The sequence below is a fragment of the Lathyrus oleraceus genome, chromosome 5, assembly GCF_024323335.1.
Source record: "Lathyrus oleraceus cultivar Zhongwan6 chromosome 5, CAAS_Psat_ZW6_1.0, whole genome shotgun sequence".
Classification (NCBI taxonomy): domain Eukaryota; kingdom Viridiplantae; phylum Streptophyta; class Magnoliopsida; order Fabales; family Fabaceae; genus Lathyrus; species Lathyrus oleraceus.
In genome coordinates, this window is record NC_066583.1 from 203,369,018 (window position 1) to 203,441,106 (window position 72,089).

A 72,089-nucleotide genomic window follows, 5' to 3' on the forward strand; every position below is an offset into this window, starting at 1 on the left:
CGTGTTTGTACACAACACTCAAGTAATTGGGTTGTCAGTCGTACCTAGCCTGAGGACCCGACACTTGACTTTCCCCCTTAAAACATCTAATGATTCAAACAATTTAGATCTAGGTTCTATGAGGATGAAAAAGAATAATTAGGACTTCATTGTTTTCTCGATTCCCAGGTACTCTAATTGTTGATTGTACTTAGTCAAGGGTTTAATGCTTGTCTCTATGCATAAAATCGACCCCAACAAATCAAATCATCTTTTGCCTTAGTGCACTCTATTCAAAACCTTTCAATAAGGACGTGTTACTTTCGTTCTACCGTGAAAGAAGCTTAAGTCTCCATGCGTGAGCAAGTAATGTTTAACTGCTAGAGTGCGAACCAAGCGTATCCACTTTACCGCAAATAAGCAAATATTTTCCGCTCCCATTACAGACTATACAAGAAAGTAAATAGTAACGCATGAACGTCAATACTGTTTAGTATAAACAACCAAACAAATACGCCATTTTTGAGCCGAACTACGAAGCTATAACTTCCCTATTGCACGTATGGGGATACGTAGGCACGAGGGCCCAAATACTTGGCGAGCACACTAAGTTAAAACTTATTTTCTCCCCCATCTCATCTTTTCATCTCACCCCTGATAGCAAGCAACTTACAGATAAACGAACATCCATACGCATTTGATATGAGCAAGTGGTTCCCATGGAGTACCATGGATGTGAGGGGTGTTAATACCTTCCCCTGGCATAACCGACTTCCGAATCCGCTCTTGGTTGCGAGACCGTTTCTCTCATTTGGGGTTTTATCGCTATTTTCCCTTTCCTTTGGAATAAATAAAATCTGGTGGCGACTCTGTATTTTTCGCGGTGCTTCAAGAATTAAATATTAATATCTGAAACATTATGAAGCTCAAAGATGATTTAGGGGTTGGTAATAATGTATAGGTGTTATAAATTATAATTGCACAATCTTACCATCTTCAGACACCTAAGCTACCCTTAGAAAGAGTTCTTAGTTTGCCAGTCAAAGTAATTGAAGAGGATGAGGATGACATGGAAACATAAGTTTTGGATATGTTGGAATCACAACCTCAGTTGAATAGATATAAACCAAATTATTGGGAAGATTTAACTATGCCACATCCATCAGAAGATAAGAAAGAAACAGGAAAAGGGATGGAATTGAAACAATTGCCTAAGCACGTTAAATATGTCTTCCTCAAGGAAGAACAATAAAACATAACAATCATAAATGCACAAGTGGATAGGAATGAAGAGGAAAAATTGTTACAAGTACTCAAGGAATATAAAAAGACCATTGGGTGAACCATATGAGATTTAAATGGAATCAATCCAATAATTCGCTTGCACATAATATTGATGGAAGATGGACACAAATCAGTTGTACAACCTCAAATAAGACTCAAGCCAACAATGAAAGAAGTTGTTAGAAAAGAAGTGATGAAGTTTTTGGATGCAGGTCTTATTTATCATATATCTGACAGTTCATGGGTTAGTCATGTGTATGTCGTGCCAAAGAAAGGAGGAACAATGGTGATCATGAACGAGAAAGATGAATTAATTCCTACCCATACGGTTACTGGATAAAGAGTATGTATTGATTACATAAGGCTCAACACTGCAACAATGAAAGATCATTTTCCCCTCTCATTCATTGATCAGATGTTAAAAAGGTTAGTCGATCATGATTATTATTGCTTTCTTAATGGGTATTTTGGCTATAACAAAATTATAGTGGATTCGGAGGATCAATCAAATACATCATATAGAAGAATTCCATTTGGATTGTGTAATGCTCCTGCTACATTTCAGAGATGTATGACACCCATTTTCGTTGACATGCTCGAAAAGCATACAAAAGTGTTTATGGACGATTTTTTGTTTTTGGTTTCTCTTTTGATAATTGTTCAACTAACTTGTCTCTTGTCCTAGGAAGGTGCCAATATAACAACTTAATTCTCAATTGGGATAAGTTTCATTTCATGATATGTGAAGGTGTCGTGTTGAGGTAATAACAAATCTCTCACCTCATGTGAATGAAAAAGATATAAGGAATTTCTTAGGGAATGTCGGTTTCTATCGCAGGTTCATAAGGGATTTTTCAAAACTAACTAAACCCTTTACTAATTTTCTTTTCAAAGACAAATCTTTCACTTGAAAAGGAATATATATAACTTTTGTGACATTCAAAAACATACTTATATCTACACCCATAATGATGGTCCGAGATTGGTCTCTCCCTTTTGATATAATGTGTGATGTAAGTGATATTGTTGTAGGAGTAGTATTATGCCAAAGAAAGGACAAGATTTTGCATGTATTTTTTTTTATGTTGTCCATGTTCTTAATCTTGCTCAGTTAAATTATGCTACTATTGAGAAGGAGTTATTGGGAAATGGTGTATCCTTTTGTTAAATTTAGGTACAAAAGTTATAGTCTATATTGATCATGCTGCTTTGGAATATTTGTTTTCTAAATACGAATCAAAACCCAGATTATTAAGATGGATTATGTTACTCCAAGAGTTTGATTTACAGATTAGGGACAATAAGGGATGTGAAAACACTATTTCTGATCACTTGTCCACATTGTCCTTGATTGAAGAAAATGAAGACAAACACTAAATAAAGGATGCATTTGTTGATGAACGCATTCGAGTAGTTGCAAATAGACCATGGTTAGCAAACTATGGGACTTATTTGGTAGGTAATATCATTCCTGGTGAATTTTATTCTAACAAGAAGAAAAAGTTTTTACATGATTGCAGATCCTTTTGTTGGGATGACCAATTTCTCTACAAAAGAGGTATAGACAGACTTATTCAAATATGTATACCTTAGGAAGAACAATAAGATGTTCTCAAACATTGTTATAACTCTGATTATGAAGGGGACTTTAATGGATACAAAACAACAACTAAAGTTCTCCAATCAAGGTTATATTGGCCGACCTTGTTTAAAGATGCATTCTACCATGTGAAAGAATGTGATTGGTGTCAACACACTGGAAACATCTCCAAAAGAAATGAGATTCCCCATAATCATATGCTTGAAGGATAACTTTTTTATATATGAGGTATATATTTCATGGGACCGTTTCCACCATCATTTGGATAGAATTATATCCTGGTTACAATTGAATATGTCTCAAAATTGGTAGAGGTTGTTGCATCACCTACAAAGGAACATGACCAATGGATATACGTTCAAAGTGAATGGACAAAGACTTAAACCCTACTACCAAGGACAAGAAGTTGGACTGGTGGAAAGTGCACAACTCACTTCAACGTAGTCATCATAACTTCGAGCTACGAACGTTAAAAAGATTTCTTGGGAGGCAACCCAAAGGAGGTACACCAAATTGTTATTTCCAATTATGTTTTTACTTTTAAAATTATTTATTTTCTAAAACATGGAGTAATCGAGTCATTAGGTTGTCAAGGAAGAAAAATTTCATAATTATCTGGCCATACGCCTATATAGGAGGTCAATACACATATTAGTTCATTTTGCCTAGCCTGTTGGGCATATGCATGTTGATGCGCATACCACATGTATTTGTTTCACTTTGTGGCCATATGCATATTGATACACGTAAGTTTCACACATCCAGACCTATACGTGTATGGATAAGTTTCACACATCCAGGCCTATACGTGTATGGATACGCGTATGCAACTGTCAGATTTCCTTTGCACGTGATTTTGCATATGGATATATGCGTATGGGTTGGAGATACGCATATGAAGACTCTCAAAACATGTATGTATTCATATAAGGATTCACTATCCCATTAAATACCTTTTCCAATTTCAGTCAGGCCCATACGCGTAAGTTACACCCCTAAACCAAATCTCAGACTCTTTTCATTGTTATTCAGCAAACACTTCCAAAATGGCTCAGATCTCACGAAAAGGTAAGGCAACCTCATCTTTCACTAATGATTCTTTGAGATTTTCTTCTCCATCTCACAAATCCCGATATGAAACCCTTTATGAATGCAAATCTTTTGGAAGAAAGAGAACTTGCCTTATGGCCAGGTGAGCTCACTGATATTCATAAGATAATAAAAAAAGTAGAAATTATCGGTTTTCAATAGTTTAATCCAACATGTACCATCTATGTTGGTTAAGTAATTTTATGCTAATGCCTTTAGAAATCCTGATGTTGCCACATCCTACACATCTTGTGTTAGAGGAAAATTGATCCAGTATGATTGGAAATCTATGAATAGAGTGATGAAAATGAAATTCAAAGAGTCACACTGTAAATTCCTGTCAGTGAAGAACTCCACGAGGTTAGGTTGGCCTTATGCTAAGATCATATACATGTTAGCATTACTTGAGAGATATTTGCACAACTTTACTAGGACCAAAGACCCGAACAATGTCCTTTGAAAAATTATGGTCCAAGATCTAGTCGTTCTCCCAAAAGATTGAATGTACTTCTACAACCACAACTTGGACACTAACCATAATGGTTATGAGCTCACCAGTCATCTAATGAACATAGGTCAGTTCATTGTTTCTAATATGGATGATATTGCTCATAGCAATACAAAGAATGCTCTAGGACATGCATAAATGATTCTCCTTTTATGCAAAAAGGCATAAATTGAATACATGTTTGGAGATCATATGTTACGCCTTTGTAAAGCAATTAATGTTGTATGGCTTAGGTCGATGGTCGCAAAACCGGTCCCACAACAGGGTGAGGAAGAAGTGTATGATAATGGGTCAGTCGAGCCTGTGAGACCTAGACCTTACCGCATGCCTGGTCTACCAACATGTGTGACCCTCACCTTCTGGTACTACATACTTACTAACGAGGAGTCCTACTCTCATAGGATGAAGATGTGACAATTTTGTTTTATGCATGTCTTTTATGCCCAGCATGCCAAGACGATATCTCACTCATGAGATTGATACTTGGGTTGCTGCATTGAGATACATGGATTATGTTACAGGTGACTCGCCTGCCCCATTCTATTGGCGTTATCAGTATCTTGATTATGACAGTGAGATTCAAATAAGAGGTTTATTCTTACCTCAACCGACTGATGTTGAATAAATTAAAAGAAGTATTTTGTTATCGTATCCACAAAGACTGAAGCGATATTACCAACGTTTACGTTTACTGATATAATTTAAGTTCAAGTTTTTTGGACAGTTTAAAGTTTCAATAGAAAGTAATAGTGAAACGCAAGATATACAGAATAAAATAAGCGGGATTGTAATTTGACAAGTTATCTTGTAGGGATTGGATGTCCTCTACCATTCATGTATGCAATGTACCGATTAATTTTGGCATAATCATGTGTTCATTCATATTTCCACATACTTTTTAAAACAACATGTATGCCTACATGAAAGTTTCAAGATTTCAATCGGTTTGTTAAATCGATGATGTCTTAACCAATTAAACAATTCAATTGTATGAAAAGAAAGTATTTGGAGGTGGATATTAAAACTAATCCTATGTCTAGAAATTAGAGTTTAACCGATTCATTATCTTTGGTTCATGAATTAAAAAGCAATTGTCATTAACATATCGAATTCATAAAATTTGGCAATAATAACAAGATAGAATCAATAATCATGAAAACATGTTTATATTAAGAATACAGTCGGTAAATATACATACAATTATGGTAGATTCTTCCAATCCCAGCAAGAGGAGGAGATTAGCTAGCCATTTTCATGGTAGCTTGTACAAAAAGGAAGAATTCAAGATGAATGAGCATCAATGACGATTCCTCGATCCTTGATGCGTATCCAACTCAATTATTTGATTCCCTCCCCTAAGTGTCTATTACAACTTTATTTTACATAATACATTAAGTATTACCAATTGTTATCGATACAAAACTATATGATCCTTCTGCACTGCTCTTGGTCTCTTTTTATACTGGTTCTGACCGCCTGATTTCGCTTAGCGAGTTTAAGTTTCGCTACGCGAGCTATCATTTCTTCTCCACTAAGTCTGTGAGTTGTCAAACTGCCTTCTAGGAGCCTCCAATATTCGCTAAGCGAAGCATATTTCGCTAAGTGAACTTCCTTTCTTCTCCATTAAGTTTTAAGTTGTCCAACCGCCTTCCGAGAGCCGTCAAACTTCGCTAAGAGAGGTATAGTTCGCTATGCGAACATCCTTCACTGCTAGCGAACCAGGATAATTTGCTACTTACTTGGTTTCTCTAAGTGAACAAAGCTCACTTAGCGAACCGGGTCTTCACTACTTCTTTGTTGCGCCTCGCTGCTATCGAACTGGAATGATTTGCTACTAACTTGGTTTTGCTAAGCGAAATAGAGCTCGCTTAGCGAATCGTACCTTCGATGTCTCTTCGCTTGCAACTCGTTGTTGGCGTACCTGGAAGTTTTATTTCTGACTTGGTTTCGCTAAGCGAACTAGAAATTACGTAGCGAAACAGGACATGCTCTTTATTTGGCTTTTTCCTTCCTTTGATTCATTCCTGCAATAATTAATCACACATTGTTAAAAGTATCATTCTAATGATAAAGTGTGTGATATTTCATGACTAAATGCTTCCTTAATTCGATAAATGTTATTTTTCATAAGTGAATTTTATCCATTTTGGGCATTTATCAAATTCTCCCCAACTTGAATTCTTGTTTGTCCTCAATCAAGATCATCAATGATATAGTTCTGTCTTCGATCTTTTTTCTGTGATGATATGGTTCAAATGGTGAATGCTTGTTGCAAATGGTGTTTTGTTTCTTTTTCACTTTGATAGGATCATAGCATGATTATGCAATAATGTGCTTCTATGCAAAAGATCATTTTATGCAATCAGCTAAAGCAAACCATATATCTTTCTTTGAATCATCCTATCTCTCATCTTCATAAAAATAATGAAGATTTCTGTGAACTTGTTTTGGTGCTAAATTGAACTCTCATTAATAACCTTGTCAACATCTTGATCAACTCATATTTTCACCTTGACAATTTCTTTTTAGAACCTTGTGTAAGCATATTTCTCAAGGCGTATTTGGAGAGACTATGTTTTTCTTTTTCATTTTTTTTCATCATGATGTATAGTTTATCCCAACTTTTTCTTTTTCTTTCTTCTTTTTATTTTTATTTTTCTTGCAAATTTTCATGAATTGGTTTTGTAACCAAGAGCTTTATGACTTTTTCTTTTCAAGTTCTATTTGATTCATTCTTGATTTCTCAAGCCTAGTTTCAACTGGTTTTTAAAAGTTCACTCAATTCACTTGGTTATGTTGATGATTTTTGGTTGTGGCTTTTCTCAAACATAAGTTTTGGCCTTGACTCTTTTTATGCTCCATAAAATTTTCAAAAATAACCGTTAGGTTCCACACGAGTCAGTCGAGTTTCAATCAAGGATTATTAGCAATGATTTCTATTTAGTACACAATGGAAACCTCCTCACATTTTCTGGTTTCTGGCTATATGATTCAAGCTAGAAAATATGTGATTTGTAAAATTGAAGCATGAAATGATTTTGCAAGAATCATATATTTCACAATCATGTTATCATTCTACAAAGCTTTAAAAACATGTACCTTTGTCTTGTGCATTTTGTCCGAGTTTTATCATTGCCACTCATGTTTGTTGAATATTTGGTTGAAAACATGATTTTTATTTGAATTCTTGATGAGGATGACAAGAACAAAACAACAAATTTCATCACAAACTCACGAGATACCAACCGTTTAAAAGAGTACCAAAGCGAGTTTATGGTATGAACTACCGTCAAAAAGATATAAAATGATTACAACATAAAACTAATGAACTGCAATAAATAAAGTACTAAAAGTTGAAACTTGAATTTGAAAGAATTGAAATCTTTTTAAAATATCACTCGTTTTATGGTAATCTTCCAGCTTTATGCTTCTCCCTATTCTCCTCACATCTCTTCATCGTCATCAGATGATGCATCATCATCGGATGTTATTTTGGAACCTCCTGAAGTTCCTTCTTCTTCTTCTGCTTCGCATCCTCTTCATCATCCTCATTTCCGTTTTCGTGGCCAGCAGTTGCCTCTTCTGATAGAATGACATGTCCCCAGGCCATGCAATATGTGTCTGGAATTCCTCCAGTGTCATGAAATTATGACCTGTATCGGGTTGCCCTCCTAACTGAATGTGCATCCTGTAAAAAGAGTCATGTCAAGAAATAACAGCCCTATTATTAGAATCATTTTGATCCCAAGTATAGGTAAAAAGCTTGGAGAAGTCTCAGATCCCAATATTTGTAGTTCAGACTGTTGGATGAGGTTTGCCCCATTTGCTATGCTTCCTTTCTCTTCTTTTTCTTTTCCAAGCAGAACTTATCCACATATGTGTCATTAACTTTGGTTTTGATCTCAAATGGCATTATACTTAGAATCTGTACTCGGGATGCAATGAGCAATCCCATGATGAGGTCGGGAAAACAAGAGGGCAAGTGCTTCTGGTTCCTAGTCCAAATTCTTTACCACTTTCCGCAACATGTCTCATCTCGTTAGCAATGATTTAAGCCACATCAATCTGCTTACCTGACATGATCAGATAAAGAAGCTGAGTTGTATCCATTATGAAAATGCTAGTATGGCTTCTTGGTCGGATGTTGTGCAAAATGAATAAGAGAAGAACTTGAGCTTCCGGAATTACATCCCCCCTTTGATACCTAACTGATACACCAGATGGGTTTCTTTCCACTTCTCTTCCATCCAAAAGAATTTTTCTTGAAACTTCCTCCATATTTGGCACCTTATTGATGGATTCTTGATATCTGCACATCTGTCCTTCTCACAAGACTAGAGGATTGCCAAGAAATTCGTTAACAGCGTCCCTATGAAAGTGAATCATTCTTCCCCCAACCTTGGTCGACAAGGAGAAAGCAAATTCGACTGAGGGAAAGGCATTGACATAAAATTCCCGAAGTACTTCAATGTTGATTTTTTGGTGAGGGGTCAAAAGCTTATCCCATTTGCGGTTGGACCATAATGCATTTAGAGACCTGTAGGATCCTTCAGGGTTAATTTCAAAAATCCTTTCATACCATATGGATCTCCCGATTAGTTCCTGATACTTATCATGTTGCTCTTGCCCGAGAAATTTTTTCTGATCAAAGAATTCTTGCTCCCTTGAAGTTCCATCCCCTGAGGTTTTCTATTTCTTCGTGGATGTATCCCTTTTTGGAGTCATACCTGCAACAACAAAATGCCAGAATTTTATTCTGTTAACACCTAAGAAAAATTATGTTTCAGGCCAAGTTTGCCTAGCGAAATAAAGTTCGCTTCGCAAACGCTAGATTCCTGGAAAATATGTTATGTTCCCTGGTTCTTCTTTCTTTTTGTTCATCCAAAACATTGATCAGGGGTTTGTGCATTTAGTATATTTCAGATTTAGGTGCCTAACATAAAAATATAGAGTATGAATTCTAACACCTAGTTTCAACCATGTATGCGTAAACCCTACAAGATCTAAAATAATAAAAAGTAAATATAGAAATTGCATAACTAAGTTTTCTGCACTTTGAAGATGGAGAAGAGAGAATGGAAAAGTGAAAAAGTGACTAAAAGTGAAGAAGTGAAAGTGTGAAAGGCAAAAGTGAAAAGGGTGGAGAGTTTCTAGGGTTTAGTGAGAGAAAAAAGTGAAAAAATATGAAAAGGTAACGAGACATAAAGGTTGGTAGGTGAGTATATGGGGCCTTTTAAATGTCATAAATGTAGGTTTGACCACCTCTCATTCGCTTTGCAAAATTAGTTTGCTTAGCAAACTTTCTGGGTTTCAACATTCCTTAGCGAAAGTAGGTCGCTTAGCGAATGCTGCAGTAGTTCAGAATTCTGCACTTTTGGAAAATGTTTTTATCATTCCCTTTGTGGAATTTTAAGGTTTTCTAACAAAACAAGAGTACTTACAGAGTCGGGTTGCCTCCCAAGAAGCGCTCATTTATCGTGATTTAGCTTGACGCATTGTTGCTTTTATGGTTCGTTCAATGGAATTGAGGTGGTGACTCGATCAATCTCACCACCTACGTATATCTTCAGTCTTTGGCCATTAACTGTCTAAGTTGCATTAATGGTTGGATCTTCTTGTTCAATTTCTCCATACAGCCTGATGTCTTTTATTTGGAAAGGTCGGGACCATTTTGATTTAAGTTTTCCGGGAAATAATCTCAACCGCGAGTTGAAGAGTTGAACCGTTTGTCCTACCTTGAAATCCTTGGAAAGAATCCTACTGTCATGATATCTCTTCACCCTTTCCTTGTGAAGTCTTGAAGATTCATATGCTTGCAACCTTAGTTCATCAAGATCATGCATTTGTAGTTTCCTTTTCGCATCGGCTAGTTGTGAATCAAAATTGAGAGATTTTAAAGCCCAAAAAGCCTTGTGTTCTAATTCAACTGGAAAATGGCAAGCTTTACCGTATACCATTTGAAATGGATTAAGACCTATTGGTGCTTTGTAAGCAGTAGGACATACCCAGAGAGCTTCATCAAGCTTTAATGACCAATCTTTTCGTGAAGTTGAAACTATCTTTTCTAAGATTCTCTTTATTTCACGATTAGATACTTCCGCTTGTCCATTTGTTTATGGGTGATATGGTGATGCAACATTGTGTTTGACATTGTAATATTCAAGAGCTCTTGCAAGTTGTGTGTTGCAGAAATGAGAGCCTTCATCACTAATAAACACTTTTGGTACACCAAATCTTGTGAAGATGTTTCTTTTCAAGAATTTCACCACTATTTTGTTGTCTGCTTTTGGTGATGTAATAGCCTCTACCCATTTGGATACGTAATCAACCGCCACTAAGATGTATTCATTGTTGAAAGACGAAGGAAACAACCTGACGAAATCAATCCCCCAATAATCAAATACCTCTACCTCTAGCATACTTTGTAATGTCATTTCATTTCTCTTGGAAATTCCACCCGCCCTTTGACAATTATCACACTTCTTGGCATGTTCATATGCATATTTGAATAGAGAAGGCCAATAGAATCCTGCTTGTAGGACTTTGGCAGTTGTTCGTTCTCCGTCATAATGGTCGGTATATGGTGAATTATGGCAATTCCATGTGATGCTTCTGGCTTCCTCTCTAGTAACACATCTTCATAACAACCCACTAAATCCAATTTTGAATAAATACATATCATACCATACATAATGAATGGTATCACGCAAGAATTTCTTCTTTTGTTGCCAATTGAGATCTTCGGGGATGAGACCAGAAGCCTTATAATTTTAAAGATCCGCAAACCAAGGTCTTTCCTCAATCATGAGCAATTTTTCATCTGAAAATTCTTCAAGTACCTTTCTTTCTTCTTTTGTAATCTCAGGATTCACCAATCTTGAAAGATGATCTACGACCAGATTTTCGGTGCCTTTCTTGTCACGGATCCCTAAATCAAGTTCTTGTAGTGGAGCATCCATCGAATTATTTGTGGTTTTGAATCTGCTTTATTGATCAAGTACTTGATGGCTGCATGGTCAGTATAACAAATAATCTTGGAACCTATGAGATACGACCAAAAAAATTCTAATGCGTACACTATAGCAAGAAATTCTTTTTCTATGGTTGCATAGTTAACTTATTCATCATTTAACACTTTGCTTGCATAGTGTATAGCATGAAAAACTTTGGTTTTTCTCTGTCCTAAAACAGCCCCAACCGGGTAATCACTTGCGTCGCACATGAGTTCAAAATTGAGTGTCCAATCGGGTGCAGTGATTACCGGTGTTGTAATTAATTTTTATTTTAGACTCTCAAAAACAATTAAACAATCTTTATAAAAAATAAATGACATGTCTTTGTTGAGAAGATTGCTTAATGGTTTTGCAATCTTTGAAAAATCCTTGATGAATCGTCGATAAAACCCAATGTGGCCAAGGAAACTTCGAATTCCCTTGACGTTGGTTGGTGATGGCGGCTTTTTAATGACATCAACCTTGGCTTTATCTACTTCGATTCCTTTGGATGGAATTTTATGTCCTAGTACAATGCCTTCGGTCACCATAAAGTTGCATTTTCCCAATTCAATACCATATTCGTCTCCATACACCATTTTAATATGGTGTCCAAGATTTTCAAGCATAATTCAAATGATTCACCAAACACAGAGAAGTCATACATGAATACCTCGATGCGCTTTTCGATCAAATCTGAAAAAATGGCCTGCATACATCTTTGAAATGTTATTGGTGAGTTGCAGAGATCGAAAGGCATTCTTCGATATGTGAATTTCCAAAAGGACAAATGAATGTTGTTTTCTCATGGTTCTCGGGGTTTACGGTGATTTGATTGTATCCTGAGTATCCTTCTAAGAAACAATAGAATTGCTTCCAGGATAATCTCTCAAATATTTGGTCCATGAATGGAAGTGGGAAATTAACTTTTCTTGTTACTTGATTGAGTCGTCTGTAATCAATGCACAATGCACATAAGCCATCCGGTTACCGTCCGGGTTGGAATCATATCATTTTTTTTGTTATTACCGTCATACCACATTTATTTGGTACAACTTATATAGGACTTACCCAAGCACTATCCAAAATTGGATAGATCATACCTGCTTCTAACAGCTTGACTACCTCTTTGCGTACAACCTCCTTCATTATTGGATTCAAATGCAGTTGTGGTTGGGCAACTAGTTTGTAATTCTCTTGCATCATGATGTTATGCATACAATATGATGGACTTATGCCCTTCAAATATGATAGAACACAATCGATTGTGCCTTGATTCTCCTTAAGGACTTGGACAAGCTTCTTTTCTACATGGCTGGCCAGAATTTTGCTAATTATTATCGGTTTCTTGCATTCATCATTAAAGAACACATATTTCAAGTGATCCGGTAATAATTTCAATTCCAATTTGGTGTTCTTTTCCCCAAAATCTTCTTTTAATTCCTCAATTTTTGCTTCCTTTGATGGTATTTCTTTTGTTGAATCCAGTTCTGTTAAGCATTCATTGAGTTCCTTTTCTTCTTCCGGATCGAGAACATTAAAAATGTTCATGAGGGCTCTTTCTAATGGCGTTGTCAAGTGTGTTTGTTGTTGTATTTTCAGTATTTTTTCATCAATTGCATTAACTCAAAAATAAGCTCTTTTATCTTTGGAACGTTTCATGGCATCAAAGAGGTTGAACGTAACTTCTTCATCTTGAACACGTACTTTCATTAAACCATCATCAATGTCAATCATCATGCGTGCGATTTTCATGAATGGATGTCCCAAAATCAGTGGCACATGATTATCTTCCTCTATATCCATGACAACAAAATCAATAAGAAATAAAAACTTATCTACCTTGACCAACACGTCTTCGGCAATACCGGATGGCCTTGTGACTAATTTATCGGCTAGTTGCAAAGTCATCATAGTATTCTTTATATCCAAATCACGAATTCTTCGTATTACTGAGAGTGGTATGAGGTTGATACTTGAGCCAAGATCAATCAATGATTTACCAACGTTTACGTTTCCAATTGTGACAGTTAATGTGACTCTTCCTGGATCTTTTTCTTTTTGTGGAAGTGTTCGTTGAATGATCACACTCCAACTTGTGTCAAGATGTATTGTTTCTTCATTAGTAATCCTTCTCTTCTTGGTGAGAGTTTCCTTCAGGAAACATGCATACGTAGGCATTTGTTCAAGTGCCTCCGTGAAGGGAATATTGATTTGCAACCGCTTGAAAATATCCAAAAATCGAGCGTATTGCCTTTCTCTATCCTTTTTGATTGGAGCATGGGGGTATGGTAGGTTTTGTACTGGTGGATTTATCATTTTTCCTTTTTCCTCCCTTGTTCTCATCTCCGGCTTTTCTCTCTTGCTCCTTTTCAACTACTTCTCCTTTATTATTGTTTGCTCCTTTTTTCTCCTTTTATTCTATTTTCATTTCTTCCTCTTCTCTATTTTCAACAACACTCTTTTCTTTCTTTTTTTCGTTTTCGTTGTCGTGGGCATTCAACATTTTCCACTTCTTCTTGTTATTGCCTTGCAATGTTATTTTGGATTTGGTTGTGTTGTGGTTGTGAAGGTACCTCCCTGTTGCTCCGACAGTTGCTTGGTAATTTGTCTGACTTGCGTTTCTAGGTTTTTGATCGAAACATCGGTGTTTTTATGATGTGCCATAGGTTGTTGCATGAATTGTTACAAGGTATATTCAAGTTTGGATGTTCTGTCTGGATGATTTGCATTTTGGTGGTTTTGATAGCTTTGATACTGATTTGGCATGCTTGCTTTCCCATAATCTTGTCTCCAACCTTGACCATAGTTGGCATTGTTTCCACATTGATAATTTGGATTGCACTTATATGGTGCTTGTCTTTGTTGACTCCCCATATAATTGACCTATTCATTGATTGGATGGCAAAAACCGGTTCGATGGTCTCCCGGACATAACTCGCAAAAAGCTATTTGTTGTGGTGCACCTACCGAACCGTGCATTTCCTTAAGTGGTTGTGGTAATCTGGACAATTGTTTTGTTAATTCTTCTACAGTTTGAGTGAGCAGTTTGTTTTGTGCTAGTATTTCATCGTTCATACCTAATTCCAGCATTCCAGGCTTCTTTTGTGCGGTTCCTCGATTGTATTAGACTTGATGATCAGTGAGAGCCATTCGGTTGATAATTAAGACTGCTTCTTCTACACTTTTTGGTAATAATGATCCACCGGTTGTTGCGTCAAGTAAGAGTTTTTGATGTGGCTGCAATCCGTTGCGGAAGATGTGGATTTGTGTTAGGTTGTCAAAACCATGATTTGGACATTTTCGTAGCATGGACTTCTAATGTTCCCAAGCTTCACATAAAGTTTCATTTGCGGATTGAGAAAACGCGACAAGAATTATTTTAGCATCCATGAACCGGTTGTGAGGGAAGAATATGTTAAGAAAATTCTCTTCCAATATATTCCAATTGGTCATGGTTTCAGTAGGTTGGTCAAGATACAAATCCTTTGATTTGTCGATCAAGTAGTGCTGAAATAATCTCATGAAATCAACTTCCTCTTCTTCTTCGGTTGCACCTAATGTACCGGCCAGTTCATAGAACTTTGTGACATGGGTGTATGGACCTTCATGATCCAAACCTATAAAAGGGTTAGCGTAAATAATCTACAACAACTCTGTTTTCATTTCAGTTCGTCTAGTGGCTGGATTGTTGGTGAGATGAGCCAATCACCTTAGATTGCTTGCACAAGAACCGTTAATAGTCTCATCTTCCATGGTTTCAGTGATAGGAGTTTTTGATAAAATAGAAGTGGATTCCTTTTGTTTGGTTACTTGCTTCTGCTTTTTTATATGTCTTTTGTTCTTCTGGGTTGTTCTTTCGATCTCGGGATCAAAAGGTATTAATTACCTTGAGTTTGTACCTCACATACACAAAGCGTTGCAATTTCTAACCAACAGATGTTAGGAGAAAGTGAGATAAAGTACATGTGTAAATATATATACAGTATTTTGAACAAATATACAAACTTAAAAGATAACCATATTCGTTATGTTCATAATATCTATGCGTCAGTCCCCGGCAACGACGCCATTTTGATGTTGAGTAAATTAAAATAAGTATTTTGTTATCGTATCCACAGAGATTGGAAGGATATTACCCAGGTTTACGTTTACTGACATAGTTTAAGTTCAAGTTTTTCGGACAGTTTAAAGTTTCAATAGAAAGTAATAGTGAAACGTAAGATATACGGAATAAAATAAGAGGAATTGTAATATGACAAGTTATCTTGCAGGGATTGGATGTCCTCTACCGTTCACGTATGCAATATACCGATTAGTTTTGGCATAATCATGTGTTCATTCATATTTCCACATACTTTTCAAAACAACATGTGTGCCTACATGAAAGTTTCAAGATTTCAATCAGTTTGTTGAATCGATGATGTCTCAACCAATTAAACAATCCAATTGCATGAAAAACAAGTATTTTAAGGTGGATATTAAAACTAATTCTATGTCTAGCAATTAGAGTTTAACCGATTCATTATTTTTGGTTCATGAATTCAAAAGCAATTGTCATTAACATATCAAATTCATAAATTTTGGTGATAATAACAAGATAGAATCAATAATCATGAAAACATGTTTATATTAAGAATACAATCGGTAAATATACATACGATTACGGTAGATTCTTCCAATCCCAACAAGAGGAAGAGATTAGCTAGCCATTTTCATGGTAGTTTGTACAAAAAGAAATAATTGGAGATGAATGAGCATCAATGACGATTCCTCTTTGTTGCGCCTCGCTGCTAGCGAACTGGAATGATTTACCATTGACTTGGTTTCACTAAGCGAAATAGAGCTCGCTTAGTGAATCATGCCTTTGATGTCTCTTCGCTTGCAACTCACTGCTGGCGAATCTGGAAGTTTTATTTCTGACTTGGTTTCGCAAAGCGAACTAGAAATCGCGTAGCGAAACAGGACATGCTCTTTGTTTGGCTTTTCCCTTCCTTTGATTCATTCCTGCAATAATTAATCACACATCGTTAAAAGTATCATTCTAATGACAAAGTGTGTGATATTTCATGACTAGATGCTTCCTTAAATTCGATAAATGTTATTTTTCATAAGTGAATTTTATCTATTTTGGGCGTTTATCACAGACGCAGACTCAACAGTCTCATACTCAGCGGCCACATAGTCAATCAGAGCAGGTATCCCCTTCCTCTCACTTCGTGTAGCATGAGGAAGAAGATGAGCTTATCAGATAGATCTCTTTTGATCACCCTGTGTAGGATATAGATCAAGATTCCTAAACTTAGTTTTGTTTTATGTTATCAAGATGAGCTCATGTGGAATTTCTGCTCATATGTGTATCCATATGCGTATGAGGGAGTGCAACTGACCAAATATGATGCCTTACGCGTATCAGGCCAGGAGGAAGCACATATGCTCATATGTGTATCATTTGGCATGGCAGCAGCATACGCTTCCTTACGATATCAGACTAAGGCCAAGCAGACCACCTACTCATATGCGTATTAGGTGTTGCAGCAGGAGCCATACACTGCTCCATATGCGTATGCACTTGATGGGTGACCAAAATTTCAGGAAAAAAGGTCAGTTTGATTATTTCACGTCGGAGAATGATTTTTTTTATGGAGGATCTTGATTTTAGACTGCAAGTTAGGAATTAAGAGCTAGAGAACACAATAGGAAGACGATGGAACATCAATTTCAAGGAATTTATCCATTCAAGACTCTTCAACTTTGATTATTGTGTAATGTTAAACAATTTCATTGTGCCTTTTATTTTCATTGTCATGAGTATCTAAACCCAAAATGCAAGGATTATGTCGATGTTCTTGATTTAGTTTAATTTTATGAATTGATCATTGTAATGACTTATATTTTATTTTTACACGATTTATTTCTTTTTGGGTTTAATGCTTTCTCTTTCGGTCAAATTGAAAATTGATTTACGGTTATCTGTAAGAAATGACTTTCAACAGTAACACTTTATTGAAGTATTTTATATTATATATAATTCAGGACTAGGAATATCATATAAAAATCGATATGTTCTTGATAATCAAATATTTAAATTCATCTATAATTCACTATGGACATATGGATTAATTTGAATGTTTAAAGGTTTATTCGCTAAGGACTTAAGATCCGGTAATCTGTAGAGATAAAATAAATCGTTACAAGGTCAAATTAGATAGTTAACGAGTTCAGGTGCAAACCCTAATTTCTAGCATGCTTTATTCATGTTATTTTCTCCTCTATTAAATTTGCTCTTATTTACGCTTTCGCGACAAAAACAATATCAAAACCCCTAATTACTTTTGTTTAACTGATTGAAACTCGAACAATATAATATTACGCAGTCATTGAGATCGATACTCTGAGATTTTTCAATATTACTATCTTGGCAAATTAGTACACTTGCTAATTTATCGATCAAGGTACTTGAGGTTAGGGATGGTCACACCCAGAACATAAGCAATGTTTGTCGACGTATTGTGGATATGGAGAGATCATGCTTAAAGGCATGCCTTTTTAAGGAAGACAATCTCTAGTTGGCCTTCGTAAAAGATATTATTGTTTAGGTGCAAAATGTCTTGCAGTACAAGCGAAGAAGACAAGAGGTTAGACATACTCAATATGTTATATTTTGTTGTATTGTTTTTCTTATTTTCTGAACAAGTTATTTATGATTGATACATTTTAGTTTTTCTTAAACTAATATGTGACTTTTTTAATGTATGTGTAGCATGTTTGAGTCAGTTAGTGAATCTATTTTTTAATTTATGGCTTGAAAAGACCTAAAATATATGTTGGCCTAAAAAAATTACAATGTTAAAACAATATTGTTTGTTGTCTTGAAACTATTCAAAAGATATTTTGAAGATATATCTCCGAATATACCTCAAAAAATTTACGGAGATGCATCTCCGGATCATATTTAGACGAAAATGGAATGCATGGTTGAATTACGAATACTTAAATAATTTTAAGTGCGTCTACATATACATTTTCAAATACTAATTATATTTTTTTTTCCAGAAGTATTTGGCGCATCCTAAACGTATTGAAAAATGTAACCCCAAAGAGACGCCATACTTTATTAAATTGAGTGAGTGGCCTCTAAAATGAATAATTTACTTTACAAGTATGGTTACAATATTAATCTTCGATCCTTTTACACTATTAATTATTCACTTTAGAATAATCATATCCAACAGAGATTAGTTTGCCAAATAATACACTTTTATACATTTTTCTTTTCGTAAACTGTTATGAGATGCATCATTTTTTGTGTTCTTTACCTTTTTTGCGTGAAGCAAGTTAAAGCAGTCATGGTCATACTAATAAAGAAACATGCCCGCCCTTTGTTCAGCTAAAACACCAAACAAATATGTAAGGAGGTAAAAACAGTTGTACTTGAGGAATTTTAATCTTAACAACTATTATGCCCTTTTTCCTTCCTATTTTTATGTCCAGGGAGTAAGTTGCACCAGGAAATATCACTATTATTATACTTACTCTTGCCGGAATCCACATAGCATTTTACAATTTTAGTCATCCAAGAGGAAAATTACAGTGCGACAAATTTTTTTGGCAAGACTCGTAACTTTGAACAAGTTTGAATTGAAGAAATTTGTCATAATGAGGTGAACCAATATGATTTTGTCCAGAGCTGCGCTGTGGTGATTTTGGCAAACTTATCACTCGTTATATACACAAATTTGTTAATCTACCGCTTCTAACAAAGATCTGCCATTATTTGGTGCATGTTATTGTTTAGTGAAACACAGGTTTGGAGAAAACCAGTAGACGCCCTACCAACAGACATATAAAACACAAACAAAAAATAATAACGTGCCATTAACGGAATGATCCCACAATTCAGTTCCACGGCAATAGAACAAACATAAGGTAATGTCTAATTTTTTCATCAAAGTTTAAAATAGTTGGGAAAAGGTTCACTAAAACTAGCTAAAACAGCAGGGAAATATATCCACACAAGTGGCTCTTGGTTTAAGAAGTTTCAACACTAGCAAAGAAATTCAAATCTCAAATGACAATTGTGATACAAACACCAGCAGACCTGCCAAGATGCACTCACTGCTTCCATAATACCACTAACGCTGGCCATTAATAAAAGAGCATCAAGCTACCAGAGACAAATTGCTTGTTAATTGCTTAATGCCTCGCACTTTTACCCTGTGCCGCAAGTTTTGCAGCAACTTGCTCTTCAGACAAAGGTAAATAATAGATACGAGGAGTTGCTGTGGTTTTGCGGAAGAGGTCATCCAGAGTAACAATAGGTGGTTCCACTTTCTCAGGAAGGGGAGGTGGCGATGGAAGACGTTCCCTTACAACTGGTGGGGGCCTTGACAATGGTGGTGGAGGTGGGAGAGCAACTGGAAGATGCTGTTCCCTGTGCTGACGCGGGGAAGGCTCCGGCTGTGATAAAGGTGGAGCGGGAGGAAGTGTTGGAACACTGTTTACAGAGGCAGTTGGAGTAGGAGGAGCTTCTAGCTTCATTTTCACTTCTTCAGGATCAACATACTCTGCAACCAAGAGCCGCCCACCATTTGGAGGCCATTGCAAGTTATACACAGCATTTCGTGTCTCAACGGCCTCTTCAGTGGACGAGTACTGGCATCACCAAAAAAATAGAAGATCACTTAGAAGTTAGAACCATATGATAAATGTAATAACATCACATTAGAATTTACAGTAGAAAAAAGGCGGTGAAATAACAAATGTCTTACAGTAACATAGCAATGGGTCTTTATTTGGTCCATCCAGAAACTGCTGACACTCCCAGTTTTGCCAAGAAGTTCTTGCACTGCTTTTAGGGTAAATGGACGAAGGAATTGATCAATCCTGAGGGAATTAGTCGGGGTCCTTCGTGATGGTGGAACTGCCAAAAGAAACATTTAGAGTCATAAAGGAAGAGATAGAAGACAAACACACACCAATCAGGCAACAAAGTAAACTCATAAAATAAGGATACTGTACACCATGACAGAAACATAGCTATATGAAAGCATACAATCAGCACCAACATTTAAACCTTAACTTGACTTGGAACATGTATCCGATCATGAGAAATTAAAAAGAGATATGCATTTATAAGTATAAGTGTACACTGACCAAAATAAAAATTTAACAAATGCTCGGAATTTATTTGCTTATATTCAAGCTACAGCCTGTGAATTGAAAACTACTATTCAATAATACAATGATATAGGAGTGTATCAGTTCTTAAAAAGATTTTCCACAATTTTTGCATGATGTCAACTTACCAATGCGTTCTTTAGGTGTATCATCAGTTGCTGATGAATTAGACCTAGAAAAGCTGCGCTTCAGAGTAATTTGTCCTTCCTTGGGTGTAATGGCGGGTCTGGGAGTAGTGCTTTGCAGTTCTGATCCTTTAATTGTATCAGTGTTCCACCTTCGTTGCCTTTTTGCAGGCTCGTTGTTTCCAACTAATGTTTGCTCTGAAACAAAAATTTCAAATAATTCAGGATGAAGAGACAATCATCATATAATTTCTGGCTCTCCCTAAGATGTACTGTACAATCAAAACTAAAATGAAAGTAAGCCAGAGTACAAAAAATATATATGATGCTTACCAGGATATTTTCGCTTCTCAGTCAAGGAAACAGGACTAATGTCAATATCTTGATGGGTATCGCTTTTTCTTGCGGATACACCATCTCCCTCAACCATTGGTTTGCTTTCTTCATTGACCATAGGAACTTCATTATTCTCGACTTTGTCCCTAAGTTCATCAACATTAAACTTAGAATCATATTGCCTAGTCTCAGGCAAGTCCTCTTCCATGGAATCATCCCCAGAACTTCTGTCCAAGTTCAACTTTTCTGGATACCCTACATCATCACTACTATTGGTTTTGTTCAACTCTGGACTTGTAACATTGTTGTTATTTTCTTCAACATGTGACTTTTTTTCATGCATCCCTCCAACATCCATTGAATGCGATTCATCATAAACAGGTACGTCATTTCTGGATGATGGTTCTTCCACCATCTCTGGCCTAACATTATCTTGTTCTAATTTGACATTATTAGCAATTATAGTATCCTTTAGTTCATTCTTTTCATTAATTGACACAGAATCAGTAGAAAAAGAATCAGATTTTACTTGAGACCCTAAACTAGGGTTGACCTCAGATACCTGGTTTTCTGGAGCAGAAGAGATGGGCATGAGAACGTCGCATGTAGGCTTCAGGTCACACTCCAGTCGGAGCTTTGATTCCTCACTATCCAGCTGCGCCCTTGATTCCTCATTCTCTAGCTTGGCTGCTGAATCCTCATTATTCTTCTCTGAACCATCCGAATCCTGACCGGTGACTACTACTTCAGTTTCTACAGTCTCAGTGACCGTAACAGTGGTCTCCACAGTAGTCTCCACAGTGGTCTCCACAGTGGAAGGATGGGCAACTACCTCCTCTCCCGCGTTATCAGATTCTACACCAACTGGCAAAACTGCATGTTCACCTTCTACGTCCATGGCCGACACAGTATTATTATCGTTAACTGGGTCAGTAACACCATCCTGCTCAACACTCTTAATACTGTCATTATCAACAGCCTCTGGAACCTTCACTACATTTTCCGTTTCAAATGGTTCTACACCATAATTCCCCTTTTCAGCATCCATATTATCAGTCTGGGAATCTTTTACCTCATCTTCTTTAGTATGTAAGCCATTAGCCTCGTCCTTCTCCAAACCCTCTGCAGCCTCCGGTTTGGGGGAAGCCTCAACCGCAGCCTCCTTTTCAGGGGAAGCCTCAACCACAGCCTCCTTTTCAGGGGAAGCCTCAACCGCAGCCTCCTCCTGTTCGGGAGAAGCCTCAACCGCAGCCTCCTCCTGTTCAGGGGAAGCCTCAACAGCAGACTCTTCTTGTTTCGGGGAAGCCTCAGCCGCCGCCGCCTCCTGTTCGGGGGAAGCCTCAGCATCCTCCTCCTGTTCCGGGGAAACCTCAGCACCCTCCCTTTCCTCACGAATAGCTTCATCCAAACGATTGATTAAATCCTCCTTTAAACCTTTGGTTGCTAACTTCCTTTTCTTCAGCTCCTCTCTCAGCTCTGTAACCTTCAACTGATTAATGGGCTTATCATCCAGAATTGGGTACTTTGAATTTGACGACATTGTATCAAAAATATAAATGACTGAACACCTTCTTTAACCTGGAATCAGCCATTAAATTCAATAAACTATCAGCAACAAAGAAACAAAAAGCCTATTAACTCGTACAGCGTGAATCGGAGCAAAAAAAACAGCTTTGACATTGAATCACCGCAACCTAAACTAAATGTTTTAAGAAATCTAGGGCACACAAATCATTGGTTCAAATTACAACCTTGCTGAAGTAAATTAGTCAAACAAAAAATCCCAAATTGAAAGAGGCAGATCCAAAACAACAGAACAATTTCAAATAACAATTGTTAACAGTGAAATGAAAAAATATACATAAAAAAAGATTCATTTATACTCACAGTGATGATAGTTGCCGGAGAATCGGGGAAAAATTATTCCGGTTAATCGAAACCCTAACTGGAGTAGAGGAAAACGATTACCGAAGATGGAGAAACAGAAAAAGCGTCGAAAATTAGAGTCCCGAACAAGGAAATCGAATGCACCCAATTTAATTAACTCCTGAAAATACTGAAGCAAAACAATGTCGAAAAGAAATAAAATAATAAACGAAAACGAAATACGCAAAATTAAAGTCAAGAACCAGCAAATGGTTTATCGAAACAATGATAAGAGAAAAAGACTGAGACTTAAGGGAGTGCGAAATTGCTTCTCTGATTCTTTTCTAGGGCTTCATTTTTTTGTCTTTAGTTTTTTAGGGTTCTTAACTTTGTGTTTTGCAACTATGTTGCGTTCTGTGAGGAACCCTGAAGTAATACCGGATGGGGTCTCGTTTCCGCTGCGGTTAGCAACATAGATTTGGTACTGTAATTCCAATAACACCCTTTAGACACGTGGCTATAAATTAAAGAATATAAATAAAAAAATATTTTGTTCCCTTTGGATATATATATAAAGCGATATTAAAATTTTAGTATAATTTGTTGGGTTTAGGAACCATAATTATTGATGTAGATTCTTGAATCTTGATGTGGTGGTGTTGGTTGTGTAAGGTGGACTTGTAAGGTTAACACTCTAATGCACAAGTTATTATTGAAAAGAAATGGTGTAAAGTGCATTATGAATAGAATTATATCTTTTTTTCGGTCCATCTCATGGTTTATATACAATGGGTTACCATTTGGTCTATGCATTATTGGGCATGTGACCGACTTAGAATAGTTACCCCTAAGGCTTATCGTGGTTGAGTACGTGAAGTCTTTCAACAAACTAAGTCGGATATCCTTATATGGGATATTATGTTGAGAAGTGGATGTTGCGCAAGTTTTTCTTCTCATGTGACCCTATGTTTGTAGGTTAAGGTGTGGCGTTTCTCCTAGGGTGCTCGAGTGCAATACTTTTTAGGTGAAATTTGATTGTTGATTTTTCATTTTCTTATGTTCTTTCATTCTACAACGTTGATTTTTTTCATCTTCCAATTTTATTCTCGTTTTTCGCAAGCCCTTTCTTCCTTTTCTAAACTATAGTGACTTCTCATTTTACCATTTTCTCTTCCTATTTGAATCCAGTGTTCTTAATTCATCATCATTCCTAAGATTTTCTTTGTTTTAGTTATTTCTTCGCTCTATTTATTTACTTAAGTAACATTTATTATTTCTTCATTTTCATTTGTTGATTTACTTTCTTATCTTTATTATGGTAAAATATAAAAAAATATACTTGAGAACATGGTCGATAAACATGACGCTGGAGATTCTCTATTGTCAACAATATACGAAAATCTATATGACTTGAACATTGATCCCTAAGAAGTTGATTGTCCCAACTCAATCGTATTGTAAGTAGTGATAGTTTTGGGTCTGATTATAGTTCGATAGAGAATTGTGATGGACACCTTGGTACTTCTACTAAAGGAAGTACTGATGGATCTTTTGAAAAAGACAGAGATGGAATTTTTGGTGACATTGATTTAAGGAATGTGGTTATGCGTCTTGCTTCTGTTTACTGTGGAAATTGGTAAACAATCGTTGGTCCTCCCTAGGCCTTTAAACTAAGGGTTACTTGCAGGATCAACCAGTTGATCCTAAGACATGTGCTAGTGTGACAGTGTGATTTATTCAATTCGACAGATAATTAGCTTTGTGAGAAACGGCTCCTGACAAAGTATTGAACAAGCACATGTTTTTTCCACACGAAATGATAATGATGTTATAGCCTATGGGTGACTCGTGACCGACAGCACTACAACATTCAAAAGACGTACACGACGAACACGCTTTTGGTGAATTCTATTATCGTAATAGAATCAGTGTCGACAGCGTAGACGATAACGTAAAGTGATAACTCAAAAGTAAATGAAATTAAGATAAAGTGTTCAACAGGAACAATTGAAACATAAGGAATTTGCATTGAAATAAATGTGGTGATTCACGTACTAGCACTCTTAAAAAACTCTTACTTCCTCGCGCTGGGAATGAGAAGTTTTTTTAAAGTGATTTTGGTACAAAGTGAACACCCCAAGCCCTTCGTGGAATCTCCTATTTATAATAAACTAAAGAAACTGCCTACAGGCAAAAACTTCTAAAAAATAACAGACGTCGTGCCACACAATCTACAAACTGCTCCATACATGATCTACAAACTACTCCATATTCTGGCGCTTATTTTCCTTGTAACTGCTAGTTATTTTCAATTTCAAACTTCTCCCGCCCAGGTATTTAGGTCGACCCTGTCTCCTATATGTTTGACGCAACCAAGAATTCCTCAAGTCCCAATCTTCATTTCAGTCGACAGAATGAGTTTCGACCAAACATGATTTTGCTGTTGGTTTCATCTCCTGGTGACTTATGTTTTTCTCAGCTTCTTGTTATCTTAGGCATGTCTTTCTTTCAAACCACCCCTTGGTGGGGTATAAACCTTAAATTCATAAGGCACTTTCATTGATTACGCCTTCAACATGCCTTATAGATTTCTTGTGGTAACAAAATGCCACCCAAAGATGCCATTTTCGAATGTCGATTTTTGTGAGATAATGGCATCTTTGAGATGTCGACTTGTTCTTGACCGCTTCCATTTCTACTTAATGGTACACTTGTTTGTCCCACGTTGTTGACGTTATCTAATCATGACAAACATCTCCCTTTTTCCTCGAGACACACAAAATCACGTCTCCATCACTTCACGTCTTTATGATGGAAACGTGTTTATCACCATAACTGCCTTTTCGCCTCCACGTGTCTGCAGACGTGGGAACATGAGTACACGTGTCGAAAAAGAAAATCAAACGTTCACTCTTTCTTTTCTTAGGGTTTAACTCTTATAAAACCCTTGTTTCTTCTTCTTCTTTCCTTTTTTCGCCCTTTGCTTCAGTAGACGAAACAACTTGCACTCTATTTTAGTAAACAAAACCTTTCTTCTCCAAACCTTCACCTTCTTCCATGGCTAGCTCAAGCAAAAGCAAAACATTTCCCTCCGTTGCGAAGCTCACACAACCGCTCACCATTGATGGCAAGGATTACGTTCCTGAACCTCCATTTGTTGAAGAGAAAGCAAAAATCTGGCGTTCCCAGGTATTAATCCCTTTCTCCCTGGCTGACAAACCTTTAGCATTCTTAGGTCCACTTCCAGAAAATCGTCGTCCTAGGATAACCAAGACAGATTCCTTTTTCCTCATCAGTCATCTCTTTGAACCTTTGGTTTCTTCCCAAAAACCTTTCTCTCTTCGTTATGTCGACAAGAATTTTAGGACTGCTCCTCCCAAGAACTGTCCTAAGTTTTGCACCTGGATGGATCGCTTAGAAACAGAGAAAATCAACCATTGGAAATGGACAGGTATCTATACCCTTTTGCAGATTGCTCGTTGTGGCCCCCGTCAATCTTGTGGCATGTTACTGGCTTCCCTCCAATTTTGGGATAGTTCGACCAATTCTTTTCATACTAAGTGTGGCATGATTACGCCGACACTGTTGGATATTGTTGCCATCACATGCTTAAAACCGACTGGCGAAGTCTTCGACTGTGAAGCCGTAGCACCAATCTCTCTGAGGTTTGACGTTGGTGACTCTCGCAAGCCGACATACAACAATTTTATTGATCACCATGCCACCTCTTCAGGCCCTGTGACCACTGAAGAACATGTGGCCTTCCTGACTCTTTGATTGTCTTGTTTTGTTTTCTGCTCTAGATCCATGCAGATAGCCAAACGTTTTGCTCTTCTGGCAACCCAGCTACACCAAGAGCGTGACATCGCTCTGGGCCAGTTAATCCTGGCCTCTCTTTATGAATCTCTATCTGAAGTTGTCTGTCAAATCAAACTCTTTGACCCTGAGAACTCAAAGAAGAAGAATGTTTTGGTCCACGGTCCTTTTTGGTTCTTACAACTATGACTCAACGCCAATTTTTCTAAAGACATAGCATCCTATGGGATGAGAAGGGTTGTGTGTCCCCCAGAAGAACGACACCTTTTTTTGAAGCGCCTGATCCCTTTGACGCCCATCGACAAAACTTTTCCCGATGTCAAGGTGTTTCGCCTCTTGTTCACCATCATGCTGACCCGCGCCGACTTTCACCCTTCTATGGCTCCTTTTAGCCGTCGAACTGAAGGTCCTGAATAGTTCACCATGGCTTTTCCCTCGACTGAAGATGAGCATAAGACTGAAACCTTTGTCATCTGGAGATGTTTTCTGGTCCCCCAATTTCTGTCGGCTGTAACCTCCGGCACCAACCCTGGTCTAGTTGCTTACCAACCCAACTTGGTAGCCAAATAATTTGGCCTTTGTCAGTTTATCCCCAAGTCCCTGTATTCTTCTCTCGACATACTCACAAACATCCTTTGTGATCAACCCTGGAGTATGATCCAAGAAGATCTTGAGACCCTTTGGGAAAACCGACCCAAACTCTATTCCATCTCCTTTCAACCAACCTTCTTATGCACCAAAGAGTTTGATGATTGGTGGCAGTCGTATCTTGCTGTTTACGTTGGTGCTCCTGATGCCAAATTATCTGAACTGACTCAGGCTCTTGTTTATTTGCAGGCGAAATCGACCAAGTGTAAGGCTCTTCATGCCAAACAAATTCACGCTTTTCAAAACTATTTTCGAGTTGTGTATCGACCTGATAATCTTCGTTGGACCATCTTTGAGGCCGCGTCCGAATTAAAGGAGAAGGTAACCGACAGGCTCCCAAAACTTAAAATCCTTGGTTACGTGAAAGACAAGTATCTTTACACCCTTCATTTTGGAAACATCAAATTTCCTCCTTTGCCATCTAGCTCGTTGGCTTTGGCCTTTGGCAATTCAATTCCAGATTGGTATTATTATCCTTTTTCAGACGTGCAAAATGCTTATAAGAAAAAGGTCGACAGAGTGGTACCGACGAAGCATTATCTCCCCTGCTACTCAGGGCCACTTCATATTGATCCTTAATATTTTCGAGTGCTCGATTCCACACAAATGGGTAACACTTTTCTGGAAAGCTAACACCTCCTTTTAGTTGGATTTTGTCGCTTACTTGCTTTTTTATGTTTCTTTACAATAATCCCCATAGACCCTGTGGATCACGTTCCTGCCAATGAACCTATCCTTTCGACACAAGAGACTCAGGTTCCACTCTGGCTGATTTGCTGTTTTCTTTTACTTTGGTATTTATTCTTGACTATCATTTCCCTTCTTGCAGGCTGCTCCTGAGAAGTCCTCTGATGATGATGAGCGACCTATTGCCCAAGTTTTGAAAAAACCCAGTTCTTCGGTATACACCTATGTGAAGCAATCTCACTCAACCCTGTGATTTCTCTAAGGGAAACAGTACGTGGTCTCTAACTTCTTACTTATGTGCATGGTCAACCACATTCGACAGATCCACCTGTCTCTTCTCACTCCAAGAAATCCAAAAAAACATAAACGTTCTGCTGCCATATGATCTGAGGTATTTCTTGTCGGCTTGTCTGAACGTCTGACTAGAATATTTGCTTATAACCTCTCTTCATGTCTTCAGTCGACTCCACAGCCGACTCCACCATCTTCTCAGCACTCCCACAAATCCAAAGGCCACTAGGGCCAAAAAAGGAAGAAGCAAGCCTCTCCCTCTAGGAGTGGTGAAGCCAATAAGAAGAAACACCACAAAGTGCTTACTCTAGAGGCTCCTTCTCTAGACGCTGACACTATTGTGGTTGACACATCTATCCTTCATACAGTCCCTGATCCAGCTGTGGGGGCTTCGAAATCGACCAGCACCCCTGCTGCTGCTGTCTTGGAGGGGAAAAATCCGGATGTCGTTCTCCCTACACCGATACAGGTAATCACTTGTTTTACTATCTTTTTCCCTAAATTACTGGACCTTTCTTACAAATATCTTCTCTTCTTACAACAGGCTGGTGCTTCTAGCGAGCCATCTCACCATGTTGTCGACTATACTCCCTCGTCGCCGGCTTCTTCTCCATCTCACCAAGCACCCTCTGTCGACACTGCTGGTGATTTCATTGGCTTCCCTATCCAAATTAGTGATAGTGACTCTGATTTAGTCACTAGCCCTGCAACGCACACGGATTCCAGTTCGACTAGTTTTGACTCTAGTCTTTCTTCAGCTTCCTTGCCTTTGCAGGATTCAAGGGGACCAGGGGATGTTGGCACCATATAAAATAACCTTCTCAAACTACTCCTCTATCTACTACTTCTCCTTCATCTTCCTAGGGGCTGGCAATAAAGCCTTCCGCTCTAGAAGCAATTGCTAGGCTTCGTAGCCTAGTAAGATCACGTGATGCTTCTTCAGATTTTGAGCAGCTTCACCATTCTGGTAAGATGGGTTCTGAAGCGACGAAAATCAAAGCTCTAATGGACAAGGTTCGTTTTCACGCCTTGAATCCAGATCTCCCCCACGTGCTTATGAGTGAACCTGTTGTCGGCCCAGAGATCTTGCATGTGCTTGCCCAACTCAAAGAACTTCAGCTTTCAGAGTATGCTAAGTGTGCAATGGCCGCTTTAAAAAAACTTTTGATTCCCATGTTGCGTCATCTCGACAATGTTAGGGAAAATGAACACCAGATTGTAGCTACTAAGGCCTTTGTGAAGGAGAAATGGGAGTTGGTGATGAAGGCCGACGCAGAGGTCACCAAATTGCTAGGGACGATTGAGGAGAAGAAAAAGGATTTGGTCTCCAAACAAATAAGAGTTGCTGAGATACGCCAGCAAATTGATGACCTTCGGCGTCAAATTGCTGCTTTGGACAGTGAGTTGTAGTCAATTACTGAGGAAGAATCGGGTATTGTCGACAAGGTTATAAAGCATGCCCAAGACACTGTGGAGCATACCACCAATGATGCCTTGGATGTAGCTGAAGAACTTTCCATCGTTGAGAAGAAGCTTGACCAACTTAAAGTCCAGGCCGACAACTTGGAACCTAAGTCTTTACACTACAACCTCGAGCTTCAATATTTTCAATCTAGATTCGGTCAACTTTAATGTAATATTTGAACAATGGCTTTTTGCCAATTTTTATGCCATTATTTTATTCTCTTAGCACTGTGTACATTTTATTTTTTGTGCCTTTATAGCTGGTTTCAAACATAGTTTTCTCCAACCTAGTTTATTCGATGACCATTTAGTCTGTCAAAATCTTGACCTCTTGAAGTAGAGGCCTGTACTTTTTTAAGTATTTTCCATTTACCCTCAAGATTCGCTTATCTAGTGCTAACTCTTCGACCTCGTAGACGTTATTAGAGAAAACCTGCAAAACCTTAGACGGTCCTTTCCAATTTGGGGACCATTTACCCAAAACTCTATCATTTCTATCCATATGCAAGATCACTCTCCAAACTAGATCGTCGACAGAGAACATTTTGCCTTTCACCTTCTTATTGTAGGCTCTGGCGACTTTTTCTTTCTGCCTTTGTAGTGAATCCAAGGCTAACATTCTCTCCTCATCTAAATCGACCAGTTCGTGTGCCATCATGCTCCAATAATCTTCAGAAGGTATTTCGTATTGTCTTTGGATTCTAACTGCATGAACTTGAATCTCTACTTGTAGCACTACATCGTGCCCATATACCAGTCGAAATGGAGTTGTTCCGGTTGCTTCTTTTGGCGACGTTCGACATGCCCATAAAGCTTGATCTAACGTCTTATGCCAATTTCTTGGCTTCTTGCCTACATGTTTCTTTATTAGGCTAATGATCACTTTATTGGTCGTTTCGACTTGGCCATTTGCCTGTGCGTAATATGGGGGTAGAAGTCAATAATTTGATTCCCATCTCTTTTGTAAAATCTTGCACTTTTCGACCAGTAAAGACTGATCCTTGGTCGGTTGTAATTGTTTCTGGGATACCAAATCTGCAGATGATGTGACTTTGGACAAAGTCTATCACAACCTCTTGGTCTACATTTGTCAATGCTACGGCTTCAACCCATTTTGTGAAATAGTCGATACCGACCAAAACATACCTTTGTTGTTTCGAAGAAGATGGTTTTATTTCTCCAATCACATCCAATGCCCACCCTCGAAAAGGCCAGGGCTTCACAATTGTATGCAACTTGCTTGCAGGCACATGCTGTATGCCCTCATGCAATTGGCATTCCTGACAGCTTTTAGCAAATTCAATGCAATCTTTCAACATTGAAGGCCAATAAACTCCTGAGCGCGTCAAAAGCCATTTCATCTTCAGTCCCGCTTGATGCGCCTCACACGCTCCACTATGTACACTAGACACAGTCACATATGCCTCACTTTCTCCCAAGCATTTTAGCAAAACTCCTTCAGATGTCTTTTTGAACAATTCATCATTCACCAGGACATAATTGAGGGCCCTATATTTCACCTTTCGATATGTCGGCCCTATAGGATTACGCAAATAAACGACTAACGGTTTACGCCAATCACTTTCTCCCTCGTTGTCGACGGTCAGAATTTCAAAGTGATATCTATCTACAACTCCCAACTTTATAATCGACAAATTTGATGGTGATAACAATGTTGCTCGTACCTTCTCTCTTACTTGGACCTCTTCTTCATCCTGGTCTTTCGACGCTTTGTACCCTAAGGCCTCCTGCGCCAAATCGTTTGCTCTCTGGTTCTCTTTCCGTGGTATATGCTGGAGGCTTACTTGCTCAAACCTCTTGAGTAATCTGATGGTAATCACAAAATACATGATTAAATTTTCTTTGACACACCTGTATTCTTTTGATACCTGTTTAATTACTAACTCAGAGTCTCCCATAATTTCGACATTCCTTGCTCCCAATTCTAGCAGAAGTTCAAGTCCTGTAATCAACGATTCATATTCTGCTTCATTGTTTGTGCATTCTCCTTCAATTCTGTATTTGAACTCTGCTGGAATTCCATCTGGAGAAATTATGACTCCCCTTATCCCAGATTCGTTCTTATGCATTGAACCGTCGAAGTATAGTCTCCATGGCACTATGTCTACATAATTTTGCGCCATTTCGACCATTGAATGGTTGATAAGGAAATATGTCACCACTTGCCCTTTCATCGCTTTTAATGGCATGTACGTCAGAGAATACTCGGTTAACGCTAAAGCCCATTTACCAATTCGACTATGCAAAATTGGTTTAGATAACATGTGCTTAATAATATCAAAGTGAGAAGATACATACACATCAACAGACTTAATATATTGCTTTAGTTTTATACAAGAAAAATACAAGCATAAACATAGTTTTTCTATATCATTATACCTAGTTTCAGGATCATTAAGCATTCGACTAAGGTAATACATAGGTCTTTTGACACATTTTTCATCCTCTTGGACTAACATACTTCCTATAGTCGATTCTGAAGCTGCAATATACAACCTCATTGACCTATTCCTAACAGGAGGGGCCAGTACTGGAGGCTTAGTCAAATATGCTTTAATTTTGTCAAAAGCCTCTTGGTGCTCTTCTTGCCACTTAAAATCCTCATTCTTCAGTCGAAGGAGTGGTGAAAAGGCTTTAGTTTTGCCACTTAAATTTGATATAAATCTTCTAAGAAAATTGATTTTGCCCAACAAAGATTGCAGTTCCTTTTTGGTCGACGGAGGCTTGACGTCCATAATGGCTTTTGTTTTGCTTTGGTTTACTTCAATACCTTTTTTATGCACCACGAAGCCAAGGAAATCACCCGCTTGCACACATAAAGCACACTTTAATGGATTCATTTTCAATCCACATTTCCTCATCCTTAAAAAGGCCTTTCGGAGGTGTTCGACACGAGCAAGTCGACCATTTGATTTTATCACAATATCATCAATGTATACTTGCATAAAATCTTCAATAAAATCATGGAACATTGAGTTCATTACCCTCTGATATGTCGCTCCGGCATTTTTCAGGCTGAATGGCATGACAACCCACTCATATGTACCTAAGGCTCTTGGGCATCGAAACGCCGTCTTCGGCACATCTTCCTCTGCAATAAAAATTTGGTTATATCCAGAATAACCATCTAACATACTTAAATATTCAAAACCAGCGGCAGAATCAACCAACATTTCTGCTATGGGCATGGCATACTCATCTTTCGGGGTAGTAACATTTAGATCTCTAAAGTCAATACATACTCTTAAAGACCCGTTTTTCTTAATTACTGGCACAATATTGGCCAATCATTCAACATACCTTGCAGTTTGTACAAACTTGCTTTTGAGGAGCCTTTCTATCTCAACTTTTATCTTTGCCATGACCTCTAGTGCGAAACGCCTAGGCGTCTGCTTTACTGGCTTTCTTCCAGCTTTTATGGGTAGTTTTAGCTCTACCATATCCCTACTTAGACCAAGCATTTCGTTATAATCCCAAGCAAAACAATCCTTAAATTCTTTAAGTAAAGATATTACCTCAGATTTTGACTCTTTGTCGATGTTAGCGCTGATGTATGTTGGCCTTTTGTCGCCATTTACAATAAGGTCGACTTCTTCTAAGGGGTCTTTTGGTCGCATCTTTTCTGGCGCCTTTGGGTCTTTTTCAAACCCTAAAGGTTCATCGTCATAAATGCAGTCCAAAATGTTGCATGTTGACGTTTCCTTTAGCCAAAACTGGCTTATCTGGAGGCCCTGGCTCAATAGCCAAATTACCTTCTTTCTTTAACACATAGGCTTCGACAACCATGCTTTCTTCAGCCTCTAGAGCCGATTTTATTTTGTTCTTGGCAATGTATGCCGAAATACTTTTTAGAGCTTTTAGCTCAGTCATCATTAGTGACATCCCCCCAGCCTGTCGATCGGATATCTGCATAGGGTGGATCATCTAAACGTTCCACATCCCAAATGAAGTCATGAGTCTCGTGCAAAGTTAGAGAAACAAAAGCTTCACTCAGATTAGCATACACATCCTCAGCTGGAAAACAAGGAGAAATGTTGGCCAGTTTTCTCTCGAATTCCTTCTTGCCGACATTGTTCACGTCAACCATGAAGTACCCTTGGTCAGCTTCGATATTTTCGACCACTTCATCTTCTCTCCAAATCGCCAATCTTTGATGTGCTGAAGATGGTACAGCTCCGACACCATGGATCCATTCTCTGCCGAATAGCAAGTTGTAACTTGGCTTGGCATTTATCACCATAAACAGTGTCGGTCTAGTTATTGAACCAACATTGATATTTACCATGATCACACCCATGGTGCTTTTCATTTTGCCCCCGTAGTCGGACAAGACCACGTTGTTGGATCTAATATCAGTATCATACTTGTCAATCTTCCTCTGAATATGGTGTGGCATGATGTTAACAGTGGCGCCACAATCTACCAACACTTTGTTGATAGTCACACCTTCCACTTTGGCCCTAATCAACAATGGTTTCAAATGGTTTTTCATAGTCATTGTGGGCCTTTCAAAAACTGCTTCTTGGCTCTCAGCAGAACCATCATTCAACACAAAGTAGCATCCTGGCTGGTGTAAAGCCATTTCTTCAGCATCGGCATCATCTACCGACTCCTCCACCTCAGTCACACAATTATATTCTTGTGGTAGAATTGACACCACATTGACAAAGATGACTAAACTTGCTTCAGATTCTGAATTGAAGTCATCAGTAACTTCATCAGAACATTTCTTAGTTGGTCGACGGACATACTCCCTGATCCGTTATTTTGTTGTCGTGTCGACCTTCACAACAACTTTCTTTCCAGCATTCGCCCCACTGGGCATGCTTTTTCCAGCTATTCCTCTAGCAACCTCTCTTTCGGCCTGTTTACGCCTCTGAAAGCGTCTCCATTGAGTCCCCGGCATGGGGTTCTTCCCCAAATAATTTTTAGAGACATGACTCATTTTCTCAGTCTTGAACTTGTAAGACCCCAATTTTGGCCCTAAGATCCCTCATGGCCCATATCATCTCATATCATAGCCTCAAGGATCATTGCATGCCTTTGCTTCCCTCCTAGTGGGTAGGTTGCCTTGTGTGTGTGGTTCTTGATCACCAAGCATGTTTTGCATTTGTATATTATTGCTTTTCATATGTTTATCATCCAAAAAGTACAAAAATATTGTCAGTCTAACCTTGTTGCTTGCAGTTGAAGCAATTATCAGCAATTAGGTCAAAGACAGTCAACAGTCAGTCAAAGCAATGAATGATGGCCATTCTTGCAGAATTTGGGCACCATGACCAATAATCAAGAGTTCACACAACTTGGGACATCATTGGAAATCAAGGTCTCAAGGAATTAGGGTTTGGAATTCATCAGAAGTGGTTCAATCATGCAAAACCCTAGAAAAGTCAACAGAAAGTCAAACTTGGTCAACTGGCCATTTAATCAGTGATTTGATGGATGGAATTGATTTGAAGGAGTTCATTCATGTCTATACAAGCCTCATATGTCATGTCCAACCTCATCATGGAAGAATTTGAAGTCAAACAGAAAATTTCCAGAAATGGAAACTGGACCTGTAACTGAAACCTGCCATAAATGGAAAGTCTTGATCCTCAAACTTACATCATGATACAAGCTTCAAATGAATTTTTGCCCAACATGAAAGTTGAAGATCTTGTTCTCCCATTTCCAAAAAGTCCAAGAACTCTCAATTCCCATGTGTGGTTGGCAAGTTATGATCGAATCGATTTCAGAAAATCTTGAACTTCAAAAGGCCATATCTCCCAAACCGTTTGGCCAATTTTGGTGGGGTTTTTTCCTACAAGTCACATTTGATCCCCTCTTTCCAAAAATATAAATTTCATGAGCCAAAACTTCACCAATCAAGATGGCATATTTTGACTTTTCTCATTTAAATGCAAGTTTGACCAATGTTTGACCTTTTGATATAAACATTTTTCTAGCATTTGGCCAATTGGAACAGCTCAGAAATATCATTTAGAATGTGTTTGCAAGCTCATATTATGCAGTACATGAGGCCATCATGTATCCATGCTTGGTTGCTTGAATTGGAAGAAAAGTACAAGTTTCACCCATGCTCTCCATGCTTGCATTTGAACCATGCCTTGGTACCTTCAAACAGAAAATTAGCAAGCCATTTCTCTGTCATTTGAAGCCTCACTTGCAGCCTAAAATTAACAGCAAAACAAGAAGCCATGTCCTAGTTGCTTAAGAATTGGAAAAGTACATATTTGCACCATACTTCCACAACCATGCTGGTACTTACACATAACAGTTTGGTGCATCAGATTTTCTGTCATGGACAAACACTACTGACTGCAGACATGATTCATTTTCTCTAGGAACATTCACTTGGCTTGTGGCAATTTTCCAATTTTCTGTAAAACTCCAAAGAGAACAAAAGTTGGCTTGGCTCAATACCATATCTACCATCATGTTTCTGTCATGAGGAACCAACAGAAGCAGCCATTTGACAGCAGAAAAAAGCCATGGCTCACTCACCCTAAAAACTGCATTCACCTTGTTTTAGCATTTTCTGCTCAAAATCTCCAAAGGCCTCGATCAACTCTTGCTTCTCTCATGCTTTAGCCATCTTTGTGAGCTCATTTGAACTATCAAACCCTTGCTGTAACTGTATCTTCCTGCCCTGTTTTCTTCAAGTCACAACAATGGTGAAATCGAGATTTGGGAGTTTCAAGCAAGTGTGAGCTGGTTTTCTTCAAGCATTCAACATTGCCAAGCATAAGAGCCACCTGTTTCAGCACAACAACCTTAAAACACCACTGCTTCCTCCATTTCTTCATAACCAAGTAAAAATCTCGATCTCTTCATTCTCTATGCTATGATATGTTTTAGATAGCTTGTTTTGTGCTGATTTCAATGAGCTTCAAATGGTTAAAAATGGTCCAGTATTCATTAAGATATGCTGATCTAAAGTTTAATGCTCATGTGTGTTTTTGCTCGAATCTTGTTTGTTTGTGTGTTTTGATGAAAATGGCTAATGGATTTATGATGTACAATGTTTAATGAGTGTATTGCCATGCTTGATTGTTGTTCCTGGGATTTTTGTTCTTGGTCGAATGCATGATGTTGATGAATGCTTACTGCAGTTTAGGAAATCCTGCCCAGAAATTTTCCTGCTTGTGTTGTTTTGTTGTTTATGTCATGAAGAACATTGTTACTACCATGCTGTTTGCTTGATGTTTGTTTATGATGATTACATGATGATGAAGTTGGATGATGAAATGCCCTGCTGTTGTTCTAAAACCCTAGAAAATTCCCAGAAAAAACCATATGATTTGTGTTGCATGCTGTTGTCTGGTTGCTATGAGAACATGACCAAATGCTATGCTGTTGTATGCTGGTCGAATGTTGTCTGGATGTTGGAGATACCATGAACCTTGCTGTGCTAAAACCCTAGGGTTTTTCTTAAACCCAGAAAATTTGAATGATTGGCCACGGTACTGTTTCATTGGCTGGTAGCCAATCACAACATTTCAATTGCCTTGCCAAAACGCAGCACTTTGATAAGTGACACCCTGAATTACCAAACTGCCACTGTTGACCATTAGTTTGACTCGTTAGCTCATGTTATGTGCTTATGTTCATCCAATTATTCATTCAACTTTGAAAATCCATTTCTCTTTCAATTTAAATCCAAAAATCATGAAACTTTTTCCATCATGTTCATGAGTGTGTCTGGTATTTAATTATGATTTTTAATCATTTTTTGGTTGACTGGATTTTAATTGACATGAAGTTTCTTGACATGTATGCATAATTGACACCCTTAGCCATTCCTTTTGTGAAATTGTCATGTTGCATCCAATGAGCTTGAAATTTTTTGTGGTGAAACTAGACTCATTGACCTTTGTTTCCATATAGAGTTTATGCATTTCTCATTTGTGATGTGTGAGCTTTGATTTTTTGAAGTGAAGTGTTACATTTGGTGCTACATGAATGATATGCATTTTCCCAATTTTTGTTCACATGCTTCCTCACATCCAAATGACCCAATTTTTTGCATGAATCATCTATCACATGTCTAGTTTGTGTATGAATTTTCTTGGAATTAATTGTGCTGGTTTTCCATTTGATTGTGAATTTTCTTCCCTGCCTAGTCTATGGTTGACTTTTTGTGCTACACATTGCCATTTCATTTGTGAAATTCTCACATCATATTGTATGACCATTTCATATGTGATAACTAGACATCTCAAGCTTTGCATTGGTGTTAATCTCACTCATTTCTCTGCTGTTTTCAAATTGATATGATTTTTTGAAGTTGACCCATGCTTGTTGACTTTCATTATGCTTACTTGAATTTGGTTTGACTTCATGATTTTAATTGACTGCCTTCCTCTCATCCAAATGCAATGAAATTTGACATGCTTGCCATGCTAGGTGTTAGGATTGAATGTGATTTATTTGATAATTTTTGAGATTGTTTGGGTTGACTTTTGAATGGAGTCTTGCTGTTGACCTTTTTGTATGCCTCTCTTGCCATGCTTTGCATTCCTTGGTGTATGAAATGACAATGGTGCATGATTTGATTATGAATCCAATTGAGATTGCTTCTTAAATGTTTGAAAATGAATTGGGTTGACTTTCCTTTGCTGTTTGACTTTTTTTTCTTTCTTTCATCTTTGACCCTAGGCTAGCCCTAGTGGTCTTTTGAGCTTACAATTGAGCTATTGTTTCAGGTTAAGCACCAATGCCTCAAAGATCATTCAAATTTGATTGAGTTGGATTGTATATATCATGTGCTAACCCTTGTTTTGTAGGTGTGACTCATATACTTGAGTCTTGTGCTATGCACCTTGGTCCCTCTGTGGTTGACTGCTGTTTCATTTTCCTTTGATTTGAACTGTTAACTTGTCTACTAATAAGTTTGACTTTTTCAGGTACTTTAGTTGCTTAAGTTCCTTGAACTTGCTTTGCTTTGCTATTTAGCAATTGCTTTTGAGGTATAAACCTTTCTTCTTCATGTAGTCTGGAGACCCGGTCTGTTATTTGACCGGGCAAACTGTCTGAAGTCCTCCTTAAGAGGCAATGCCTGTGTGTGTTTAAAATTGTCCCAAGCAGGAAAAGTCCTTCAAGTAAGGCAATTGGTGGAAGGTAGGGATAAGCAATCTATTCCCCACTATTCAGTGTGTCCTCTCTTTGCTCCCATTATATGGTTGAAGCATTGAGATAAAAACCCAAGATCTAATCGAGTCAATAAAGGGGAAAGAGTTCCATCTTTCTGAACTCCCCCACTTTCTATTATTTGATGCTCTCTCTGATCTGAGATAGAAGCAATGAGGCACACCCCTCATCTCCTATTCATCTGCTTCACCTTAGCCTCTCAATGGCAAGGTTAAGAGCGACCTTCACCTATTACAGTGGACTTTCAAAGTCAAACCCTCTTGTGTGAGCCCCCCATTGTTTGGCTATAGAGTGTGCTGTTTGCTATTCATTGATTGATTGATTGCTTCATATGCACTTGTTTGCCTGTATGCTATGCATTTATCATCATCAATTGCCATTAATGCATGATCATCTCATTTGCTTTTGTGATGCTATCATTGTTGTTTGCCCATTGAGGACAATTGTAAGTCCATCCCTTTTGGCCATTTGCTCCTATGATATGGAAGGATAGAGTGTAAGACCTCATTGGTCACTCATAGCTTCTGTTTTGTTTGTTTGATTGTGAGGAAGCAATTGTAAGTCCCTGCAAGTTGGCATTTGCTCTCCTGTGATCATGTTGCATTGTTTGATTGTATGTGAGGATACAACTGTAAGTCCCTGCAAGTTGGCATTTGTTTCCTAGGATCATACTGTGTATGTGAGAGTAAGCCCAGACAGATTGGCATCTAACATCCATGTCTTGCTTTTGTTTGTTTATGTGAGGATGCAATTGTAAGTCCCTGCAAGTTGGCATTTGCTTTCCTATGATCATATGTTGGATATTGGTATAAGTCCAGACAGATTGGCATCCGGTATCCAAGTTTCATTTTGTTTTAGGAGATTAGTATAAGTCCATTGAGTGGCCTCTGATATCCAGTTTTGTTTTAGGAGATTGGTGTAAATCCATCTAGTGGTATCCGGTATCCGCTTTTGTTTGTGAGATTGGAGTAAGACCATTGAATGGCATCCGGTATCATTTGTTTGCTTACATTATTATTATTCATTGCCTATTCCAAAGGACACACTTGAATCATCTTCTATATGATTTCAAGAGGTGAACCTTCTAAGAAGTTTTACGATCCATCTTCATCCATTCATCCCCATTATGTCCTAAACCTTTTCATACTTTGATTTCAAACTTAACATAGATATTGTGCAAACATCTTCATGTTTTCCAAACTAAAAACCTGGACCCAAGTCCTTGACTTTTTTCAAACTTCATTTCATAATACTCATTTGAATTAATCTTAATCATACTTTGACTCCATTTTCATAATCACAATCAATTAACTTCACCCATTCACTTGTTTTGGCTTTGTCCATTGTTAATCTTTTCACACATTAGCCATAGGTTTCAATTATCATTGTGGTTGATGTAAACCTCACCTTATCTTTAGTGAGTCGACTATAAGACTTCCGTACTGAAAACAGGGTTAACCCCTCTAGTGCGTCGAAGCTATCCTCACATGGTGGATGTTGGTCTTGGTCGAGTTTTCTCCCATTGATAATGAAAAGCCTCAGTGCTATTGTTTAAAATTGAATCCACCAACCTTTTGGAAATCTTTTAGCCGAACTACGGCGTTTTGATCCTTACCTTTGATGGAAGGTACGTAGGCAGCGGGTTCATCCGTTCAAACCCAATAATAAAATTGTATATTCTTTTCTCACCATCCCAATCATGTTTGCACAATGCTTATGTCATAACAAATAACAATTTAGTACAACAAGTGTGAAAAGGGCTCCCTAGGAGTACCTAGGACGTAGTGGGTGCCTAACACCTTCCCATTGCGTAATTTACCCCTTACCCAGACTCTCTGATCTTTTATTAGTTTTCTACGTGTAAAACTTCTTAGGCTTTTGTTCGCTTTTTAGCCAGTCCTTTGGATAAATAAAAATGCGGTGGCGACTCGAAAATCATTGTATGCTTTGCTTATGGTTTAATCGATAAATCATATAGCGACGAATACACCGCTACAGAAAAGTGGCGACTCTGCTGGGGAAACTATCGATCCTTGGTGGTATTGCCTACTTTTCACCCTTGTTGTGCTATATTATTATCTGTTATTTGACATATTTTTGTACAATTTGGGATAACTGTATTGATTGTAATGTTTGAATTGCTTGATATACAATTGCTGTTTGCTTTGGTGATCTGTGAGATGAGTTCTATACCCGAACTCGAGTGCACTCTAGGATAGGAGAATGGCATAGTCTTGTTGACTGGTGTGGAGTATTCCTTAGCCAGTTGACTTGCGAGTCCATTCACTTGGTGGAGGTCATGTTGGATTAATAATGTCACACAAGTTATTTGTGGTTAGGCATTATTCTTTCAATCATGTTCCGCAGAAGCCAAGGACCTTAGCTTACCAAGCCCATCTTGGCCTATTTTCTAGGACCGTAGTGCGGAGGTCGTTCAGATGTCAGTTCTGATACGATTGTCACGCGATACTACACTCATGAGAGTTTCTCTTGAGAATATTCTTGGAATACGAGTATTCGTTCCTCCGATAATATTCGAAAGATGGAACGATGATTATGGGAACCTCTGATAGAACATGTCTGGCAGGTTTAAACCCTAGTACACTCCCTTTGGGTGGTTCTTAACCGAGACTCCATGCTCGTGACTCTCAACAAACCCGTGATTCGTGGTTGAGTCGTTCAAACATTGTTAATATCAATGGATCCCGGATCAGGTGTAAAACCTAAAATCCACCAAAGCGGCTGGTTGATATTAAGAATGTCTGAACCGGTTCATGTACCGTTAATATCAATGGAACTTGGGTGTCGATAAGGTGAAAACCTAAATCCACCAAAATGGATGATTGATATTAGGGATACATAGAGCTTTCCCACGACCTTTGTTTGGTGTGCTTTGCTTGATCCTTGAGTGTGTTTGTTGCATTCATGCATTCACGCATTCATCCGCATTCGTGTCATCACAAAAAGAAGATTTTCAAGGAACTTAAAAAGGGTTTATTTGCAAAATTTTCAGACATGGAAAGACCAAAGAGGCATACAAAGAAGTACAGCTTTAGACAGCCCGATGTAAAAGAGTTAAGGAATCTGACATCGTATGTACTAGATCCCTTGGGTTTCAAAGCTCGCTATGGGAAGCTTCTACCACTGCTCACCACTCAGGTTGACGAAGGGTTGATGAGTACTCTGGCTCAGTTCTACGATCCGTTGCATCACTGCTTCTTATTTCCGGACTTCCAGCTATTGCCAACCTTGGAGGAGTATTCTCATCTCATTGGGATTCCAATTCTGGATCAAGTGCCGTTCAGTGGCTTAGAGGATATTCCATCTGCTCGAGAGATTGCCAGCTTGTTGCATATAGATGAAGAACTGATTAGAGCTAACCTGACTACCAAAGGCGGAATTCAGGGTTTTCCTTCCGAGTTCCTCATTGCCCAAGCTACCTTTTATGGGAAGGCCATGAGTGAGGATGCCTTTGAGGCTCTCTTTGTATTACTCATCTATGGATTGGTGCTATTTCCCAACTTCGACAAGTTCGTGGACATGAACGCCATTAGGATCTTCTCGGTTCTTAATCCAGTTCCGACTTTGTTGGGTGATACATATGTCTCCTTGCACCTGAGGAATATGAAGAATGGAGGAGTCATTGTCTGCTGTTTACCCCTGCTGTACAAGTGGTTTATTTCGCACTTGCCGCAGACAGTTGCTTTCAAGGAGAACAAGGGATGTCTACGGTGGTCTCAGAGACTCATGTCTCTCACCAATGATGATATCACTTGGTATGATCGCGTGTACGATACCGTCCAGATCATCGACTATTGTGGTGAATTCCCTAATGTGCCCCTTCTTGGTACATGTGGTGGGATCAGCTACAATCCTATACTTGCACGTCGCCAGCTTGGGTTCCCCCTAAAGGATAAACCTAATAGCATTCTGTTAGAAGGTGTGTTCTTTCAGGAGGGTAAAGATCCCCAAGGCCTGAAAGCCAGATTTGTCCGTGCATGGCGCAGTGTTCACAAGAAGAGTAGGAATGAGTTGGGCCCAAAGAACTGCATTGCTTTGGAGCCATACACCTCTTGGGTCAGACAGAGGGCTGCTACCTACTTGATGCCGTATGATTATCCAAGACCTACACCGTTGGATGTGGCTGGGCCTTCAACCCTCCCTACCCAACGTGTAGAGGAGTTGAGAGAAGAAGACCTTTCGCGTGCTTGGATCCGTGAGAGGGAGGAATTGCTGCAGCAGCTCAAGGAGAAGGACGCTATGATTGAATTCCTCGAGCACCGAGTGATCGATGATCCGAACGACGCTTGGACTTCTCTGCTTCCTCAGTCTTCCAAATTCTGGAAGAGGAGGTATGATCGACTTGCAAAGGAGAAAGCTGACATGGAAGCGGCCTATGAGAGAGAGATCAAGAAGTTGTGCACTTCTCGTCTTCCAGCATCCCGAGCTTTTAGGGATCCATAGGATGTCATTTACCTTTTCTCTTTGTAATTTAAAATGCTGTACTTTTTGTCTTGATGTATTGAATGAAATATTTTCCATGAGGAATCAAAAATGCTTAAATTAATCAAAATATTGCAAATAATACCCTAAGGGTTCCTTGAAAACAAAGCATTTGCACAAGCATTTCATGCATCATTCTTGCATAAACAGGTACCCTTTGTTTCTGGTCTTCTTGTCCTAACCTCTGTTCTTCATTTATTTTGAAGACAAGCTGATTCACCGGTATTATACACGAGTCAACTCTGCAAGAATCATGGAGCAGTTGGAACAAGAGAACAGAGAATTGAAGGAAGAGGTCGCCAGACTTGGCGCTTTGATGGAGCAACTCCTTGCCGCTCAGAATCAACCTGCTCCGACGCCTGCAACTCCTGCTCAGAGGACAGTCATTTCAGAGGTAGCTACTTCTACAGTGCCAGTCAGCACCCACGCGCCCAATGCCATGCCGCCCGGGTTTCCTTGGGGCATGCCCCCAGGTTTTATGCCAGATATTCCTGCGCCAACCTTCGCTCAAATGCCGGCGTCTAGCTCGGTCCCTATCGCCGCTCCTCCTGTCGTGCATACCATGCCAAGGGTAGACGACATCATCTATCACTCCGAGCCATCTGAGGGCGCAGACGTTCATGAAAAGATGGATGCCATGAACGATCAATTCCTTGAGCTGAGAAAGGAATTGAGGACTCTTCGAGGCAAAGACCTATTCGGCAAGTCTGCAGCCGAACTCTGCCTAGTTCCCGGTGTCAAGATACCGATCAAATTCAAGGTCCCGGACTTTGAAAAATACAAAGGGAACACCTGTCCGCTTGCTCACCTGGTCATGTACGCCAGGAAGATGTCAACACAGACTGATAATGATCAACTCCTGATTCATTATTTCCAAGACAGTCTATCTGGTGCCGCGCTCAGATGGTACATGAGCTTGGACAGCGCCAACATCAGATCTTTCAATGACCTTGGCGAAGCTTTCGTCAAGCAATATAAGTACAACGTCGATATGGCGCCTGACCGAGATCAACTCAGGTCCATGTCCCAGAAGGACAAGGAATCGTTCAAGGAGTACGCCCAGAGATGGCGAGAGCTGGCAGCTCAAATCACTCCACCGCTGGAAGAGAAGGAAATGACCAAGATCTTTCTGAAGACTCTTGGCTCATTTTATTATGAGCGGATGGTAGCAAGCGCTCCCTCTGATTTCACCGAGATGGTGAACATGGGGATGCGTCTCGAAGAAGGTGTCCGTGAAGGACGGTTGGCTAAGGATGATAGCTCTTCCTCTAAACGATATGGGGCGTTTAAGAGGAAAGAAGGTGAAGCACATGCCGTTCAATCTCAGCCCAAACACAGAAGACCCTCTGTTCAGAGGAATCCTGCACGACATGTCAGTCATCAGCACCAGGTGGCTCACGTAGCACCTGTTTTCAAGGACAATACTCCTCAACATCAGCAATATCAACATCAACAGTATCAGCATCAGCAACAATATCAACAACCGCAGTACCAACAACAACAATCTCGTCCACAGCAACAGGCTTATCAGCCTCGTGGGAGTACGAGTAATCAGGCAAACATGGGTTACGAAAGGAAGAAGATCAGTTTTGATCCGATTCCTATGTCGTATGCGGAGTTATATCCCTCTCTAATAGAGCGGAAGTTGGTTTCTCCGAGAGATCCTCCGGCTATACCGGTCAACCCTCAGTGGTGGTATAAGCCTGACCTACACTGTGTCTATCATTCTGGTGCTCCGGGCCATGATATTGAGAATTGCTTCCAGCTGAAGACTAAGGTGCAAGACCTTATGAGAAGTGGAATCCTGAGTTTTGAGGACTCAAGCCCGAACGTCACCAAGAACCCATTGCCTGCGCATGGGAAATCTGTCAACATGATTCAAGAATGTCTTGGGAGGTACAAGGTCAAGTATGTCAGCCACATCAGGCAGTCGTTGGTTGATTTACATAAGATGCTGTGTCAGTACAGTTATTTGGAGCATAACCACGACAAGTGCCGCGTTTGTTCGGTTAATCGTCTGGGTTGCGATCAAGTACGCAGAGAACTTCAGAAGTTGTTGAATGAAGGTACCATTGAGATTCTGCAGAATCGCAATGTTGATGAAGTCGAACCTGAAGTGAACGTCATTTCACCAGTGTTCAAGCTGCCCGAGCCAGTTGTTATTCGCTACAATAGCAACAAGCCGAAGGCTTCCCCTTCTTGGTCATTAAACCTGGCCCTGTGCCCTATTCATCTGACAAAGCTGTACCTTCAGATACAATCCTGTTGCTGTCCAGGATGGGGTCGAAGTGCCTTTGCCTTCCACTTCCGTAACCAATATTGCTGATGTCAGTGGGTTGACCCGAAGTGGTCGTGTGTTTTCCGCACCTGCTAAAGCCCCTGTTGCTTCTGAATCTGTTGAGCGTCCTGTGGGGACCGCTGTGAATGCTCAGAATCCGGCACTTGATGTTGCCAAACCCTCCTCATCCGTACAAAAGACTCCTGTTTCTTCAGTTGGCCCGAAGGCATTGTTGATGAAGAATCTGATGAGATGCTGAGGCTCATCAGAAAGAGCGAGTACAATATTGTAGACCAGCTTCTACACACGCCCTCCAAGATTTCTATTCTTTCTCTACTGCTGAATTCAGAACCCCATAGGGAATCTCTGCAGAAGGTCTTGGACCTGGCATATGTTGATCACGACGTCACCCTGGAACAATTTGATAGCATTGTTGCAAACATTACCGCTTGCAACACTTTGAGCTTTTGTGACGCTGATCTCCCCGAGGAGGGAAGAGACCACAACATGGCTTTGCACATCTCTATGAATTGCAAATCTGATGCAATGTCCAATGTGTTGGTGGACACTGGATCTTCTCTTAATGTGTTGCCAAAATCCACACTCTCTCGACTATCATATCAAGGTCCTCCTATGAGGCAGAGTGGGGTTGTTGTGAAGGCGTTTGATGGGTCGCGCAAGACCGTGATTGGGGAAGTTGATCTCCCTATCAAGATAGGACCAAGTGATTTCCAAGTCACTTTCCAAGTAATGGATATCCACCCATCTTACAGCTGTCTCTTAGGCAGACCATGGATTCACGAGGCTGGCGCCGTGACATCCACCCTACACCAGAAGCTGAAATTTGTGAAAACAAGAAATTGGTTGTAGTAGGGGGAGAAAAGGCTCTCCTGGTTAGCCATCTGTCTTCTTTCTCGTACATTGACGCAGAGGATGAAGTTGGAACTCAGTTCCAAGCTTTATCTATTGATGAACCAATCGAGAAGAAGTCTCCTTCATTCACTTCCTACCGTGATGCTAAGCTGGCCATTGAATGTGGTGCAGTTGCTGGATTGGGGAAGGTGATTGAACTTGAAGACAACAAATCCCGGGCTGGCATTGGCTATGGTTCTGGGGCATGCAATGAGCAAGGTCTGTTCAAGAGTGGAGGGTTCATTCACGCCAATCAACCTGAAGAAGAGGAAGCTGCTGCCATCATTGAAGAGGAAGCAGAGGACATGAACAATTTTGTTATTCCTGGTGGTGTCTGCCACAATTGGGTCGCTGTAGATGTTCCTACAGTCATCCATAGATCAGAGTAAATTGTTCATTTTGTTTAAAACCTTCTCCCATGCCAAAAGGAGAAGTGATGACATTGTTGGCAGCATTTAATACAATGATGTTTTCATTCAATTAATGCATTGTTTAACATTTGTTTTTCCTTTGTTTTCACTTTTTGCTTTTCTGCATGAAATCAGTGATCACAAAAAACCATAAAAACAAAAAAAAAAAAAAAAAAGAGCAAACATTTTTTCATCTGCATAATGGTTTGCTTGTTTAAATGCTGAAGTTTTTTCCTTAACCAAAATCATTATGCAGATTGATCCTAAAACCCATTGAACATAATGATCCAACGCCATCTCCCAATTTTGAATTCCCTGTATTTGAGGCAGAAGAAGATGACGTTGAGGGGGTTCCTGATGAGATTACCCGTCTCCTTGAGCACGAAGAGAAGATCATTCAGCCGCATCTCGAAGACTTGGAAACAGTCAACTTGGGGTCTGAGGATTGTGTTCGTCTGGTGAAGATCGGGGCACTTCTTGAAGAGTCTGTCAAGGAAGATTTGATCAGTTTGCTACGAGAATATTCAGATATCTTTGCTTGGTCCTATGAAGACATGCCGGGTTTAGATACAGATATTGTGCAACATTTCCTGCCTTTGAAGCCTGAGTGCGTGCCTGTGAAGCAGAAGCTCAGAAGAACTCATCCAGATATGGCAGTGAAGATCAAAGAGGAAGTTCAGAAGCAAATTGATGCGGGGTTTCTGGTGACTTCGACATATCCTCAATGGGTGGCCAATATTGTGCCTGTTCCTAAGAAGGATGGAAAAGTCCGTATGTGCGTTGATTACAGAGATTTGAATAAAGCTAGCCCAAAGGATGATTTTCCTCTACCACACATCGACATGTTGGTAGACAACACAGCCAAATTCAAAGTCTTTTCCTTTATGGACGGATTTTCCGGTTATAATCAAATTAAGATGGCACCAGAGGATATGGAGAAGACAACATTCATCACACCTTGGGGAACATTCTGTTATCGAGTGATGCCCTTCGGTTTGAAGAACGCCGGAGCCACGTATCAACGAGCTATGACTACCTTGTTTCATGACATGATGCACAAGGAGATCGAAGTCTATGTTGATGATATGATCGCTAAGTCCCGAACGGAAGTTGAGCATGTTGAGCATTTGTTGAAGCTTTTTCAGCGTTTGAGAAAGTTCAAACTTCGCCTGAATCCGAACAAATGTACATTTGGAGTCCGTTCCGGCAAATTGTTGGGTTTTATGGTAAGCGAAAGAGGTATTGAGGTTGATCCTGCAAAGGTCAAAGCAATACAAGAGATGCCTGCACCCAAAACTGAGAAGCAAGTCCGAGGTTTTCTTGGCCGCTTGAACTACATTTCCAGATTTATATCCCACATGACTGCCACATGTGCGCCGATATTCAAGCTCCTCCGGAAAGATCAGTCGCATGATTGGACCGAGGATTGCCAGAAAGCTTTCGACAGTATCAAAGATTATCTGTCTGAACCTCCGATTTTGTCTCCGCCTGTGGAAGGAAGACCTCTGATCATGTATTTAACAGTTCTTGAAGACTCGATGGGTTGTGTACTCGGTCAACAAGACGAATCAGGGAAGAAGGAGTTTGCTATATACTACCTCAGTAAGAAGTTTACTGATTGTGAGTCTCGATACTCTACACTTGAGAAGACGTGCTGTGCTTTAGCTTGGGCTGCTAAGCGTTTGCGCCAGTACATGATAAATCATACAACTTGGTTGATATCCAGAATGGACCCAATTAAGTATATCTTCGAGAAGCCTGCTTTAACTGGGAGGATTGCCCGTTGGCAGATGTTGTTGTCTGAGTATGATATTGAGTATCGAGCTCAGAAAGCTATCAAAGGTAGTATCTTGGCTGACCATCTAGCGCACCAGCCGATTGAAGATCATCAGTCTGTTCAGTATGACTTCCCTGACGAGGAAATTCTGTATTTGAAGATGAAAGATTGCGATGAGCCTACACTTGATGAAGGTCCAGAACCTGGTTCCAGATGGACGATGGTGTTTGATGGCGCTGTTAATCAATATGGAAATGGAATTGGGGCAGTGATTATCACTCCTCAAGGTTCACACATTCCGTTTACAGCAAGGCTAACTTTCAAATGCACGAACAACATGGCGGAGTATGAAGCCTGTATAATGGGACTTGAAGAATGCATTGATTTGAGAATCAAGTATCTTGATGTCTATGGTGATTCGGCCCTAGTTATCAATCAGATCAAGGGTGAATGGGAGACGAACCAGCCAAGTCTCATTCCGTACAGAGATTACGCAAGGAGAATTTCAACATTCTTTACAGAAGTTGAATTTTATCACATTCCTCGAGAGGATAATCGGATGGCGGATGCTCTTGCAACGCTTGCTTCCATGATAGTGGTCAGACGGTGGAATGATGTCCCCAATATTACTGTGATGCGCTTGGACAGACCAGCTCACATATTTGCAATCGAAGAAGTGAAAGATGACAAGCCTTGGTATTTTGATATCAAAAATTTCCTCCAGAACCAGGTCTACCCGCCTGGGGCATCTGTGAAAGATAGGAAAACTTTGAGAAGGTTGTCAGGCAGTTTCTACCTCAGTGGTGAAGTGCTGTATAAGAGGAATTTCGATATGGTTTTGCTCAGATGCGTGGATAGACACGAAGCAAACCTATTGATGACTGAGGTCCATGAGGGTTCATTTGGTACTCATTCCAATGGACATGCCATGGCTAAGAAAATGTTGAGAGCGGGCTATTATTGGCTGACAATGGAGTCTGACTGTTGCAAGTATGTGAAGAAATGTCACAAGTGTCAAATTTATGCGGATAAGATTCATATTCCTCCGACACTCCTGAATGTGATTTCATCACCATGGCCTTTCTCTATGTGGGGAATCGACATGATCGGCATGATTGAGCCGAAAGCATCCAACGGGCATCGGTTTATTCTCGTAGCGATTGATTACTTCACCAAATGGGTTGAAGCCGCTTCATACGCGAATGTAACCAGACAGGTGGTTGTGAAGTTTATCAAGAACCAGCTGATTTGCCGTTATGGTGTGCCAGAGAGGATCATTACTGATAATGGATCCAATCTGAACAATAAGATGATGGATGAGTTGTGCGCTGAATTCAAGATTGCACACCATAACTCCTCTCCTTACAGACCTAAGATGAATGGGGCTGTTGAAGCTGCTAACAAGAATATCAAGAGGATCATCCAGAAGATGACTGTCACGTACAAAGATTGGCATGAGATGCTGCCATTTGCTTTGCATGGATACCGTACGTCTGTACGCACTTCAACAGGGGCAACCCCTTTTTCTCTTGTTTATGGCATGGAAGCCGTTCTCCCAGTAGAGGTGGAGATCCCATCAATGCGAGTCTTGATGGAAGCCAAGTTGACTGATGCTGAATGGATTCAGAGTCGTTATGACCAGTTGAATTTGATCGAAGAGAAGCGATTAACTGCCATGTGTCATGGTCAGTTATATCAGCAGAGAATGAAGAAAGCATTCGATAAGAAGGTCAAGCCTCGTGTGTTCCGAGAAGGTGACCTCGTGCTCAAGAAAGTTTTGTCTTTCGCGCCCGATTCCAGGGGCAAGTGGACTCCAAACTACGAGGGTCCATATGTTGTTAAGAGAGCCTTTTCAGGCGGTGCTTTAATGCTTACAACAATGGATGGGGAGGATTTCACTCGTCCTGTGAATTCAGATGCAGTCAAGAGATACTTTGCCTAAAAAAAAAAGTATATGCAAATGAAAAAACAGAATAGCTCGCTAAGTTGAAAACCCGAAAGGGCGGCTTAGGCAAAAATAAGCGTCTCGGTGGAGAACCCGCAAGGGTAATCCAGGCAAAAATTAGAGACATGAAAAAAGAGAGAATATTTGCATCCCGCTAGATTGAGTACCTCACCCTGGGGCAATCTAGGCAAAAATTAGGGATTTGGCAAGTAACTGCATCCTGACAAGACTTTCTGGTTCATCAGTCGTCATTTCGTCAGAAGATTCTCGATTCGCCGTCAACCGAAGCTTCGAATACATCGAGATTCAAATTGGTAGAGAAAGGATCATTATGTTCAATGTAGCCCTCTTCCAATATATATCACTGATTTCAAATTTGTACAGATCTATGGAGTCTTGCCATTTGCAGACTACCATTCTATCAAATCAATTTGAGCTTTTTATCCAATTATTTGCACTCCTATTTGTTTCAATTCAACAAATGTTTTGCATGTTTTAAATTGATAAAATATCATTGTTTTAAACAAATCAAAATTTTTCAAAAAAATTGTTTTAAACAAAGTGAACATTCACAAGATTGAAAGGATACTCAAGAATATCTCAGTGCTCTCCCGAGGGTGGCATGATTTCCAACAGGTAGGACATTGGTTCATATTCCTGGTTTGGTGGTATCTTCTTTCTTCAGATCTTTGTTGGGGTTGTTCCTCAAATAGAGTTGTTGTTGGGGTTGTTCCCCCAGTATAGTCGCAAGCAGAGTGTTGTTGAAGACTTCGTTTTCTCCAGCAGCAGTTTTCCCAGCATGGGTGTTTCCTTGTGAGTTTCGGCGGTTGATGGTTTGTCATCTTGGTGCCCCGTCACTTTCTCCAGTGGGTCGTATGCCCCAGACTTTATTTGTCTCCTCGGCAGTCATGAGTAGAGCTGTTATTGATATCCCCATCGGATTCGCGAGCAGAGTTGTTATCACTCTTCCCAATGCAGTTGCCAGCGGAGTTGTTTCCTCAGCACGATCGCTTTCTTTTGAAGACTCGGTAAGTCGGCGGTTTGATACCCGGTACTTTACCTTTTCCCCGGCGAAGTCGTCTGCGGAATTGTTGCTATCTCTCCATCAGAGTTTGTTCTCTTCAGCAGAGTAGGATTTATTTTCCTATTCAGCGGTTGATTGGGTCGACATCCCAGTGTTTTCAACCATCTTTTCCTCAGCATAGTCTGCAGAGTATTTGTTATGGCAATTTCGCCTGTTGAGTACTCCTTCAATCCCCGGTATGGTCGGATGATGGCTCTACCATCCAGAGAACGGATTAATTTCCTGACTGTTTGTGATCCCCAGTAGAGTGGCTTATATTGCAGAATCTACTTGTTGTGATCAGTTTGCTATGCATATTCTTTCCCAAGTAGAGTGGTTCGTTGCAGAATATACTTGTTTGATCTGTCCTCCCTCAGTGGGTTGTTCCCCAAGAGAGTAGCCGACAGTTTTCCCCAGTAGAGTTGCTTATGCAGTTAGATTCTATTTGGATGATATCACTCTCCCTCAGTGGGTTGTTCCCCAGCGGAGTTATGTGGAGTTGCTTCTACAACAGTTCGTGCTTGTGCAATGCATCCTTTTGTTTCTCAGTTGACACTGAGATCCCCTGCAGATACTTTGGGACTTCTCTTGTTCCCCTACAGATTCGTCTTGGTGACTGCTTTGCCCATTGTGACTTTCTGTACCCTGATTGGGTTGTTTCCTGATATCTCTGATCCTCTGCTTCTTCAGCAGTACCCGCAGATCTTTGCTTTACAGCATGAAGATCTCCGCAGATTGGCTCTCCAGCTGGTTGTTCCCCTGGAAGTATAATACCGGACGTTTTGATTCCTGAACCTGTTTGTGTTGGAGTTGTCTGTTTTGTCAGCATTCATCAAACATAAATCACGCATATTCATGCATATTCATAAACATTCAGATATTCATGTTGCATTTCTTGCCATGTATCTTTTGCTTGTCGTGTTCTCCTGCACGGGTGATATAGATCTCTTTATAGATCTCCCCAAGCAGATGTCGGGTGTTTAAAATCTCTCCATATAGAGTCAGCCCCATAAGCAGAAAATGTTGCCTTTCCTTCTGCAGTTCCCCACTGAGATATATCCTCGTGGATGACGGTTTCTTCTGTTTCCTCCCAACACATATATTGGGATGGATGTTCCTATTTGAGTTACATCCTCATTAGGACGTGTCTTGATTCAGTCTGTCTTTTCGGATTATTCCCGAATTGGCTATTTGTCAAATGTCTTGTGCTTCCCAGTGGGTTGTTCCCCAGCGGAGTAATTTTGGGCCGCTACCCTCATACCTGTGGTTATAAGTCCTACTTTTCCTGGCTTTCTTGACAGAATTTGTGGTTATACACCTTTTATTCTCCAGCCAGAGTTTTGGTTTTCTACCTAACAGTCGGTAGTTGTAAATCCTATTTCCTGCTCTCCAGCAGTTTGTGGTTTGTTATAAACCCTATTTTGGTTTCCCGTGCGGATTTGTGATTCGTTCTATCCCCACGTGGAGTTGTTGGTCTTCTATCCCGTATTCGGTAGATGTAAACCCTAATTTTGTGGTCATCTCCACCCTTTTTGGCCCTCTGCCTACGAACCAGCAGTCGTAAGTCCTATCTTTGCGGTTTTTCTACTTACAAACCGGTAGTCATAAACCCTGTTTTCTCCACTTGCAGAGTTAACTTTGTTGTTCATCTCAACCGATGACAATTTCCCTTGTGGTTATCTTCATCTAGTTCTTGATGTTGATTTTTCCTTTGCTTGGATAAGTTGCTCAGATCAGCACTTATATCCCTCGCAAGTCTTTTGTGGATAATTGCCGTATGCTAGCAATTTTATCCCCAGTGGGTCCTTTCACCTTGTGTCAGTGATTGTGTTCCCTGGATCATTGGTTTTCACCAGTGAATCCTCAGCAGATCGCCTTTCATTTACCCTTTTGTCGGTAATGTCTGTTGCTCCTTTTGATTGGTCATCATTATATACCTATTCTGGTATCCTGATGCCTTTCTTTTCGGATTTCTATCCTATAAACAACCTACAACCCGGTTAAGGATAATCTTCCATGCGAGGTTATTATTCACGTTTTGACGGCTATGAATAATATGTCTCATGCGCTCTTTGGTCGGAATCCTTTGTTGATCTTCCCCAGTCGAGTAAGATTCGTTTTCCCGTTGTGGAATCGAATGTCCATCCTATAAACAAGTCTGCTGTTCTAGCTTTCTTCAGGGTGATGAGTGTCTTGGAACACAAACCAATTCACGTCTTCGGATTTTATCCTACAAACAACCTACAACCCGGTTCAGGATAATCTTCCTTTAGTCAGATTCGTTTTCCCGTTGTGGAATCGAATGTCCATCCTATAAACAAGTCTGCTGTTCTAGCTTTCTTCAGGATGATGAGTGTTTTGGAACACAAACCAATTCACGATTTCGGACTTTATCCTACAAACAACCTACAACCCGGTTCAGGATAACTTTCCATGCGAGTACATTATCTACGTTTTGACGGCTATAGATAATATATCTCATGCACTCTCTTGTCGAACACTTTGTTTGTTTCCCCAACTGAGTAAGATTTGCATTCTTTACAGAATCAAATATCCATCCTATAAACAAGTTTGCTTTCGCTCTCTTCAGGATGATGAGTGTTTTGGAACACACACCAATTCACGTCTTTGGTCGGTCACCTGTTACATACCTACAACCCGGTATCCTTGGTGTTCCTTCCTGATTTTTGTTACCCTCATACCGGTAACACCACATTCTTTGGTGCTTCCTCAGTGAAGTTTTCCCGTTGCTTCTCCCCAGGAGTCAGCTTGTGTCTCTCCAATGGATTTATTTTCCTTTGGATTTCTTTTCCCAGTGTGAGTCCTTCACTCCCCAGTGAGGCCTACAGTCTGTTTTCTGTTATCTTCTAATCAGAGTCGTGTCTTGTTCACGCTGTGTCAGTGTTGTTTATCCCCAACTAAAGTCTTGTCAGAGTCTCTGTTCCTGGTGAGTGTATTACTCCGATAGGATCGTCTTTTCTTCTGTGTTAACCATATTCCCCACAGAATTTGTGTCTTTTGCATACATACATTTGCATCATGAGGTCTCTTAGGGACCAAAATTTGTCTCATTACTGTTATTTAAGCCCATTCTACCGCGTCGAGATGAAGATTTCTAAACTTCACTTCTCCGGCTAGCATGACCTTAAATAGGGGCATCTGTAAGACCCCAATTTTGGCCCTAAGATCCCTCATGGCCCATATCATCTCATATCATAGCCTCAAGGATCATTGCATGCCTTTGCTTCCCTCCTAGTGGGTAGGTTGCCTTGTGTGTGTGGTTCTTGATCACCAAGCATGTTTTGCATTTGTATATTATTGCTTTTCATATGTTTATCATCCAAAAAGTACAAAAATATTGTCAGTCTAACCTTGTTGCTTGCAGTTGAAGCAATTATCAGCAATTAGGTCAAAGACAGTCAACAGTCAGTCAAAGCAATGGATGATGGCCATTCTTGCAGAATTTGGGCACCATGACCAATAATCAAGAGTTCACACAACTTGGGACATCATTGGAAATCAAGGTCTCAAGGAATTAGGGTTTGGAATTCATCAGAAGTGGTTCAATCATGCAAAACCCTAGAAAAGTCAACAGAAAGTCAAACTTGGTCAACTGGCCATTTAATCAGTGATTTGATGGATGGAATTGATTTGAAGGAGTTCATTCATGTCTATACAAGCCTCATATGTCATGTCCAACCTCATCATGGAAGAATTTGAAGTCAAACAGAAAATTTCCAGAAATGGAAACTGGACCTGTAACTGAAACCTGCCATAAATGGAAAGTCTTGATCCTCAAACTTACATCATGATACAAGCTTCAAATGAATTTTTGCCCAACATGAAAGTTGAAGATCTTGTTCTCCCATTTCCAAAAAGTCCAAGAACTCTCAATTCCCATGTGTGGTTGGCAAGTTATGATCGAATCGATTTCAGAAAATCTTGAACTTCAAAAGGCCATATCTCCCAAACCGTTTGGCCAATTTTGGTGGGGTTTTTTCCTACAAGTCACATTTGATCCCCTCTTTCCAAAAATATAAATTTCATGAGCCAAAACTTCACCAATCAAGATGGCATATTTTGACTTTTCTCATTTAAATGCAAGTTTGACCAATGTTTGACTTTTTGATATAAACATTTTTCTAGCATTTGGCCAATTGGAACAGCTCAGAAATATCATTTAGAATGTGTTTGCAAGCTCATATTATGCAGTACATGAGGCCATCATGTATCCATGCTTGGTTGCTTGAATTGGAAGAAAAGTACAAGTTTCACCCATGCTCTCCATGCTTGCATTTGAACCATGCCTTGGTACCTTCAAACAGAAAATTAGCAAGCCATTTCTCTGTCATTTGAAGCCTCACTTGCAGCCTAAAATTAACAGCAAAACAAGAAGCCATGTCCTAGTTGCTTAAGAATTGGAAAAGTACATATTTGCACCATACTTCCACAACCATGTTGGTACTTACACATAACAGTTTGGTGCATCAGATTTTCTGTCATGGACAAACACTACTGACTGCAGACATGATTCATTTTCTCTAGGAACATTCACTTGGCTTGTGGCAATTTTCCAATTTTCTGTAAAACTCCAAAGAGAACAAAAGTTGGCTTGGCTCAATACCATATCTACCATCATGTTTCTGTCATGAGGAACCAACAGAAGCAGCCATTTGACAGCAGAAAAAAGCCATGGCTCACTCACCCTAAAAACTGCATTCACCTTGTTTTAGCATTTTCTGCTCAAAATCTCCAAAGGCCTCGATCAACTCTTGCTTCTCTCATGCTTTAGCCATCTTTGTGAGCTCATTTGAACTATCAAACCCTTGCTGTAACTGTATCTTCCTGCCCTGTTTTCTTCAAGTCACAACAATGGTGAAATCGAGATTTGGGAGTTTCAAGCAAGTGTGAGCTGGTTTTCTTCAAGCATTCAACATTGCCAAGCATAAGAGCCACCTGTTTCAGCACAACAACCTCAAAACACCACTGCTTCCTCCATTTCTTCATAACCAAGTAAAAATCTCGATCTCTTCATTCTCTATGCTATGATATGTTTTAGATAGCTTGTTTTGTGCTGATTTCAATGAGCTTCAAATGGTTAAAAATGGTCCAGTATTCATTAAGATATGCTGATCTAAAGTTTAATGCTCATGTGTGTTTTTGCTCGAATCTTGTTTGTTTGTGTGTTTTGATGAAAATGGCTAATGGATTTATGATGTACAATGTTTAATGAGTGTATTGCCATGCTTGATTGTTGTTCCTGGGATTTTTGTTCTTGGTCGAATGCATGATGTTGATGAATGCTTACTGCAGTTTAGGAAATCCTGCCCAGAAATTTTCCTGCTTGTGTTGTTTTGTTGTTTATGTCATGAAGAACATTGTTACTACCATGTTGTTTGCTTGATGTTTGTTTATGATGATTACATGATGATGAAGTTGGATGATGAAATGCCCTGCTGTTGTTCTAAAACCTAGAAAATTCCCAGAAAAAACCATATGATTTGTGTTGCATGCTGTTGTCTGGTTGCTATGAGAACATGACCAAATGCTATGCTGTTGTATGCTGGTCGAATGTTGTCTGGATGTTGGAGATACCATGAACCTTGCTGTGCTAAAACCCTAGGGTTTTTCTTAAACCCAGAAAATTTGAATGATTGGCCACGGTACTGTTTCATTGGCTGGTAGCCAATCACAACATTTCAATTGCCTTGCCAAAACGCAGCACTTTGATAAGTGACACCCTGAATTACCAAACTGCCACTGTTGACCATTAGTTTGACTCGTTAGCTCATGTTATGTGCTTATGTTCATCCAATTATTCATTCAACTTTGAAAATCCATTTCTCTTTCAATTTAAATCCAAAAATCATGAAACTTTTTCCATCATGTTCATGAGTGTGTCTGGTATTTAATTATGATTTTTAATCATTTTTGGTTGACTGGATTTTAATTGACATGAAGTTTCTTGACATGTATGCATAATTGACACCCTTAGCCATTCCTTTTGTGAAATTGTCATGTTGCATCCAATGAGCTTGAAATTTTTTGTGGTGAAACTAGACTCATTGACCTTTGTTTCCATATAGAGTTTATGCATTTCTCATTTGTGATGTGTGAGCTTTGATTTTTTGAAGTGAAGTGTTACATTTGGTGCTACATGAATGATATGCATTTTCCCAATTTTTGTTCACATGCTTCCTCACATCCAAATGACCCAATTTTTTGCATGAATCATCTATCACATGTCTAGTTTGTGTATGAATTTTCTTGGAATTAATTGTGCTGGTTTTCCATTTGATTGTGAATTTTCTTCCCTGCCTAGTCTATGGTTGACTTTTTGTGCTACACATTGCCATTTCATTTGTGAAATTCTCACATCATATTGTATGACCATGAAATTTCATATGTGATAACTAGACATCTCAAGCTTTGCATTGGTGTTAATCTCACTCATTTCTCTGCTGTTTTCAAATTGATATGATTTTTTGAAGTTGACCCATGCTTGTTGACTTTCATTATGCTTACTTGAATTTGGTTTGACTTCATGATTTTAATTGACTGCCTTCCTCTCATCCAAATGCAATGAAATTTGACATGCTTGCCATGCTAGGTGTTAGGATTGAATGTGATTTATTTGATAATTTTTGAGATTGTTTGGGTTGACTTTTGAATGGAGTCTTGCTGTTGACCTTTTTGTATGCCTCTCTTGCCATGCTTTGCATTCCTTGGTGTATGAAATGACAATGGTGCATGATTTGATTATGAATCCAATTGAGATTGCTTCTTAAATGTTTGAAAATGAATTGGGTTGACTTTCCTTTGCTGTTTGACTTTTTTTTCTTTCTTTCATCTTTGACCCTAGGCTAGCCCTAGTGGTCTTTTGAGCTTACAATTGAGCTATTGTTTCAGGTTAAGCACCAATGCCTCAAAGATCATTCAAATTTGATTGAGTTGGATTGTATATATCATGTGCTAACCCTTGTTTTGTAGGTGTGACTCATATACTTGAGTCTTGTGCTATGCACCTTGGTCCCTCTGTGGTTGACTGCTGTTTCATTTTCCTTTGATTTGAACTGTTAACTTGTCTACTAATAAGTTTGACTTTTTCAGGTACTTTAGTTGCTTAAGTTCCTTGAACTTGCTTTGCTTTGCTATTTAGCAATTGCTTTTGAGGTATAAACCTTTCTTCTTCATGTAGTCTGGAGACCCGGTCTGTTATTTGACCGGGCAAACTGTCTGAAGTCCTCCTTAAGAGGCAATGCCTGTGTGTGTTTAAAATTGTCCCAAGCAGGAAAAGTCCTTCAAGTAAGGCAATTGGTGGAAGGTAGGGATAAGCAATCTATTCCCCACTATTCAGTGTGTCCTCTCTTTGCTCCCATTATATGGTTGAAGCATTGAGATAAAAACCCAAGATCTAATCGAGTCAATAAAGGGGAAAGAGTTCCATCTTTCTGAACTCCCCCACTTTCTATTATTTGATGCTCTCTCTGATCTGAGATAGAAGCAATGAGGCACACCCCTCATCTCCTATTCATCTGCTTCACCTTAGCCTCTCAATGGCAAGGTTAAGAGCGACCTTCACCTATTACAGTGGACTTTCAAAGTCAAACCCTCTTGTGTGAGCCCCCCATTGTTTGGCTATAGAGTGTGCTGTTTGCTATTCATTGATTGATTGATTGCTTCATATGCACTTGTTTGCCTGTATGCTATGCATTTATCATCATCAATTGCCATTAATGCATGATCATCTCATTTGCTTTTGTGATGCTATCATTGTTGTTTGCCCATTGAGGACAATTGTAAGTCCATCCCTTTTGGCCATTTGCTCCTATGATATGGAAGGATAGAGTGTAAGACCTCATTGGTCACTCATAGCTTCTGTTTTGTTTGTTTGATTGTGAGGAAGCAATTGTAAGTCCCTGCAAGTTGGCATTTGCTCTCCTGTGATCATGTTGCATTGTTTGATTGTATGTGAGGATACAACTGTAAGTCCCTGCAAGTTGGCATTTGTTTCCTAGGATCATACTGTGTATGTGAGAGTAAGCCCAGACAGATTGGCATCTAACATCCATGTCTTGCTTTTGTTTGTTTATGTGAGGATGCAATTGTAAGTCCCTGCAAGTTGGCATTTGCTTTCCTATGATCATATGTTGGATATTGGTATAAGTCCAGACAGATTGGCATCCGGTATCCAAGTTTCATTTTGTTTTAGGAGATTAGTATAAGTCCATTGAGTGGCCTCTGATATCCAGTTTTGTTTTAGGAGATTGGTGTAAATCCATCTAGTGGTATCCGGTATCTGTAACACCCTTCTAAATACCCCAAAATATTTAATTAAAAATAATAACACATTAATCAGAGTAATTATGCCCCGAAGGGTGTCACACAATTATTTCACAACATTCATCAAAATAACCTGTCATGCTCATTTATTTAATCCAAATAAGGTTCTTTGCATAATTCGCAGCGGATACTAAAAATCAACATTTAAATCATGTACCACTTTAAATGTAAAGTTGATCAACAACAAAATCAAACATATTCAAACATCCCATCCCGATGTTACATCTATCAGAGCATGACCCCTTAGGAGACTACTCTAGACTCCAAGCATTAACTTCTATTCACTCATAGCTGGTTACCTGAAAAATAGTGTAAGGGTGAGTTCCTCAATCAATATAACAAGCATTATACAACAACATGTAATGTTAAGTAAATAACGCATCAATTCACCCTAACCAGACTACCCACTCCATAACAGCAGTATCAACGCAACCTCATACTCAACAATAACAAATAGCATAGGTAAAATCTCAAAACATGCTCCACACCAACAACACAACACAACGATTTACTCACTAATTCCTCACAATGGGAATTAGCTACAGCCCCACAGGCTATGCCATGCATTCATTATGTAATGAGACTCCATGAAATGCGGTACCGACTCTTCTTGAACATATAGTCCAAGCTCACCGATCCCTCTGGATACGGCTACTGAGCTCACTAGTCCCACTCATTGAGATCTAATGACTCACTCACTAATTCCTCACCATGGGAATTAGCTACAGCCCCAAAGGCTAGACTATGCACGCTACTCATTTAGTATGCAAGCATCAACAACAATCCACAACTCACTAATTCCTCACAATGGGAATTAGCTACAGCCCCAACGGCTAGACTATGCATGCTAATCACCTAGCAATGCAACAACAGCAACAACTCAAGAATAGACATATGACAGTCTATTCACAGATGCATACGTAACTGATACATTTACAGTGTAATGCATACCAACCAACACATATTGTCAATACATTATTCACAAAAGCATATCACAACATGCTATAAAATCAAATACAGTATTAGCACACTCTACTAATAACTATACTACTCAAAACAACGGGAAATGATCCCTATTACATCATACCTCAGCTAAGTCTCACTACTCAGCCTAACCAGTCAAAAACTGCACAACAACAGCACAGGAAATCACAATCCTGCCCATACGCGTATTGCCCATGCCATACGCGTATTGCCTAAATCCTGACCAAGCCATACGCGTATTGCCCAATTCCATACGCGTATGCTACGCGTATCACTTCCCCATACGCGTACCACCAGAGACCATTTTACGTTCAAAATTTCATCTTCCTCATCCATACGCGTATTGCCTAGCGCCATACGCGTACCAGCCATCCCATACGCGTATTGCCTAGTGCCATACGCGTATGACCAGAAACCAGATTTCCAGATCTGCTATGGTTTTTCCTGCTACGAGTTCTATTCGATCTAACATTCCACAGTCCACATCTACACCGAAATCACTAGTATCATCTAACCCGAACCATTCCCCAATTCGATTTCACAACTCATAACATTATCACATACAATTCTTACGAATTTCTTTCGATTATCACCCAATTTCGTTCATCAATTATTTCCACAAATTCATCATAATCATCCAATTCAAAGGTAAATTAAAGGTCTATCACTACCCATGACATATTATCATACAATACCCGTTAATCAACGATAAACCCCCCTTACCTGAGTTAATCCGGCAAATTCTGCAGCTTCAAGCTTTTCCTCCCTTCAATCCCTTGTTCTCTGGTTCTCTTTTTGCCCTTTTCCACGTTCTGTCTCTTTTTCCTTTTCACGTGAAAACAATAACCTTTTTACTAAATGGGACCTTTTTACTGATTTCCACTTTATTCCAATAATAAAATAATAATCCAATAATAATAATCCCAATAATTATTATTCCAAATAATAATATTATTAATCCAAACTTCTAATTATTCAATTAAATTAATAAATAAAATATTAATTTAAATTAAATAATTAGCTTATTTTAATTGGGGTGTTACAACTCTCCCCCACTAAAAGAGTTTTCGTCCTCGAAAACATACCTCAAGCGAACAACTCCGGATAAGACTCCTTCATCTGACTCTCAAGTTCCCAAGTCACATTGCCACCTGCTGGTCCTCCCCAAGCTACCTTCACCAAGGCAATCTCTTTACCCCGCAACTGCTTCAACTCTCGATCCTCGATCCTCATAGGTGATGTTTCAACAGTCAGGTTATCTCTCACCTGTACATCATCTATTTGGACTACATGCGACGGATCATGAATGTATCTCCTCAACTGAGACACATGAAAAACATCATGCAAATTCGCAAGCGACGGTGGTAAGGCGATACGATAGGCTACCTCTCCTATCCTCTCCAAAATCTGATAAGGACCAATAAATCGAGGTGTCAACTTCTTCGACTTCAAAGCTCGACCAACACCAGTTATCGGAGTAACACGAAGAAACACGTGATCTCCCTCTTGGAATTCAAGTGACTTCCTCCTCCTATCATGATAACTCTTCTGACGACTTTGAGCAATTCTCATCTTATCCTGAATCATCTTAATCTTTTCTGTAGTTTGCTGAACAATCTCCGGTCCAACCACAGCACTCTCACCGGACTCATACCAACATAAAGGCGTCCGACATCTCCTACCGTACAAAGCTTCAAACGGTGCCATACCAATACTTGAATGAAAACTATTGTTGTAGGTAAACTCAATCAACGGCAAATAACAATCCCAGGCACCTCCTTTTTCCAAAACACAAGCTCTCAAAAGATCCTCTAACGACTGAATCGTCCTCTCAGTCTGACCATCAGTCTGCGGATGATATGCAGAACTCAATCTCAGCTTAGTTCCCAAAGCCCTCTGCAAACCTTCCCAAAACTTCGATGTAAATCTAGGATCTCTGTCCGAAACAATACTAGACGGAATACCATGCAAACTCACAATCTTCTCAATATACAACTCAGCTAGTTTCTCCAACGGATAATCCATTCTGATCGGAATGAAATGAGCCGACTTCGTCAATCTATCAACAATCACCCAAATAGCCTCAAAATTCTTACTTGTCCTCGGCAAACCAGAAACAAAATCCATACTGATACTGTCCCACTTCCACTCAGGAATAGCCAACGGTTGCATTAGCCCAGACGGCTTCTGATGCTCAATCTTCGACTTCTGACAAGTCAAACAGGAATACACAAAACTCGCAATTTCTCTTTTCATCCCCGGCCACCAAAATAATCTTTTCAAATCATGGTACATCTTCGTAGCTCCAGGATGAATACTCAAACCACTACGATGTCCTTCTTCAAGAATACTCTTCTTAAGCTCAATAACATTCGGAATACACACCCGATCGCCAAATCTCAAAACACCATTCTCATCAACTCTGAATTCACCCCCTTGACCTTGATTCACTAACGTCAACTTATCAACCAAAAGCATATCGGATTTCTGACCCTCTCTGATCTCGTTCAGAATACCACTTGTTAATTTCAACATTCCCAATTTAACACTATTGTGAGTACTCTCACACACCAAACTCAAATCTCTAAACTGCTCAATTAAATCCAACTCTTTAGCCATTAGCATAGACATATGCAATGATTTCCGACTCAATGCATCAGCCACTACATTTGCTTTACCCGGATGGTAATTCAAACCAAAATCATAATCCTTCAAAAATTCTAACCATCTCCTCTGTCTCATATTCAGCTCTTTCTGATCAAACAAATACTTCAAACTCTTATGGTCACTGAAAACTTCAAATCTTGACCCATACAAATAATGCCTCCACAACTTCAGAACAAATACCACAGCCGCCAATTCTAAATCATGTGTCGGATAGTTCCTCTCATGAACCCTCAGTTGTCTCGAAGCATAAGCTATAACCTGCTTATTCTGCATCAACACACCACCTAAACCCAACAATGAAGCATCACAGTAAACCTCAAATAGTTCCGACGAACTCGGTAATATCAGAATAGGAGCAGTAGTTAACCTTCTCTTTAACTCTTGGAAACCTTCTTCACATTTTGAATCCCAAACAAACGCTTGCCCCTTTCTAGTCAACATTGTCAACGGTAACGCCAACTTGGAAAATCCCTCAATAAACTTCCTATAGTAACCTGCAAGTCCAAGAAAACTCCTTATCTCAGAAACTGACTTCGGAGCTTCCCACGTAGATATCGCTTCTATCTTAGAAGAATCAACAGCAACACCATCTCTTGAAATCACATGACCAAGGAAACTAACCTCTTCTAACCAAAATTCACATTTTGAGAGTTTAGCAAATAACTTCTTTTCTCGTAGAACTTCCAACACCACTCTCAAATGCTCAGCATGTTCTTCTTCAGATTTCGAATACACCAAAATGTCATCAATAAACACCACAACAAACTGATCTAGGTACGGATGGAAAATCCTATTCATATACTCCATAAATACTCCAGGCGCATTAGTCACACCAAAAGGCATTACAGAATACTCATAATGTCCATACCTTGTTCTAAAAGCAGTCTTCTGAATATCCTCAGTTTTCACACGTATCTGATGATACCCAGATCTCAAGTCTATCTTGCTGAACACACTAGCACCAACCAATTGATCCATCAAATCATCAATCCTCGGTAAAGGATACCGATTCTTGATCGTCACTTTATTCAGTTGTCTGTAATCCACACACAACCTCATAGTACCTTCTTTCTTCTTAACCAACAACACTGGTGCACCCCACGGTGACACACTCGGACGAATAAATTTCTTATCCAGCAAATCTTCCAACTGACTCTTCAATTCAGCTAGCTCAACAGCAGACATACGATACGGAGCCATCGATATCGGTCTAGTACCAGGTACCAAATCAATCGAGAACTCAACTTCACGTTCTGGTGGCAATTCATTCACTTCTTCCGGAAACACATCAGGAAAATCACACACTACAGCTAGATCGCCAATCACCAGTTTATCCTTAGCTTCCAAAGTCGCTAACAGCATAAACAACTCTGCCCCATCTGCCACTTCCTCATTCACCTGCCTGGCTGATAGAAACAAACCCTTTCCTTCTTCAATCTCAGGAAATATCACTGTCTTATCAAAACAGTTGATAGAAACTCGGTTGAACACCAACCAGTTCATACCCAGAATAACGTCAATCTGCACTAATGGAAGACACACAAGATCTATCCCAAAGGCTCTACCAAAAATACTCAAAGGACAATTCAAACAAACAGAAGTAGTAGTCACTGAACCCTTCGCAGGAGTATCAATCACCATACTACCCAACATCTCAGATATCTCTAACTTAAGTTTCACAGCACAATCCAAGGATATAAAAGAATGAGTTGCACCTGTGTCAATAATAGCTACAAGAGGAAAGCCATTAATATAACACGTACCTCGGATCAAACGATCATCTGCAGAAGTCTCAGAACCTGACAAAGCAAAAACCTTGCCTCCTGACTGATTCTCTTTCTTCGGCTTAGGACACTGTGGACTGATATGACCCAACTCTCCACAGTTGAAACAAGTCACAGTCTTCAACCGGCATTCTGCAGCCAAATGACCACCTTTTCCACACTTGAAACATTTCATCTCAGCACTGGTACACTCATGAACACGATGTCCAGCCCGACCACATCTGTAACACTTAACAGGAGCACTAGAATCTCCCCCACTAGGCCTCTTCATCCCACTCTGCTTCTGAAAACCTTTACCAGCTGCATACGGTTTCCCACGATCAACCTGATTCTTACCCTTCCTATCAACCCTCTGCTGATAGCTCTCTGCTCTGGCTTTGGAATCCTGTTCAAAAATCCTGCAACAGTCAACCAAATCAGAAAACACCCTGATTCGCTGATATCCAATTGCCTGCTTGATCTCGGGACGCAACCCGTTCTCAAACTTCACACACTTCGAAAATTCTCCAGCAGCCTCACTATAGGGAGTATAATACTTTGACAGCTCTGTGAACTTAGCAGCATACTCAGTTACAGACCTGTTACCCTGTTTCAATTCCAAAAACTCTATCTCCTTCTTTCCTCTGACATCCTCGGGAAAATACTTCCTCAGGAATCTCTCTCTGAACACCGCCCAAGAAATCTCAACATTTCCAGCAGTTTCCAACTCAGTGCGGGTAGCAACCCACCAATCATCAGCTTCTTCTGACAGCATATGTGTACCGAACCTGACCTTCTGATTCTCAGCACACTCAGTTACTCTAAAGATCCTCTCTATCTCCTTCAACCACTTCTGAGCACCATCTGGATCGTATGCTCCTTTGAACATTGGAGGATTGTTCTTCTGGAACTCACTCAACTGACGAGCCGCTCCCATTCCCATAACATTCGGATTTCCTCCAAGTACTCCAGCTAGCATACCCAGAGCCTCAGCAATCGCAGCATCATCTCTACCTCTTCCAGCCATCTCTATTCTGAAACCCAAACAAGCTAAACAATAAGTACTGATAGGGTTACACAACACCTATCCCGTACAGGGGAAACAGAATAATTATGACTCGACTCGACCGACTATGCTCTGATACCACTAATGTAACACCCTTCTAAATACCCCAAAATATTTAATTAAAAATAATAACACATTAATCAGAGTAATTATGCCCCGAAGGGTGTCACACAATTATTTCACAACATTCATCAAAATAACCTGTCATGCTCATTTATTTAATCCAAATAAGGTTCTTTGCATAATTCGCAGCGGATACTAAAAATCAACATTTAAATCATGTACCACTTTAAATGTAAAGTTGATCAACAACAAAATCAAACATATTCAAACATCCCATCCCGATGTTACATCTATCAGAGCATGACCCCTTAGGAGACTACTCTAGACTCCAAGCATTAACTTCTATTCACTCATAGCTGGTTACCTGAAAAATAGTGTAAGGGTGAGTTCCTCAATCAATATAACAAGCATTATACAACAACATGTAATGTTAAGTAAATAACGCATCAATTCACCCTAACCAGACTACCCACTCCATAACAGCAGTATCAACGCAACCTCATACTCAACAATAACAAATAGCATAGGTAAAATCTCAAAACATGCTCCACACCAACAACACAACACAACGATTTACTCACTAATTCCTCACAATGGGAATTAGCTACAGCCCCACAGGCTATGCCATGCATTCATTATGTAATGAGACTCCATGAAATGCGGTACCGACTCTTCTTGAACATATAGTCCAAGCTCACCGATCCCTCTGGATACGGCTACTGAGCTCACTAGTCCCACTCATTGAGATCTAATGACTCACTCACTAATTCCTCACCATGGGAATTAGCTACAGCCCCAAAGGCTAGACTATGCACGCTACTCATTTAGTATGCAAGCATCAACAACAATCCACAACTCACTAATTCCTCACAATGGGAATTAGCTACAGCCCCAACGGCTAGACTATGCATGCTAATCACCTAGCAATGCAACAACAACAACAACTCAAGAATAGACATATGACAGTCTATTCACAGATGCATACGTAACTGATACATTTACAGTGTAATGCATACCAACCAACACATATTGTCAATACATTATTCACAAAAGCATATCACAACATGCTATAAAATCAAATACAGTATTAGCACACTCTACTAATAACTATACTACTCAAAACAACGGGAAATGATCCCTATTACATCATACCTCAGCTAAGTCTCACTACTCAGCCTAACCAGTCAAAAACTGCACAACAACAGCACAGGAAATCACAATCCTGCCCATACGCGTATTGCCCATGCCATACGCGTATTGCCTAAATCCTGACCAAGCCATACGCGTATTGCCCAATTCCATACGCGTATGCTACGCGTATCACTTCCCCATACGCGTACCACCAGAGACCATTTTACGTTCAAAATTTCATCTTCCTCATCCATACGCGTATTGCCTAGCGCCATACGCGTACCAGCCATCCCATACGCGTATTGCCTAGTGCCATACGCGTATGACCAGAAACCAGATTTCCAGATCTGCTATGGTTTTTCCTGCTACGAGTTCTATTCGATCTAACATTCCACAGTCCACATCTACACCGAAATCACTAGTATCATCTAACCCGAACCATTCCCCAATTCGATTTCACAACTCATAACATTATCACATACAATTCTTACGAATTTCTTTCGATTATCACCCAATTTCGTTCATCAATTATTTCCACAAATTCATCATAATCATCCAATTCAAAGGTAAATTAAAGGTCTATCACTACCCATGACATATTATCATACAATACCCGTTAATCAACGATAAACCCCCCTTACCTGAGTTAATCCGGCAAATTCTGCAGCTTCAAGCTTTTCCTCCCTTCAATCCCTTGTTCTCTGGTTCTCTTTTTGCCCTTTTCCACGTTCTGTCTCTTTTTCCTTTTCACGTGAAAACAATAACCTTTTTACTAAATGGGACCTTTTTACTGATTTCCACTTTATTCCAATAATAAAATAATAATCCAATAATAATAATCCCAATAATTATTATTCCAAAATAATAATATTATTAATCCAAACTTCTAATTATTCAATTAAATTAATAAATAAAATATTAATTTAAATTAAATAATTAGCTTATTTTAATTGGGGTGTTACAGTATCCGCTTTTGTTTGTGAGATTGGAGTAAGACCATTGAATGGCATCCGGTATCATTTGTTTGCTTACATTATTATTATTCATTGCCTATTCCAAAGGACACACTTGAATCATCTTCTATATGATTTCAAGAGGTGAACCTTCTAAGAAGTTTTACGATCCATCTTCATCCATTCATCCCCATTATGTCCTAAACCTTTTCATACTTTGATTTCAAACTTAACATAGATATTGTGCAAACATCTTCATGTTTTCCAAACTAAAAACCTGGACCCAAGTCCTTGACTTTTTTCAAACTTCATTTCATAATACTCATTTGAATTAATCTTAATCATACTTTGACTCCATTTTCATAATCACAATCAATTAACTTCACCCATTCACTTGTTTTGGCTTTGTCCATTGTTAATCTTTTCACACATTAGCCATAGGTTTCAATTATCATTGTGGTTGATGTAAACCTCACCTTATCTTTAGTGAGTCGACTATAAGACTTCCGTACTGAAAACAGGGTTAACCCCTCTAGTGCGTCGAAGCTATCCTCACATGGTGGATGTTGGTCTTGGTCGAGTTTTCTCCCATTGATAATGAAAAGCCTCAGTGCTATTGTTTAAAATTGAATCCACCAACCTTTTGGAAATCTTTTAGCCGAACTACGGCGTTTTGATCCTTACCTTTGATGGAAGGTACGTAGGCAGCGGGTTCATCCGTTCAAACCCAATAATAAAATTGTATATTCTTTTCTCACCATCCCAATCATGTTTGCACAATGCTTATGTCATAACAAATAACAATTTAGTACAACAAGTGTGAAAAGGGCTCCCTAGGAGTACCTAGGATGTAGTGGGTGCCTAACACCTTCCCATTGCGTAATTTACCCCTTACCCAGACTCTCTGATCTTTTATTAGTTTTCTACGTGTAAAACTTCTTAGGCTTTTGTTCGCTTTTTAGCCAGTCCTTTGGATAAATAAAAATGCGGTGGCGACTCGAAAATCATTGTATGCTTTGCTTATGGTTTAATCGATAAATCATATAGCGACGAATACACCGCTACAGAACTCACGCCTGTAGTTAATTGCTAGACCTCCTATAGTAGCAGTAACCCCTTGTGGGGTTTCTTATTTTCCCTAAGGCTTGATCCAGGTGCCTCTAAGAACATTTGCCGAGGGTACGAAGCTCATAGGTCTCACCTGAGTACTTTCCACCTCCTTCTTTGGGACTCTTTCATTTTGGCGCCCTCTGTTCAGCCCACTTCTTTTGCTTTTGCCCAGTTGTAGCTTCTGGAAATTTTCAGCAACTACTTTGTTGGTGACAGCACCACACCTAGGGCATAAGCAGACTTGTGAACCCTTATTCTTACAGTGATACAGGAAATCTACCAAATCTTCATCAGCCCTTGGGTAGACTTCAGCTATGTCGATATTTGGGCTTTCACCGGTTTGCTCCAGCATGTCGGCCTCATCGTATTCGATGATCTCGACCATGTTGATCTCGACTGGCTCCATGAATAGAGCTTCCTCCTAGTGGGAAGGGTCAGCGTCGATCTTCATTTTGCGGCCAACAAATTTCAGCCTGCCTTCTTGAATCGCTTTCTGAACCAGATCCCTGAAAAGATAACAATTAGAGGTATTATGACCAAGATAATTATGATACTTACAAAATCCTCTTTTCTGTCTTTGTTCCAATGATGGTATTTTAGTACCAGGTGGCACCACCATTTGGCCATCTTTAACTAACAAATCAAAAATTTCCTCACACTTTGTCACATCAAATGTATAAGTTTTCGAAGGGAATTTTGGATTGTTTTCGACAGGATTTTTCCCTTGCGTAGGAAGTAATGATCGACACTCATAGGCAAATCCTGGCTTTAACTTAGCCACGTCAATTTCTAATTCGGTCGATGAGGCATAATCAGCCTCATATATTGGATCTGTCGTGTCATAGTCGACGAACGCTACTTTTTCTTTCTTAGCCTTATTGTGTCTAACCTTTTCTAACCTCAGACGTTCGAGATGTCAAACTCTATCAGCCAATTGTGACATACTATTCACAAAAGTTGGGTCTATTTTCTTCCTAATGGAATAATCTAACCCCCCAACAGCCATCTGAACAAGTTTATGTTCTGGTACTTGCGTAAAGCACCTGGCCTTTAATGATCTGAATTTATTCAGATAATCGTCAATGCTCTCAGCAAACCTTCTCTTAATACTAGACAATTCTGCCAAACTAATTTTGGAGTGTCCTTTGTAAAACTGTTCATGGAACTTCTTTTCTAACTTGGCCCACGAATCGATCGAACTTGGGGCCAAAGAAGTGAACCATGTGAAGGCAACCTTAGTCAGAGAGGAAGGAAAGTTTTTTACTCTCAAACACTCATTATGAGCTAAATCTCCTGACTCTATTAGGTATCTGGCAATATGCTCTATTGTCAACTCACCGGATTCTCCCCCAAACTTAGTGTACTTAGGCACTTTCATTCCTCTAGGTGCCTCGGTTTGGAGAATAAATTCAGCCAACGGGGAAGCATATAGTGGCCTTTGCAACTTGGCACTCATACCATTCCTATCCATAATCCTTTCTACAATAGTTGTCAAATTATTTTCTATTGCTAAGTCTTCTTGTCGATGTTAATCGACAATTTGGTCAGCATCTTGGTGTCGGTTAACCAACACCATCTGGTTGCGTCCTGCTACTCTTGATTCAACGCTTTGATTTTGTTAGGGTCTAAGGATTTGTCCCTCGTGGACTATCTAATCTTTTGCTGCCCCTATCTCCATCTGAACAGGAACGGTTTGCCTAACCACTTGTGCCATCTGTCGAGCCGGTGCCCCCAGAAAATTACACAAGCGCATCAACTGATTCGCCACCTGCCTATTTGTTTTAGCAGATTCCTGTATCACAGGATTAAAAACTGTACCCATTTGATTAGTTAACATATTAACCAACTCATGGTTACTATCATTCATTTGCTACCTCAACACCGCTATTGAAGTGTTCGACAGCGGCATGGTTCTATTCTGAGTATTATTCTTATTCTAAACATTGCCCCCTGGCGTTGATCCTTGCAAGGAGGGATTCGTATTTTGAGCGTTGTCTGAAAACAATGTTGCACTTGATGTCGACTAATATCCTGGCATTAAGGAATACGTCATTCCATAAAGAGGATCTGTGGTGCCAAAGC

At 39.5% G+C, this 72,089-nt stretch overlaps 2 protein-coding genes across 2 annotated transcripts; both read right to left on the reverse strand.

Annotated features, from left to right (window-relative positions):
- Positions 1-13,078: 13,078 nt before the first annotated feature.
- LOC127079722 (uncharacterized) lies at positions 13,079-13,798 on the reverse strand. Its single transcript, XM_051020097.1, has one exon. It carries the CDS (start codon positions 13,796-13,798, stop codon positions 13,079-13,081), a length of 720 nt encoding a protein of 239 aa, XP_050876054.1.
- A 5,501-nt stretch (positions 13,799-19,299) lies between these two features.
- On the reverse strand, positions 19,300-23,407 carry LOC127082853 (uncharacterized). The gene is made up of 5 exons (XM_051023088.1): positions 22,981-23,407; positions 21,091-22,671; positions 20,761-20,955; positions 20,224-20,375; positions 19,300-20,107 (listed from the first exon to the last, which is right to left on the reverse strand). The coding sequence occupies exons 2-5, from the start codon at positions 22,631-22,633 to the stop codon at positions 19,649-19,651; spliced, it is 2,349 nt and encodes a 782-aa protein (XP_050879045.1). The 5' UTR covers positions 22,634-22,671; positions 22,981-23,407; the 3' UTR covers positions 19,300-19,648.
- Between the last annotated feature and the right edge of the window lie 48,682 nt (positions 23,408-72,089).

Coding starts and splice junctions, on each gene's coding strand:
- LOC127079722 (XM_051020097.1), bottom strand. CDS start 13,798: ATGAGAACAAGGGAGGAAAAAGGAAAAATGATAAATCCACCAGTACAA.
- LOC127082853 (XM_051023088.1), bottom strand. CDS start 22,633: ATGTCGTCAAATTCAAAGTACCCAATTCTGGATGATAAGCCCATTAAT. Junction 20,956..21,090: donor TGAGAAGCGAAAATATCCTG/GTAAGCATCATA, acceptor TTTTTGTTTCAG/AGCAAACATTAGTTGGAAAC. Junction 20,376..20,760: donor TACACCTAAAGAACGCATTG/GTAAGTTGACAT, acceptor TTCTTTTGGCAG/TTCCACCATCACGAAGGACC.